Source organism: Vicia villosa, unplaced genomic scaffold, assembly GCF_029867415.1.
Source record: "Vicia villosa cultivar HV-30 ecotype Madison, WI unplaced genomic scaffold, Vvil1.0 ctg.000015F_1_1_4_unsc, whole genome shotgun sequence".
Taxonomy (NCBI): Eukaryota; Viridiplantae; Streptophyta; class Magnoliopsida; order Fabales; family Fabaceae; genus Vicia; species Vicia villosa.
Genome location: NW_026704947.1, coordinates 51,828 through 123,916, shown reverse-complemented (window position 1 = coordinate 123,916; position 72,089 = coordinate 51,828). Strand labels below are relative to the sequence as shown.

At 31.8% G+C, this 72,089-nt stretch overlaps 4 protein-coding genes across 4 annotated transcripts; 2 read left to right on the top strand and 2 right to left on the bottom strand.

The window, feature by feature from the left end:
• The first annotated feature begins 15,707 nt into the window (after window positions 1–15,707).
• LOC131621939 (WPP domain-associated protein-like) lies at window positions 15,708–19,504 on the top strand. Its single transcript, XM_058893009.1, has 5 exons — window positions 15,708–16,421; window positions 16,895–18,450; window positions 18,781–18,907; window positions 19,215–19,316; window positions 19,430–19,504. Exons 1-5 carry the CDS (start codon window positions 15,708–15,710, stop codon window positions 19,502–19,504), a joined length of 2,574 nt encoding a protein of 857 aa, XP_058748992.1.
• A 258-nt stretch (window positions 19,505–19,762) lies between these two features.
• On the bottom strand, window positions 19,763–22,641 carry LOC131621940 (chlorophyll a-b binding protein CP26, chloroplastic-like). Its single transcript, XM_058893010.1, has 6 exons — window positions 22,347–22,641; window positions 21,567–21,651; window positions 21,404–21,454; window positions 20,809–20,929; window positions 20,510–20,644; window positions 19,763–20,134 (listed from the first exon to the last, which is right to left on the bottom strand). The coding sequence occupies exons 1-6, from the start codon at window positions 22,558–22,560 to the stop codon at window positions 19,874–19,876; spliced, it is 867 nt and encodes a 288-aa protein (XP_058748993.1). The 5' UTR covers window positions 22,561–22,641; the 3' UTR covers window positions 19,763–19,873.
• Window positions 22,642–23,491: 850 nt separating this feature from the next.
• Window positions 23,492–26,004, bottom strand: LOC131621942 (uncharacterized). Its single transcript, XM_058893011.1, has 3 exons — window positions 25,727–26,004; window positions 24,017–24,212; window positions 23,492–23,794 (listed from the first exon to the last, which is right to left on the bottom strand). Exons 1-3 carry the CDS (start codon window positions 25,854–25,856, stop codon window positions 23,698–23,700), a joined length of 423 nt encoding a protein of 140 aa, XP_058748994.1. The 5' UTR covers window positions 25,857–26,004; the 3' UTR covers window positions 23,492–23,697.
• A 957-nt stretch (window positions 26,005–26,961) lies between these two features.
• LOC131621938 (uncharacterized) lies at window positions 26,962–29,820 on the top strand. Its single transcript, XM_058893008.1, has 2 exons — window positions 26,962–27,146; window positions 29,393–29,820. The coding sequence occupies exons 1-2, from the start codon at window positions 27,055–27,057 to the stop codon at window positions 29,595–29,597; spliced, it is 297 nt and encodes a 98-aa protein (XP_058748991.1). The 5' UTR covers window positions 26,962–27,054; the 3' UTR covers window positions 29,598–29,820.
• Window positions 29,821–72,089: the final 42,269 nt, after the last annotated feature.

The window sequence follows — 72,089 nt, the reverse complement described above, 5'->3', positions numbered from 1 at the left end:
TAAATTCACGGTACATATATCTGAAAAGGATAAATTTAGAAGTGTATGGTTTTTAAGAATTAGAATTTAAAAAGAAATAACCTCCATAATCTTCGTTGGACCAAACTTGGAGGCCAAATAATGAATGATTAAGATTAATCATATAAACACATTAATTTGATTTTGAGGTAGTACATGTGGCTAAAAATATTCCCCACCATTCTCTCATTTCTGTTGGGTAATAAAGGTGCAACAACCAACAAACAAGGGAGGAAACAAACATATAAATTTAAAATAATGGTACCACCAATACTATTATTGCCCCATGGATCTGACATATCGATTTCATTTTTGTCAATCCATGTGAAATACTAAAAACAAAAATTTATTTTAATGTTTCAATGTGAAATAAAAGAGATTTTTTCTTTACCCACCTCTCTATGGGGGTCACCCCCAGCGAAAACCCCATTTTACTCTGCTTCGGAAATGCATTTTCGAATTTTTTTTTTCTAAATTTTTCCAGACTTCGAAAATGCATTTCAGAAAAAATCCCAAAAATTGGGATTTTGACTAATTCGGAGATGCATCTCCGAAACAACAAAAAAATTCTAAAAAAATCCCAAAAATTAATTTTTAAGATATTAATTAATTCACATATCATAAATTTGATATAATTTATGAGTAATGAATAATAATAATTATATATTTTAATATAATTTATGAGTTATGAATAATAGCTATTATATATTTCTATCATGATTCATATTTTAAAATTTAAAATAATTTTAATTAAAAAAATTAAAATAATTTCACTTACAAAATAGGTTATAATTTTTTATTTATATATTTATAATAATTGTTATATATTTATAAAAAAATGAGTGTTTTAATTTATATATTTAATTATAATAATTATTATATATTTATAAAATTATTATATATTTATATATTTATATAATAATTATTATATATAAATATATAAATATATTTATATATTTATATAATAATTATAAAAATTAAAAAAATGAGTGTTTTAATTTATAATAATTATTATATATTTATATATTTATATATTAATTATTATATATTTATATGTTTATATATTAATTATTATATATTTATATATTATATATTTATATAAGTTAAAAATTATTTTTAACTTTAAAATTGTTTAGGAAATTTTGATTCACCTTGATTTTATTGATTAACCTTCATTTTATTGATTCACCTTGATTTTATACCTATTAATTGTATTGATTCACCTTGATTTTAATTTTTTAATAATTATTGAATTCTTTCGGAAGTGTATATCCGAAACATTCCAAGACCAATTTGGTCTTGCAATATTTCGGATATGCATCTCCGAAGACACCCTCCTCCAAAAAAAAAGGTGTTTTCGGAAATGCATCTCCGAAAACCCATAAAAGGGGTGTTTTCGGAAATGCATCTCCGAAAACACATTTTTTTCGTGTTTTCGGAAGTGCATTTCTGAAATAAGACAAATTTTGAAAAGAAAAAAAATGTTTCGGAAATGCATTTCCGAAGTGAGGGTATTTTGAGTTTTTCACCGGAGGTGGTCTAGAAAAGAGGGAGGTAGGGAAAGAAATTTCCATAAAAGATCATGTATTTAATATATTTTAAAATGTATAAAAATTGGAGATGATTAACATTAAAAGAAATAAGATTAACACATATAATTTTCAAATTTTGATATTTTTCTTAATAAGAAGTTATTATTAACAATGATAATATTAATGTTCATTTTATAATTAGCTGAGTTGAAATTTAAATTTTATTTATTAAAGCCTATAATATTAAAAAAAAAATGGTTGGAGAAAATACAATATAACCTTATTTTATTGGCTGTCACTTGTTTAAAAAGGACATTTAATGTCAACTTTTCTTATTTTTCTTTCATTTTGTTCTAAGTTTGCCTCTACTAACTGGAATATTATGTTTTTCTCCAAAAAGTTATTGTCCTTAACTACATATTTGAAACACAACGAGAATACAATAGATATGGTTATCAATTATTTTCATTTGCAACTAAAAAATAAAAAAGTAATATGACAATTAGGGGTATGAATATATGCTGGGCCTACATACTTAAGTGTGATTTTGATTTGTAGCTTGTCATAAGAAATTTAAATAAACTAATGAACTAAAAAACCAATGAAGAGTTTGAGAGAATTTTAAAAAAATATTTCTGATATTGTTCATAAGATGTTTTTAACTTATTTTTATAATAAATTTTTAAGACAATTAAACATTATTTATTTTATTTAACTTTACATTTTTATAAAATTAGATTATATAAAATAAAATATCTCAATTTTAATTTATAATAATATATTTAAATATACAAAAAATGAATGTAGGTCAACAAATTTAATTACTATAAGGTTAGCAAATATATGTTTTCATTTAAAATTAAAATACAATTTAATAGTAATAATAATAATAATAATAATTACTATAACATTATTAATATTTATTTAAATAAGACGATTTGATAAATTTAAAAGATTTTTTTATAACTAAACAGACTAATAAAAAATTTAAATTTTTTCTATCTAAAAATTCTGACCGGCCTAAATTTATGTAAACTAAATCGTATTTTATTTTTAACTTTTGTTACATTGTGTACTTAGTATTTCTTGCATGTCATATCAATAAGTATATTAGAGCTGTTAAAACTGTCTATCCGACCCTAAACGAGCCTATCTTTATAAAACTCAGGTTTTTTAGGGTCAGATCATAAAAAAAACTCTATTGTAATTGTTGAAGCGGTAAAGCGGGAAACAACAAAAGTTTTGGAAGTATTTATCCGGGAAATTATCGTGTCCACAGAGATTAGTGCTACTGAATTGTCGTTCGACAGATTCTTAGTTCTTGAGTTTGAATTAAATGGGTTGAAAGTAAAAACTGAAAAGTAACTATAAACATAAAATGAATTCATTCTTCAAATAGAAGAAACTATCAAGTATTGCATATAATCTACTCTTCACAAACTTAAACTTATCGACCAGTTACACTCAACCTACAGTACTCGTCAATGTCATCCGGCATCGCTCACACCCTAAGTCATTTCTAACCCAAAATAGAGAGAACTACTATATCAATCGTATCGACGATGTCTCAACCGACACAACCAACACAGTAGAAATCCATATCAATCGTATCGATGATGTCTCAACCGACACAACCAACACAGAAGCATTAAGCTTCGACACCCATAAAGATTGTTAGCTCTAAATCCATGTATGAAATCCAGAAACTAGCAGATAATCATCCTAGATAAGATTCCACGTTGTCCATGTCTGAAACAACACAAACCCGAAGCACAGAGCAAAAATCTACGACAATAATCAACAGAGATTTGTAAAGTAAGCTTTATATAACGCCATGGGCGACAAATATACATGAGATCAAAGTATATACATAACAAAACTCACAAAAGAAACTACAAAAAGAAGAAATGGAGAAAAACCCAAAAATCTCCCGGTTTGTCGGCTTCGATTGATGAAGGATTCAACCCCGGATCATCCATTTGACAGCTCCAATGTGTTTTCTAGCATCATTCCACTCAAAAAATGCTATTGGATGGATTGGAGCTCTAAAATATCCAACCATCCCTCAAAAATGTGAATTTTCCTCTTTTATGACTTTCTAAATCGCCATACAGCGCGCGTCGCGCGCATCGCGCCTAACCTGCTGTCTTGAAAAAACAGCTTTTAGTAAAAATGACGTAACTTGAGAACCGTAACTGCGATTTGTGCCCGGTTCGAAGCGTTGGAAAGCTTATTCAATTTCCTATCTAACAATGAATAAATGGCAGTCAAATTGATGATTTTTATCATCCTCATTTTGAGCCTTAACCACCTAATGAATTGATTCCGTCGCTCAAAATCGTGCGTTTGAAGCCGTGCCTTCGACACTTTATTGCTCATGCTCCAAATATGCAAGAATACCTACAAAAAGAGTAGAAAACTATCAAAAAGTATAAAAGTGTATGAAAATATATCTATTCACAAAGTATACGTATTTATGCACAAAACGGGGTATTATTCAAACGGTATTAACAAAAAGTATCGTTAAGTGCAACAAAACATATATACAAAATAAGTACATTTTTGCACTTATTAGTAATATCTTCAATATCTCTGGTTTTAAATAACATTTGGTGAAATTATGCTACTAGCAATGGTAAGAAGAATTTTAGGGTGCCAATATTCTTGAGATAGCCTGAATAGCCTAATCCAAATTAACCTGAGAGGGGTAGATAACTTCTGCAAATTAGGATTTAGGTTCTTCGTCCATGGAAAGAGTTTGAGAGAACCAATATTGAGATTCAACGGAGCAGAAGCCCTAACTAGCCTGGCATATTTAAGCCATGAGAATGAAAACTCATAAAAAGCTTTCCCTAGCGATGTGATCCCCCAACGTTCGAGATTCTTCCTTAAAGGAGATAGCTTGTTCTTTGAGGCAACAACAGTCAACGACGTTGATCCTTTTGGCCAAATGACTCGGCCATGTAAGTTATGTTTACACGCTTTGATACTGGCCAAATATTCATCTTCAGGGATTGAGATGGCCACTTGATCACCCTTTACGCAAGGTTGACGGAGCTAAGAAACAATGATTTGAAAGAAATTGTTGTTCACTTTGAGAGCAAGTGCAAATGTTTTTTTTTGAGGTTTTGATTGATTAGGGCATTGTTCTTTTGAGGAATAGTCCAAACAAGACCAAGAAATATATAAATTTGACATTGAAAGGGAGGAAGAGAAGGGCTACCACTTGCAGCAGCGACAAGTTGACACATGACGGTGGATGGAAAATCAATGTGCATAGTGCACGTGGAGCCAAAACATGTTTGTTGTAGCCAAGTATTCGTCTAAAAGGTAATGTCGTCTTCATAATTGAATTCAATTTTGGTTTCCTGAGTCATTTTGAGTTTTTTCTAATTAATATATTTGTAACAATACTTTTAACCTTCTTCAATATGATTAAGGAGAAAACTTAGATATAATTCTTTAGGTGTGGTTTTAACTATTTTTAAATGAAAATATTACAAATGTACTTAAATATTGTTTATGGAGTGAAAATAGAAAAATATTGTATATGTGTAAAAGAAAATTATACGTTTGCCATATTTTTATTGAAAAATAGTAAAAACAACACCTAAGAAATTGTACCTAAATTTTCTCATATGATAGATTCTACATTAACGTATGAAAACATTTATATTTTGTTCATTTACCGTTCTTTCTTAATTGATATTCTTTTTACATTCCACAACATTATTATTTTAGGGTTTAGGGCTCAAATGACACCAAACTGACTTCATTCATTTTATTTTTAATTTTTAATATTTTTCTTTTTTATTTAACTAAAAATTTGAGATTGTCTATTCAATGAATTGCCTTCATTAAAAAATCAAAATTGCAGAAAAACTAAAAGATGAAAAAAAATAAAGATTCAAAATAAACACATAATTTTATTTATCTATTTTTTAATAAAAAACCTTAGGAGTTTTATTTTATAAAAGTAAAATTTGAAATTAGATGTAAAAAAATAAATAATTGTATTTTTTATCATTATATAAAATATTATTATTTTTTGTGTAGCAATATAGAATAATATAAAATATTGCTCTTCAATCTAAAATGTATTTTTTATCATGCTTTATTCTATCGTTTTTCACATTTCTAAAATGTTTTTTTCTCTCTAAATTAAAAGTGTTTCTAGATCAATTTAAAAATTTGTTTAATTTTCTTAAAATTAGTTTTAGATAGTGAAAGATAATGCGATTTTAATAGTTTCTATTGTTCTATGTTGTTGATTGGAATATCATTTTTATGTAATGGATGCTAGCACAAAAATAAAATAATTCACCAGAAAAAGTATGCTACTTTATCCAAATACCAAAAAAATTGTACCACTAATTTAGATATGAGAAAAATGTGTTATTTATAAACTGACTAACAATGTTTTTACAATAGTTTTGCGATTCATTTTTAGTGTAAATATGATTGAAGTTGTTTAGTTATCCAATAATGTGTAAATCTATTTTTTTGATTAATTTTTTGAGTTTTATAGAATTATAATACGACAGTGTGCTCATCTAAATATGAAAAAAAATTTGTACTACTGATTTAAATACGTACGAGAAAATGTGTTATTTATAATCTGATTAAAAAAAAATTTATAATAGTTTTATAATTTACTTTTCGTGTAAATTTGGTTTTGATTTTTTTTTAGTTATCCAACAATGTGTAAATCTGGTTTGATTCTTTTTAGTTAGTTTTAGTAAACGAAATTTAATAAAATTGTAATAATTTTTGTTGTTGTCCTTTACTACTGAAATTAAATTTTGATTTATTTAAAGAATTTATGAAACATATATATTTGATAAATATTTTATCATAGATACGAATTGCACTAGTATACCAGTGCATCGCACGAATATTTTACTAATTATATAGGCTTAAATGCATCTTTGATCATTGTAATTTAACGAGTTTTTAATTTTCATTCCTATAAAATTTTTTTTGATCTGAATCCCTATATTTCACTTTCGCGTTCATATTAGTTCCTAAAATCAAAATCCAGAGGAAAATTGACAGGAAACCTGCAGATTTTCTTGCGGATTTTGGCTCTAGAGACTAAACCGCAAGCAAAAAGTAAGATATATTGACTCAGACAAAAAAAAACTTACAGGGACGAAAATAAAAAAACTCGCTAACTTACAGGGACGAAAAATAAAAAACTCGCTAATTTACAGGGACTAAAAGTACATTTAAGCCTTATAATATCACATTTTTACTATTACAGTGACTTCTCATAAACAATGTTTTGATATTCAAATTATTGAAATTGTATTAAAGTCTACATTATTCAAATTTTTGAGTTGTTGAATATATAAATTGTTCAAAAGATCACATTAAAAATCAAGATTAGACAAAAATATCATGCAAATGGGCAGTAAACTGCGCTACTACTCCTTTTTAGATGGCAAAATTAATCTTAAAATCTATATTTATTGTCATAGATGACACAATATTGTTATGCATGAACCTTTGCACTCTCGGTAAAAGATCCACCGTTTTTTGTGCTAACCAAAATGGTCAAAGACAAATGATATAAAAGCATGCTGATTGCCAGAACATATTTTATCATGTTTGACCACTTTGCATGAAACAGTTTTGAGAGTTGTTTGTCCCATAATAAAACCTCCAGTCTTCAGTCCCACCAGCAGGAAAATCTCTGTCAAATCTACACATGCATGTTTCCCTCCTACCCATCCATACACCAGAACATCTGCTAGCCCAAGAGTCGATCTCCCTTCCTGTGGATCAGTCAAGAAACTCACAAATGTCTTTTTCTTCAGAGATAGTCATGCATGCTTAAATATATCAAACAAGACATCCTTAGCAAAGTCATGTAGGTATTTGAATTTTGAAAACTCTTTGCAATAAATAACATGTTCCCCAAATGTATCCAAGCACACCTTGGGACAAATATGACAAATATCTTCAACGAAAAATAAAGGAATTATAAATCGGTATTTAAGAATGGTATAATATTTTACTGAGACATATGTTGATTTAGACCGTCAATAAGAATAACAAGGAGAAAATCTTAAGCGTGAGAATGTAACCTAGAGCCACTCATAAACGGAAGAGTGAGTATTGGAGTTCCATAACAAGTAACACAAATGGTAAAAAAAAAAGCTATGACCACCTCTGATTCAATCCTCACATGCTGCTGTTTTTATTTGAAGCAATACAAAATGCAAGATGACTAGTTGTCTTACTTTGAGAAAGTTTATTTGGAAGTTTTCATTTGTCTATGTAGGGGACATTGCATTGCATGTGTGTGAGTTGGTGCATAAGCTAACCATTAAACAAAGTGAATCTTTTAGAGTGCTATTGGTTAGGTCAACATCAACTTGAAAGAGCATCTCTTTTTGATAGAGAATATGTAGAAAGCTTGGATTTACATTCACATATTGCTCCATAATAAAAAGTGGGAAAAAGAAAGGATAAAAAACATAAAGGCAAAACAACCTAGATTCCAAGCATAAAGCTGTGAATGATGGTGATGGCCCATTCATCCGATTTAAGTAAGAAATAGTAGTTGGAACTTTATTACATTCCATCTATCCTTAAATAAAATTTCCAGGTATCCAATATTAAATTTTCTTAAGAGATTGTTTTTACAATTTATTATAGCTCCTTATAATTCGAAGAATTAATCTCCATAATTACGCATAGAAAAAAATTGATTTATAAAAAAGTAAATAAAATAAATATTGTGATAAAAAAAGAATTTTGATATAATGTTTATGTTTTTCTAATCTCCAAAATAGAATAAATATAAATATATATTTAAAAAACAATTTTTAAAATTTAAATGTTTGATTCTCACATTATTTTTGAATAAATGAAAATTGACAATTGTTATGGAAAAATTAATTTAGTAAACTAATTCAACAAGAATAAATTCTGTAAGAATAACCTCAACATTAACCAAATTGTACTTTAATTAAAAAGTTCATTATTTCATATTTCAAACCAACTATTTTTAATTCATTATGTAGTAGTCTAAATTATTAACAAACTAATTTTTCTCTTCATATTTTATTTGTGTATTATTTTTATTCATAAATTTCATATTTATACAAGCATTTTTCGGTAACTCAAATAACACAAATTTGACATATCCCCCACTCTAACAAACTAACAACTATGATGACCATCCTAAGGAAATCTATTTAGATCTTGCAGAAATATGTGTGGCTCATTATCATAAAGCTCAATTGGGTCTAAACTTGTTCTCTAGTTTAATTTAGAAATTTTATCTTGATACTTTTTCTCGGGTTACTTTATCTACTCCATAGAGTGAAAGGACATACTGAAAATTCGATTTTTCCCTTTTTATATTTTAGATATGGATCTCCTGACACACCTATAGTACACACAATTTCCATGACATTTTATCAAGGCAAACTTTTTAATTTGTCACTATAACTTTGGGAAACAAATTTTCGGATGTGAACAACTCATTCAGTTTCTCCAGCGCCTATGTGAAGTTTTTCTCCCTTTAATGTTACAAATTGACAAATTCAACCAAAAACGTCAATTTCGTTGAAGTAAGACCAACAATATCAAGTAGTGGGACCAGTACCTGTTTGTTTTGTACATACATTCAACAATCAACACAATATGAAATATGTTCACCAACTTCACAAAATCAGGTTATGTCACAACATATATAAACAATAACATTAGTCAAGATGAAGGAAAAGTTACATATTTGTGGAAGTCGGTACCTGTTTGTTTTGTATATACAGTAAAAAACCAGCACCAAATGAAACATGTTCAACAACCTCAATGAATCAAAATGTGTCCAAAACATATATGCAATAACATATGATTTCTCCATGTTTCTAGTCTAGTACATGTATTTCTTATCATGAATTAATTTTAGCAGATTTTACATTCCCGTTAATGGACATATCTTAATTGTCTGGTATGTAAGTCCTGCTTTATAGATTTGCATAACGCTAACCAGGTTATCAGGATCACTATCTTTCATAGCAGCCACTATGTGTCTCAGTGCATGTAGTATTTTGTCATATCATTGACAAACAATCTTTCTTCGAGTTTTAAACAACCTAATATATCATGACCCACTAAATCCTTCGCTAGTTCATGATTGTGAACACCATATCTAACTGTTACCTTTCAACCACTACTGCTTCACACATATCTCAACATAAATGGACATTTATGTTTTATACTAAAACTGGCTTAAGACAATTTCTAGTTCTTGTAGTTTCCTCCCCTCTCGCAATCCATAATCAATTTGTCTTTCCTCCTTCTTTGCCCATTTGTTGTATCATAATGAATGTTAAAAACAATAATACCCTGATGTTTCCCAATAAATTATGCCCATGATAACAACGTCGGTCTGGGAGAAAAATATCTTTCTATTAAAACATAAAATGAAGGAATACTTTATGCTAGAGATACCAAATGTCATTTAAAATTTTCACAATATATACCCAAAGAAAAGAAAGAAAGAAAGAAATAAAGAATCATTTAAGCCATAGATAACAAAAAAACATGCAAGTAAAACATACAACATAAGTGGTGAATAACTGAGTAAAATCTTTAGAAGATTCATCCATCTCAGGCCCACATATGGATAGCATTCTTAATTAAACTATTGGATTTTTTGAGGGGGCTAAAAAATACGGTTTACCAATTTTTTAAAATATTCGATAAGTTGTTAACAATTTACAAACGTCCGGGCAATATGTGCTTTACATGATTTTTCAAAAATTTTGGTAAAAAATTATACTAAATTTTTAAAAATTTGATAAAAACTCATATCAATTTTTCAGTAATCCGATAAAAATGCAAAGATTTTGGCAAAATCGATAAAAACATTATCAATTTTTTAAAATAAACTACCAGATTTTTTGTGTTTTATTGCTTCTTAGAGATAATGATTTTTTTAGCTAAATATCAAAATGAGAGAGGGTAAATAATAAGAAGGAAATTTAGATCAACATAAAAAATTGGAAGGGGTGAAGGGTGTTGACAGGTTTAGTTGGAATGGTGTCAAGACAAAAACTCAATAATTTATCACACATCATATTACTTGGGTTCCAATCATATAAAGAATTTATCCTGCTACCTCCAAAATCTGACCTGGCACCTCCATATTTTTCCATAATACCTATATTACCCTTGTTAAAATTTTGTCAAAAAGTTCGGATGAAAAATCTGATAGTGCAAGTGAAATGTTCAGTAAAATAAAATATCCAGTAGTGTATTCAAAAAATCTAGTATACTGGTTTTTTTTTTTTAAAATCCGGTGTTTGGAAAAACTTGTCGGATTTTAAAAAACACATTAGTTTACCGATTTTTTTTTTTTGCAGAAAATTGAAAAATCCAGTAGTTTAAAAGTACCTGTTTTTTAAAATGCTCCTACACATACCATATTTTTTGTGGAGCTGGAATTTTTTTGGAAGTGTTCATTCAAGGGTGGAGATTTGTAGACAATTACGACTGTGATTGCTCGGATCATTTTGTATGGTAATGAATGAAGTCAAACTTGTATAAGTAATGACCTTGTGTTGTTGAGAAAAACATATTACAATGCCTCATTATTTGTTCAAGGCAGAAGTATACTTCAATGGGATGAAACTTTCTGTTGAGTTTGGGCTCCCAGAGGACACCAAATGTCTCACTCTTTGAGTTTTTGCATCATGGATTGATACTGATGAAAGGGTGAAATACAATCATACTCAGTTCAAGAGTGATGAAGATTTGAAGGTTATGTGAAAAACATATCATCATAGGCTAGCTATGGGACCAATTGTGTTTGATGCGATAATATTTAGATCTGTTAACGACATAATCAAGATGTTGAAACATCCAGCATCATCAAGTAGTGTCTAGGTTTTGTTATTTGTCATTGTTTTGTTAAGTTTTGTATTCGCCTGTGTTAATTTATGTTAATCGTCGTGTGTTAAGTTATGTTATTTGTCAAATGTTTAGTTATGTTCATCCTGCAATAATGAAAGTGACAAAGGGTTATCTAATAAAACGTGTGGTGCAAATGTTTGAGTAATAATACACATAATATACAAATAATATAAGAAATAGTAATAACTTCTAAATAGGCCCCCCACGGGTTAAGTGTGCTGCTCGCGATGCCAAAGTATAAATTTCACCATCTAAGTTTACCAAAACCATGAGGTTATCCATAATGACTACTATCATTTGCATACGTTAAGCGTCATCCGCACCATGTGGAGGCGGCAAAGACAATGACATGTCATCAAAAGGTTCCCCCATCAAAAGAAGGTCCAATATCATCTGCATACTGCAAAAGTGGGATGAGTGAGGGTGTGATACAGTAAATTACCACTCCAAGTACCCATCCACACACTACAAAAAGAACTGAACCTGCACTGTGTGATCTCTAAAAGCACGGGAAGAAACGATAACGTGAGTAACAAACCATCTATCAATGCCCTTAGTGGAAATAATAGGGAATGGCCGTGGGATGTCATGGACATATCCAAACTGTCGCATACACCTCTCAGGTAACAATCTAGCCATTAAGGTCTCCCATCGCAAATAGCTAGAAAAAAGTGAAGTGTCATCGAACTTCTTATGCACTCTATGGTTTTTGAAGGGTGTCCATATGACATTGTCTACAATCAGCAGATTAATCCTTCTCTTGTAATCCACAACGCCTCCCGGGAGTGCATGTCTAGACTTCTATTTCTTGGCCAGTGTGGAGCCATAGATGATAAGAAGAACCCGCCGCTCACAAATGGAGGGGAAATGCTCGTATAACCAACAGTGTACAAGAACATAGGAAAATTTTGAAATTTCATAAAGAAGAACCAAATTTATAAGTAACAAAAAATTCATACTTGAAATAGACTCAAATAACTAGCAAGTGGTCTAGTCTCAAAGATAAACACCTCTCCAAGTGCAGCATACAACATAGTTAGTGTAACACACTCTCATGCCCAACTAACACGGGGAAGACTATTAAACAGCTACATATACCTCGCATAAATATATACATGAGACTTATCCGCTAAGATAGTGCATCCTACAAAATGTAGCATGTATACCCTAACGTCTGCCTCATACATAGACTGATGCACTAGCTCAACATACTTATCTCGGAACCAAGATAGCTGAAAGTGAGCTCCCCTGTTGAACCTAAACCCCTTTATCACTTGCTCCTCAGTAACTCCTAAGTCGTGCACAACAGTAATACAAGCTAATTGTTTGTTCGTAAGAGGAACAATGAAGAAACTACCAACTAGGGGAATATGGAACAGAGCAGAGACATCATTCAAGGTAAACGTCATCTCACCAAATGAAAGATGGAAGAAATATGTCTCCTTATGCCATTGCTCCACAAATGTTGTATGTAGCTGGCCGTCGAGCAGCGTTAGCAAACGGTCCACCCGTGAAATGAGGTTGCACTCTTTGACAATCACCACGACCTCCTGTGGTAAGGCATCCAAGAACTTCTTCAGCTTTACACTGTGGGTGGGCACCTTGAGCAGAATTTTGCACCATCTTGAAGGATGTGGAACCTTTGTCTCTGCCACCATCTGCATGTCATCCTTAACTACTGCCTGGACATCCTCTACAAAAGGCTCATCATCAGGATCTCTAGTCCATCCAACAATAGGTCTAGATCTTCTACACTGGGTACTGCGGGGTACGAAATTGCTCTTCTGCTATCCGCCTTTTGTGAGAACCGGTTGGGACTACTCTCCCGCCCAAATATGTGATTCCTCGATGTCATCTCTATTTGTGGAGCCCTCGTTGCAGCAGCTTCAGCTCGGTCACGCTGCCTATAAGAAATCCTGGCATATGATCCTCTGGTCCTCGCTTTAAAACATAGAAATGATAAAATTTAAGCTACCGGATTTTATATAAAACTTCATGCTTTTTCCGAATTTTTTGAAACTACCAATACAAATTCTTCACTATCTGTTTTTTCAAATGCATGCATTTTTACCATTTTTTAAAAATATTTGATTGAAACCATGCATTTTTATCATATTTTTAAAAATATCCAGTATAAAGTATGCATTTTTAGCATTTAATTTTTTAAAAGATCCGGTAAGAATGCATGAAAAAATAAGTTTTTATCGCATATTTTTAAAAATGCGATAAAAATATATGAATTTATTTACTAAAAATCCGATATGAAATTAAAAATTCAGTAAAAATTAATACTTACTGCACATAAATTCGATAGTTTATCTGAAAAATCCGATAATGACGAGAGCTTTTCAATATACTCGAAATCTTACAATAAAATTGTAAGATAAATTTTAATATTTTATAAGATTAATATGATAAATGCATAAGAGATGTGGGAAGTCAAGATTAAAACTTCAGATATTTAGGGTGTGTTTGGTTCGAGGTAAATGGAGGGGAGGGGAGGGGAGGGGAGGGAATGTTTATAATAAAATGTGTTTGGTTCAATTTTTAGGAGGGGAGAGGAGGGGAGGGGAGGGGAGCAAAATCCCTCCAAATCACACTTTTTGCGTCCCCCCGAATCGGGGGGATTCGGAGGGGAGGGGAGGGAATGTGACTGTTGATAACTAATAAATTAATATATTTACTAAAATACCCTCAATTTTATTTTATTATTTCAAAATTATTATTTTCTTTCGTGTGCTTCTTCTTCTTTCTTTTTTTCTCTATTGCCTATATCAATTTATTATAATTATTTTTATTTAATAAAAATTATAATCACTACAATTTTTAATTTTTATGTTTATTTATATTAATTTTTTCTAATTTTGTTATATATTTTTTTATATATATGTATATTATATAAAATTTTAAACCATTCATTTATTTTTTTATTATATATATATATATATATATATATATATATATATATATATATATATATATATATATATATATATATATATATATATATATATATATATATATATATATATATATATATATATATATATATATATATATATATATATATATATATATATATAACGATAAATTATTTTATGTATTCAAAAGTTGTTATCAACATATAGATAATTTTGTGCCGAAAGTTATAATACGTATCAAGTGTATTCAATTTCTTTAACGTTATGTTGTAAGTTATAAATTTTTAATCACTCAATATTAAAAATATTATTTCCGAAAAATTATTTATGAAATTTTCAACTTTGAATATCATATGAGTTATATAAAATCATAAGGATAAAAACGTAAACTATTAATAAAACTCCTCCCCTCCCCTCGTGAACCAAACATATTTTTAAGCAAAATCCCTCCCCTCCCCTCCCCTCCCCTTGTTTGAACCAAACATATATATAATTAATAAAAATCTCTCCCATTCCCTCCCCTCCCCTTCCCTCCATTAAAATCCCTCCCCTCCCCTCCCCCTCATTTGAACCAAACAGACAGAGAATTTTATTTGGCACCTCATGAGGTGCACCACACACCCCTACACCTGCATTGAAATGACCATATTGTATACGATATTTAATAAAATTAATATTAAAAGTTTATATTTATTCATTTTTTTAAAAAATTAAATCCGGTGTATAATAGGGGTGACACTAAATGATTAGAAAAAACTCAATATGGGGTGGGATTGACACCAAATTTTCTCAAAATAGAAGTGGAGTGCAGGTGCAACCAAATTTATAGAAAAATCCAGTTGACTAAATTTTTTAAAATTTATTAGGACAGAAAAAACTACATCGTCCAAGCATAAACTTAACATTAACAAAATGCATATATTGAACAATAATTAAAAATATTACTTTTCACACCCTCCCCGCAGTTAGCTCTCAAAACAACAGAGGCTGGGTTTCATGCCTATTGATTATTAAACAATAGTTTAAAATATTACTTTTCACACCTCTTCCCGTACTTAGCCTCCACAACTACAAGTATTTCAAATGTCACATACAATTTTCCTTAAAGAATGCCTTAAGAAGTGCTTACCCAAGAAAGCTATTGAAAAGATCAATTCAAATATCCAATTTTAGTGAAAATTTCAAATCTAATTAATCAACTCACATTCTACATAACTTACAAATTTTCCTAGCATTTACAATTATTATTATTTGTGTTCATAATAAAGTTACAACTAATTCTCTCTTGTGAATTTTCGGTGAAGAAATGGATGAAATTTTCGATTACATGGATGGAAATTTTGATGTATCATTAACAGATTCAACAATGATGTCGATAGTTCATCGCGCCATGAACAAAGCCCAAGAGAAAATGAAAACAAAAACCGGAGTACTCGAAAGATTGAATGAGATATCAAAATTTTATGAATTGGCAGTGATGCAACTTGAAGGCTGTCTAACCATTGTCCTCGCGGAGACCGATAGTAGTTGTCTCGAAAGCAATCACGAAAAACTACTCGACGACTTGAAAGAAATAAAGGATCGTCTTCAAGGACGTCTAGATGAATCCGAATTGATTATTTCGGAGAAGGATAGAGAGTTGTCACAAAGGTTGAAGAAAAATCAAACAACTAGTGAGAACAAAGTTAAGAATGATGGTGATTTAGGTGAGTTGAGGAGTAGTATGGATCAACAAATGTTGAAATTTAAACAAAGGCTTGAACCACAACTTGACATGGTTGAAAATGTGGTAACACAAACACATAATGTTGTTGTGAATGACACAAAAAAGATTGAAGAGATGGGTTCGGATATTGATGTATTGAAGCAAACTATGGATCTTGCTTTTTATAAGATGCAAAGTGCTCTTTTTTCATGTGAGATGAGGCCAAAAGAAATGCAATGGAAGTTGAAAATTGAAAAAGATATGATTTCTATATTGATTAATAGTTTCTTGAAGGAGTTCCAAGAGAATATTGAGGTATGTAGGAATTTTATAAAATATTTTATGATTAGATTTTAGCTTAACAACGTAGTGGTCAGTCGGTTGATGAAAGTTTGAGACCTGAGAATTTGTTCGTGGAATGGATCCTTCATATTAATTTGCCCCAAGGTTAGATACCGAGTTTTTTAAAAAAGATTTTAGGTTATGATTTTTGATTTATAAAATATCCGTTTTTTAGTTTAGGTTCTATAAAAACTTTATCAATTTTTTTGGCATGCCTTTTACAAAAATAGTGTAATTAGTCCTACCTTTTATGAAAGTGGCTTGAAAGATTAAAAGTTTTTGTTTTTATCAAGATTATAATTTGTTATTAATATAGAATTGAGACTGTAAATCTCTATAAATAGAGATTGGTATTGAATCATTTGTATCAAGTTATTATCAATAATTTTTGATGTTGTTATTATTTTCTTACTTCCTTTTATATAAAATCTCACAACTTCAACAAGGTAGAAGCTAGAAGGAATGAGAATCATGTTCACAAATATTGGCAAGAGCATTGGTCACAAATGATGAATGAGGTTACAAGTTTAAAGAATGAACTTGTTGCTATGCATGACTCATTTCCCGATGAATATGATTCTTCGGCCCTTTCTTCCCCGACAAAGTCTTCGTCGGAAGAAGGAACTCATGAGACATTCCATAAATTTCCGCCAAAGGCGGAAGAAAGAGATCATAAGGAGGGAGAGTTACAAGAAGAGGAAGAGAATGAAAAGAAAAGTTTGGTCGCTAAGATCATCAAGAATCACGAATTTATTATTCGACAAAAGAACGAAGAACTAATTCGGATAAAGCATCAGAAAAAAGCGTCGTCGTCAAGGAAAAGAAAGGAGTTAAGCATTATGAAAGAACAAATCCATATTATAAGTGAAAGATTTGATAATCTTATAAAAAGGAATGAGAAACAAGGTGAATCTCTTTTCAACCAAAAAGCTATTCATCACAAGGAAACACTTCCAAGGAAAAAGTTGTCATCACAAGATGAGATTGAATTTGAGAAGCTAATACAAGAGAATGTACATAAATGCTACTTAAAAGAAATGATGAATGAGAAACAAGGTGAATCTCTTTTCAACAAAAAAGCTATTCATCACAAAGAATCACTCCGAAGGAAAAAGCTATTATCACAAAAAGATGAGATTGAGTTTGAGAAGCTAATACAAGAGAATGTACATAAATGCTACTTAAAAGAAATGATGAATGAGTTGAATGAAAAATTTGAGACAAACAAAATCAAAAGGAGAATTAGAGAAGACACAAATTTTCTTGTCTTTTTTGAGGCAATTAAGGATGTCAAATCCAATCATGAATTTGTCTTAGCTAAGGAAAATTTGGAAGAAGAAATAGAAGGAACCATAAAGGAAGATATATGCATGCTTGTGGTTAAGAAAGCTATTGAAGAACTCAACAACATGGTGACAAATTGCAAAGTTGAAAATATAATAAGAGAACAAATAGATCAAATTGTGTTTGAAGAAACATTGGAAGTTTTTGTCAATATTTCAAATTCTCATCATAGAAAAAACATCAAGATACAAGAGAATTTCTCTGCTATGGTATTAAATCAAGTGCAAAAATTCCAAGGACACGAGAATTTGACAATTATATTGTTAGAGTCTCTACTAGGTTGTTTTGAAGCCGAGGAGAATCTAATGTTAAGTGCACATTCTGAGATCAAAGAACATAGCAAACAACTCGACTTAGGTTCAGAACGCGGTGACCTACACGAGTATGAACTATTTGAAGATTTGATAACTGGGGAAGAACAAACCTTTTCCTCACTAACAAGTAAGGTGGAAAATGTTTTGCAACAATTAGGTATAGGTAAAGCACTTCTAAAGGAGTTAGGGACAAGTTTAGGACATCGTCTTCGTGACTCGAAAAGTTTTCATCGTCAAATATTTGATAATGAACAAGAACAATTAAAGGTTTCTTCTTTTGAATCTACAACATTTGTAGAATTTGAGGCAACAGTATACCAGAAATTGGAGATGTTAACTATGAGGTATGTGTCGGATTTGGATTGTTTGCTCTTGCAATCTCATACATTCACGCAACCAGTATATTAGAGGCCTTTGAATCTAGATTGGCGGTGTAGAAAACGAACAAATATTATTTTTTTATTTAAAAAATAATCTAAAAACTTGAGTTTTAAATATGGCCAATCCAATCTCGATTCAATTGTCACCGATATGCTGACTACGTGAATGTGTGAAATTTTGATGTCAGACAATCCAAATCTACATATGTCATCTTTTATTGACTGATATTTGTAGAATGCATACTATTTAATGCATGATTCTTATATTATTTTTTTGGAAAAATATGCATATAGGTTGGAAAAGATGAAATGTTGTGTGGATTCAGTTATTAAGATGGTTGCTTGTTTGAGAAGAAATGAGATACTTTATCAAAAAGCCTTCATTAGTAGATGTCAGAATCTCCAAAATGCTGAAGCTGAGGTTTGTAGCATAATCATACACAATATATATAGTTAGTACTAACCTAATCATATGATTTTGTGTCTTTAGTTAGTAAATTTTATCTCATTAAGATGATAATCAAGTTTTTAATCGGTAAGGCCTATCGAAAAAAGTTTGTAGTATATAAAAGAGTAGTGCTATCTGAACATTGCAAATCCAACACTATACGATATCCAACATTTTGTCAGCCGAGGTGACTTGAAAAGAGAAAAAACGTAAAACCATATGTTTATGTCGTGTCTCCGACAATAATATATGTGTTAAAATATCAAATTTTTTTCTATAGGTTGATCTTCTTGGAGATCAAGTGGAAGCACTTGTGACATTACTTGAGAAGATATATGCAACTCTTCATCAACATGCACCAGCCTTGAAGCAGCACTTTGAGGTATTCTTCATCCCTCATATATCATTTTTATTGAACATGTTAAGTTTATTAATTTCTCACACCAAAATTTTTAGTTTTTTCCCTTTTGATTTAACTGTTCTAACCTTCAGCAGGTTTTCAACATATTGGAGTTGATAAAAACATCGCTGACTAATGGAGCTTTTCAAGTTGCAAGTGTGGCGACTTAAACAAATTCACGTTGTTGTACATAATTTCTAGTTAGTATGACTGTCTTTGAGGACACGCTATCGCTCACGGTGTAAAATAGAACCTCTATTTATTTAGTCACAGTTAAACTACGGCTAGCCAACACAGGGATGATAAAAACATGAGACGGCTCTGCCAGTTAGATTTTGAGGTAAAAATTTATTTAATCGGATGAAGAAAATCAGAGAAATTTCAGGAATGTAAAGTCTAAATTATGAACCGAACTAATCATCAAGCAGTAAAATGAAGAGTGAGTTTGCTTCGATTAAATAAAGCAAAATGCCTTCAGTGAGATGTATTGTACACATTCAAGATTCGATTAAAAAAAAGCATGAAAATGATTTGATTCATCATAGAGTTGGAGCTCTCTCAACATTTCCAGCAATGACAGTGAGCAAATTGTTGCCAAAAGGGTCACTGAGATGTTTCGCAAAATTCTCAACAGGTCCTTCTCCTGTGACATAAGCTTGAATGAAGAAACCAAGCATGGCAAACATAGCAAGTCTACCATTCTTAATTTCCTTCACTTTTAGGATTGCAGCTTGGTCGGGATCATTTGCTAGACCTAAAGGATCGAATGGACCACCTGGATGAAGCTTGTCTTCCAAATCCTGTCAAAAATAGGTAATGATTTGTAAATCAATTGCTCAAAATTTTAGTTACAAATTTATTGGGTGATGCATTAGTAGATAGCTTGGGTGTGGAATGTGTTTTTTGTTAGTTCATCTCGATACATCAAAGATTATAGCGACAACAGCTCAAACATTTAAGAACTAAAATGACCATTTGTTTTGTCAGTCAGCCTAGTGGCGAGAATTTCACAAATTAAGCGTGCAGATGTGGGGAAATCGCAGGTTCGAACCCACTTGCCAATGCGTTGAATGTGTCAAATAGTACTAACATTTATTTGGTAATAAAAGTTTAATTATCATACACTATATTAACAATGGTTGCAAAGAAATATTGAAATTGAGAAATTTACATACCAGTCCATTGGTGATTCTGTAGTACTCAGCACCTCCCAAGAGAACAACCTCAGCAACAACAGCGAGAATAAGGTTGATGGGGATTGGTTTTCCGAAGTAGTTCAACGTGCCTCCATCGAGAAGAAGTGCTCCTGTCTACATTCATTTTGATATGAAAAATAAAGTTAATTGGCTTATAATGTTAGGTTCGTGTCTAGAATGGATACGCATTAGAGATTCATATCGTGTAGATTCAACTTTATATTGAATTGAGACACAAATCACACGTGAAGTAAAATATTTATTTAGAGTTTGCATACCTTGAACCAAACAGCCTCGGGACCACAGTTGGCTCCATATTTGTTGAATGCCTCGGGAATGATGAATCCGGCAGCACCGAGCATTGCCCATCTTGCATGAATCAACTCGTATCCCTGATATCTGCATTAATCCATCCATCTTAACGTTACAGCACAATAAATGTAACATAACTATGAAACACAAGCATGCACATATACATGCATATATGTTTGTATCTAGGAGGACAGTTCATTGTTCGGTTCGGGTAAAAAGAAAAATCGAGCTGAACCGTTACCATATTAAAGAAAAAACTGAATTGAATGCTAATCGTTCATCCCAAATCGAACTTGTATAGAAGTTAGGTGCACTACTTATGTTGTTCAGAATCAGAAATACCTTTATAAAAAATCAAAAAAGTACCATTCCTAATAACCGAGGTATTTTTTGTGAACTAAATCATACCAAATTTCTAATATTAACAAAAACTGATATAATAAAAAAAAAGAATCTTAGTACTACTTAAGAAAATAAGAAACAAAACCGAATTATGACAGATAGTTCGCAACTGAACTGAATCGTTGCGAACGGTTAAATCATTGTAAGATTTAGACATACTTGGCAAAGTCCTCTGGCTTCTTGCTTAGACCGAAAGGATCATAACCATAACTGCATAGATACAAATAAAAATATATTGAGCAAAATAGAAACCAAAATTTCAATATAAAAGTTAAGTTTGATTGTGAATGAGTTTAAAGGGTTTCAAAGAGAAGTCACATACTCTCCAGGGACTTCTCCGGTCAAGTACTCGGGAATCTCGGACCTGTCCAAGAGACCGTCGGGCAAGAAGATCCTTCTGTCGGGACCTGCCACAAAATTATACCAAGAACCAAAAGTTTTAGCAACTAGTTTTCAAATTTCAATCACTCAGTTCAAGTTTGGATTCAGTTTTAAGAGAGTCAAACGTGATTCTGAAGAAAGAAAATAGATTCCAGTATGTTTTGTTGCATTTCTCGATTAAAATTGATTTAACCTCTAGAATTGATTTTAACTTGAATTTAGAAATTATAGCTTTTGCCTTAAACGACATAAATTTATTGTTTAATTCACTTTTATGTCTATGTATTCAATCAGATATCATTTTACCTTAATTTTACTTTTAACTAAAATCAATTTTCCTAACCGCAAAACCAGACACTCTTTCTACTTGCATGGTTGAATTAACTCAGAATTCAACAAAAACAACGGCACACACGGTAATTCCACCAAAATAAGTGTTAATCCAAACATGCACGTTTAAACTCAAAAACTATCCATCTTAACTTCAAGTAAAATCAATTCTGAAAAGTATAATCAATTCTACACAAGAGCCACCAAAGATGTCAAAGTCAATTCTACTCATCCATAACAATCCTGAGTGCTCCAAACATGAAACCAAACATACACTAATTATATCTCTTTACTATATGAAACCTTACATCTTAGAGAACCTTGAACTACATTATGCTTCAAACACAACAATTGAACAAACATAACAAAACATTGCTTGTTGGATACTTACCATACCACTTGGCGAGTTCCTCGTTGGCCGGCGCAACCACCTTCTGCTTCACCGGAGCCGCCTTCTTCTTCGAGAAAAGAGCAACAACCTTAAAACTAGAAGCAGATGAAGAAGTTGAAGCAGACCTTGTTGCACCACTGAATTTAATCTGAGTTCCAAGCATTTCCGACATTCCAAGTGAAGCAGCTGCAGTTGAAGCAGCAATGGAAGCCATGATGATTATGGAATCTTCAACTCAAGGAAAAACAAGTTTGATGAATTAATGTGTTGCTGAATTCACAATGTGAAGATAAAGAGGTGGTTTGTATATATGATGTTTGGTTATGTGGATGTAGACATGACACGTGGGATTCATGATCATGGTTTTTGATTGGTTTGGATTGTGGATGTGTAATCCTATGTATGGATTTGATTGGTTGGTATGTGATACATGTAAGATGATGCTGCTGATGTGTGAGGATTCTGTGTTTGGAGAGTGCTTGTGTTTGGATAACATGGTTTATCTTATTCTTGGATTTGTTTCTGCCATTCATTTGTGGCTCTTGTTTTTTTTTTAAATTTTTGTAGAGTTGTAGAAATAATGGATACCACATAATTGTAGTAGCATTTCATCATTTATTCACACTTTGGTAAAAAAACAAGACTTTTAAATTTACAGTTTTAAATTTATTGAATAATGATGTATAAGAGAAACAAGATTTTTTCCGTAGTCGAGGTGATTATGATTGTTCGATCTCAATTCAAAATAATGAGATATATCAAAATCACCATATCTAAATCGAACAGCTTATAATCCTTAACAAATGTTGATTTTAAACCGCAATCAATCACGATCTTATATAAATTGGATACATTAATTATTAATTATTTACTTGTAACTTTAATAAAAAATGGAACAAATCACAATCCTAGAAAACTCGCATTCCAATGGATCATAGTTGTTTGTGGTCATAAAAATCTTATATTGTTAGAATGAAATCAAACTGGTAATATACCAACTTCACAAAATCATATTCAGACCAACCGATTTTGATCCAATGACCAAGATGTTTTGCATATAAGAATATTTAATATATTTTAAGATCTCTGATCTCAACAAATATGTTTTTGGACATATCAAAGTTTGATTAAAAAATATTCAAAAGTATATATAAATATACTATCTCACCATGTAGTGCTACTCCAATTCTTTGACATGTTTTTTTATCAACACAAATGCAGAGTGCAAAAGCGTTGCAAAACGATAGAGGAATCCCAACTATGTTGACACGCCAAAAATTTATCGTAATTTAGTCTAAATTACCGGTAAAGATATAAGTTAAATACAATTTACATTAAAAAATGGATTATTTCATGATCTTCTCCACTTGTCAATTTCTCTTGATGTTGCCTTGATAAGCTTTTTGGTGTTTATGACAATGTCATCCACAAGTGCAGTAATATCATCTCTGAAAATAACACAAAAATGTTAAAATTATGTTAAAAATAAAAATGAGACGTAAACGTGATTGCTTTCAATTTATTTATTTCATCAAACTATTACCGGTGTCAACATTAAAGAGTGTCTTGTCTGGAATTAGTGTTTATAGTACACAAACACGCGATTAGCTAAATTGGTTATCCAAAGTCCAAACAGGGAAAGTATAAGGAAAATTATGCGATTTACTTACTCAGAAATAACGCTTCTAGCACCATGAAAAGGATTTCCGGAACTACGAAAAGGATTTCCAACATTAGAGTACCTTCTATACTCATCTTGTGCAATTCCCTTCCCAATGCCATAACCAAATCCTAAACCAACACCACATCCAGCTCCAAATCCAAAACCAACTTGCATGCCAGGAATTCCAGGACCAAAACCAACTCCTGAAGTATGAAAAGCACATTGCATGAGATTTATGAATCATAAAACAATACCGATTTTTCGTAGCGATAAAGAATTGTTTAAAACAACTGTAATACTAGAAAATATGGAAAATTAAATGGCGGATTTTTGGCCTTCGGTCATCAATAATACTGATCTAAACACAACTTAATAATATGTGTATAGTCAGTGTTCAACATTCTAACATAGAAACAAAGCTGATAAATGTAGTCAAGCACGGGATTTTAAGTAAGATCGATCGGCTTGTGAAAGATCATAAAACTCGGATCGTTAGCACGGCATGTAAGATCCTACGGAAGAGAAAAATGATAACTTCATATATATTTAAACAGAAAAACATGAAAATTAGAATACAGGCACCAAAAAAAACCCTAGAAGGTTTTTTTTACGAGCTTGCTACAAAAAGCTCGATCTTGACCATGCCGTCAACGAAAATGATATTCCTTTGATCGTAGCAATCTCAGAAATCCTTAGCACGTAAGATCTTATGATCTAACACTCGATCTTGATTACACTTGACAACAAAAGAAACCAATAAAAAAGATCCATACAAGCCCCGACAGCCCAAACCAAACCGAACAAAAATAGCATCACAAATCAACATTGAAGGACATAATACAAATCACGAGAATAGATATGTTCACAACTTCGCAGAAACAAAAGCACGTAATACGTTGAAAATATATGAACAAATTGGCAAAATCACAAGGCATTCCTCTTGTTGGAGCTGGATTAGGTTTCAGTTCATCTGATCTGCACCATGACACACCAAGTACAGAATACTGTATGAAAGAAGCCAATCTACCTCCCCCATTTACAGTCTCACACATCTATTTCCAACTTTTCTCAAAGCCCATCAAAAACACAAAGGCAAAACATGAACCACCAAATCAAAATTGAACTGTCCAAACCCACACGAACATGAGTACATCCCTTGCCCCAATCTAAATCATTGCTATCGATTGCGGATAACAAACCATGACAGAAAGCAAAAATCCACCTTAAAAATGACGGCATCGCAATTCCTTCACAAATTGGCCATGATAACCGTAAATAAATCCACTACTAAATCCACCATGACCAATATTTGACAACACTGAACTACCTAAATAGAACTATCAAACAACTAAGCTATAGCCATTCCATATTCAAGCAAATGAAGATTAGGGTAAAACATTCAACAAACATTAAAATTCAACAATACCACCCCATAATCAACAATTAAACTACATATCTATTACTATACACAACCTGTTTCTTTCAGTATTGTCATAGCTAATTCACCTAACTTTTCTACTCAACCATCAAAACAAATCCAACAAACATAACTACAATCAAACAAGAAACCATTTCTAACAAAAGGGTCATTCAAAAATTGAAACTTTCGTTGATTACTAGAAAGAACTATGATCAATAATCAAACAAGAAAACTTTTCTAACAAAACTATCATTGATAAAATTGAAACTTTCGGTTATTACAAGAACTGAACTTTACCTCCAAGAAGACCAGCGCCGAATCCGACGCCACAGCCTGCACCAACGCCGAATCCGGGGCCCATTTTGCCGAAACTGCTGGACCTCACCACCGGAAGCTTCCACAGCAAACCCTTGTCATCGTCGTTCATTTTTTTCTTCAATTTTTCTCTTTGTATTTTGTGATATTTACGCAAACGAAATTCTAGAAGATTGGATTGCTCTGATTCTAACACTGTCACTGTGCTCACCAAACACTGAGTCGTAGTTGAGTTTCAAATTAATTTTACATGTTTTCTATATGTCCTTTTGCATTTGTGTTTTCGCTTTTATTTTTTCAAAATCAAAATTGTTTTTATTTTTATAAATAAGATATTGTTTAATTGAATATTACTTTATCTAGGGAAGGTAAGGGTGATTCTGTAGTTGCATTTTTGGAATAATCTATGAAAGTATTTGAGATAACTTTATTCTTACAAAATCGGTTGGTAAGGTGAAGAATGTCTTTTAATATATACTATTTCATTGCTCTATTTTTAATTAATGTGGGACTTTAGGATATTCCTAATAGTCTTGTCAATAAGTGTTCCAAATTGATATTTTTTATCCAATAATAATTATATTAAGGATATATTAACACCATGTTAATTATGTTAATATATTTCCAAGATGTCCGATATAAATTTAAACAATAATACAAACTCCAATGTTACCACGATACAATTTTTATTAAAATACAAATGAAAACAAATTATTGAGTACTTTTAACGCCCGATGTTTCTCCTATGTCGCCGTCTATACTCAAAGACATTTCGTGACTCGAGTAAGATGGTCTGTAAGGTAGTCATACCTGCCTTCTAAAATGTCTCCTCTCTCAGTGGCATCTCTTGCAACTTACATAATACGCTGACAGACCGAGAACATGTTCGTTTTATGGTCATTCATAGCTCGCTCATCTTCCAATATATCTTGATGAGTAGGTCCAAGTGGTGCTCCCATAGTATTTGGTGTTATTTTCTTTTTCGTCTGATAATAATATTTGGTGTTCTTTTCCTTTTCTTCTGATAATAATATTTGGTGTTATTTTCCTTTTCTTCCAATAATAATATTTTGAGACATATTATTATTTCAAGTTTCAAATGGATCGGTTAATGTGGTGGGAAGAAGTAATTGTTAAATAACATTAATGTAAATTTCTGTGACAATAATTAAAAAGACAATTTCATCCTTATAAATTATTCTGAAAAGACAATTGTGTTTTTCATTTTCTTAACAACAAACCAAACCCTGCCTCTCATCTCATTCTTTCGCTTGTGAAAGATACCTTTTCTCTTGGTTTTGCATTGAAGGATGAGTAACGTCACTGAGAAATTGGGGATCAAGATTGAAACAAATCCTTCTGAAGAAAAACTCACTCAACTTGGTGTTAGGCAATGGTCCAAGTAAACTCTCTATTCTTTTTCTATTCCAACATTTATTACCCTCTATTTTCTACCATTTTTGCATCAATTTTCTATTTGTTTTTAAATATTTTTATTATTATTATTATGTTTTAATAAAAGAATGAACTTTACTATGCTATGCTGTGTGAGTTTTTGGTTAATCCTGTGAAATGTGATTGTCAAAACCTAGCAAGATACTACCTTTATGAATGGACTGTTTAGTATTTATTTTTCAGTTTTGTGATTTTGAATTCATTCTGTTTTGTTGCTAAACTTGTTGGAATGATGTTTGAGAATGGTATCTGTTATTGTAATTAAGCACATGTTTGGCTATGTAGAGATGAAAATTGGGTTTGAATTATTTGATTTTAGTTTAATTTAAGTTTGAATTTAAAGTGATTCTAGCATAATTGAGTTTGGTAGAATTGCATATATCAGAATTGAGTTTAGCATAATTGATCATCTAGAATCAATTCTAGAGGCAGAAGCTACAAATTTTAGCTTCAAGTAGAATCAATTCTGGAGACAGAATCAATTTTACTTTTGCCTAACCAAACATCTTAAAATTATCCAGAATTAATTCTACACCTCTAGAATTGCTTTTGGCCTTTCCAAAAGACAAACTTTTTACATTTTTTGGACAAATCTCAAATACATTTTAAAAGCGTTATAGATGTGTCGAAGCAATCTTGATCAATGAAAAGTTAAAGACATTAAATTCGATTAAAACTTTTATAACTTTTTCAATAGTAGATAATGAAAGTTAAATACTATCATATATGTCACAATGTTAGTGTCCTATATCTTTTACATTAAAAGTGTCAACATGTTCATGTCGGAGTTAGTGCTTCATAGGAATCTATTATTAGACAGAAGCCAAACATAACTAGTGTGTGGTCAAACCATGCTCCAAATGTGATTCTGCAGCGTTTGGCTTCATAAGCTTTACATGTTTGGATACAAAACAAGGATCGTCAAACTTGAGTTTTGTCATGATCAATGTGATTTTAGTAAACATTTAGATGTTTGGTTATTCTGAATCAGCATTGTGTAAGGTTGAAAAGTTTCTGCAAGTTTTATATCAAACATGCTTTTAGTATACCGACATCTAAATATAAGTTACTTTACAAAACACAACTCAATCTCTTCCTAATTATTTTCTCAATTTTATGAGTTAAGATTCAAAACTTTTGAACTTTCTCTATTTTCTTGTGTCCCTGTTGAATTATTATTGAAATTAAGTTTGGAATTTTTCATCTCGATTTACACATTCGGTTCTTTTTATTCTTTGGTTTTTGTTCGGGGTTGTGTGATTTTGTTAATGTAAGTTTTTGATTCACCAAAGTTTTTGAATCACACTGTTCACCGTTGTTGATTTCATCTCAACTTTGATTTAATTCACTTTCTTTGCTTTATAATTGATGCAGTTGTGAATTGTGATCTTATATATGTCATGTACATATAAATTTTAATGTTATTGAATATAAAGCAAATTGATACGAGTTAAAGAGTCCAATTCACGAGTTGATTTCACCTAGACAAAACAAGTTTGATCAAACTCTCAATTTTGACAACCTTGATTATTAGTTGATGAAAATATGAAACTTTTGAAGTGTATTTTTATTTGCAAACATCAAGACATATTTACAAACGACTATATGCATTCATAAAAAGAAATTTGTAAGGTTTCATATAGTCCTGGCTGAACAATTTAGAGTTTGTGATTGTGTTTGAATAGTCTAATTAAGCACACCCTATAATATCTTTTGGTTGATAAATATGCGAAAATGCCTACCCAAAAGGTATTGATCATTGAATGCCACTCATCGAATAATCGGATTGATCAACACATTTGGCCTAAATTATGGTAAAGATGATAATGATATATGTCAGCAAGTTCTGATTAAAACAAGAACCAAACATTTTGTTTTAATTCTCTTCTCAAAATGTTCTCCTGGATGTTAAATTAAATCAAGAACTATTATATGATAAACAAGTACCATGATTAGCTACGCGTTAGATGTCTTTATTGAAGGCATATCTTTGTCGCATAGGTGTTAACGTGACATCGATGTATGTGTTTACACTCAGTCACTTTCATTTTTTCATATTACTACTATTATTACTGGTGTTTGCGTGTTAGTAGTGTTTGTGCTTTATAGATGTTTAGAGGTATAATACATAGGTTAGTCACTTGCTTTGCATTCATGGTTTAATAGTTCAAAAACCCTATTTTGATGTTCCAGGTGGGGCTGTCCTCCAAGCAAATTCCCATGGACTTATGATTCGAAAGAGACATGCTATCTCCTAGAAGGAAAAGTTAAGGTAACACCAAGTGGAGCAAATGAGTCAGTTGAATTTGGTGCTGGTGATTTGGTTGTGTTTCCTAAAGGCATGACTTGTACTTGGGATGTTTCTGTTGCTGTCAACAAGCACTATATCTTTGAATAACTCCTAAATGTGGTTGGTACCTTTCATGTACGAAATAGAAGGACTTTGATTAACTTAATTGGCTGTAAGATTTCTAGTGAATTAAGAACTTTGAAGTGGTTAGCTTTTGTTGTTAAAAGTGTCTATCTTGCTCTCTTTTTTTCTTCTCAAATTGTGCTATCCAATTTAGACATCACATGTATCACAAATTAATAGTGAAGTTAATGTGTCAATTTCTTTACAAGATTATCATTTTGCTATTAACACACATAATTGTGAGAGTTAGAGTTCAAATCTTGGTATTAACGTCCAACTTAACAATATCAGTTTTTGACAGTTGAGTTAGAATTTGCGGACTAGTACAAGTTAACACGAATATTCATTTATCAACTAAATTAATATGTCATGGAGATTAGCATGTATAGTCAAGACTCAAGTGTGTCACAAATTTCATCATTTTGATGATAGGTGAATCATGAAAATAGTTTTGTTACCTTCTTCTAGCAGTTGAGTAGAGATCATGGGTAGAACGTTATCCATTTAGGTCCATTAGTTATTAGTTATTTATATTTGTTATATTTTCTAATATACACTACTATCCAGTAGTATTTATATCTCATAGACAATGAATATAAACTATTAGTATAAGGTTCAAATGTTGATAGTACCATTTATTTATATTTATGTTTGGGTTAATGAATTTTTTGGTCCCTCTAAATATTGTAGATTTTTTTTTTTTAGTCCCTCCAAAAATTTTGTTTAAGAAATCGTCCCTTCAAATTTTTTTGTCTAAACTATTGGTCCCTAGCGTCAAATTTGCTATAGATTAGCTACGACTTTAGCCACCGATTAGCTACGAAATTTGACGTTAGAGACCAATATTTCAGAAGAAAGATTTTGAAGGGACAATTTCTTGAAGGAAAATTTTGGAGGGACTAAAAAAGAAATTTGAAATATTTAAAGGGACGAAAAAGTTATTAATATTTATAACTTTAACAATTTAAAAAAAAAATGAATTTAAAAAAAAAATATTTTCATCTTTGTAATTTTAAAAAAAAAAAGATATGAATTATACACTTCAATGAAAGAGTTATGATACATACATTTTAATATCATACATTATTCATCTTAAAAACACTTTTAACACTGTTATCTATTACTTTTATCTTAAAATTGTAGAAATTGCTTGTCTTCTCCCTTAATTTTAGTTCTTTATCAAATTGCATGTTATCGAATATATACTCTTAATCAAAATTTCCTTCTATTATTTCTTTTGTTTTGTTGTAAAGCCTTCACTTATAATAATAATAATAATAATAATAATAATAATAATAATAATAATAAAATCTTAACTAACCGTCTACCCGTGCGATGCACGGTAAATGTTATTTGATTATTATTAATATTTTTTTAAGAAATAATTTATGTACTTCATATTCATTGTTTTTCCTTAAAAAGATATCAATGATTTAATAGATTGTATTTCATTGGAAAAAAATATATGTTTTTAAAAAATTACAAACTATAAAAATATAAATAAATTCTTATATAAATCTATTTTTTACAAATAAAGTTATAGTATATATGTAAATAAAGAATTTAAAATTAAAGGTAAATATGATAAACAAAAACAGGGAAAATAATAAATAAATGAAAAAATATATATATAACTAATAAATACAAATAAATTATAGAAGGATAAAAAATTGAATAATGTAATAAATTAATGAAAATTGAAATTTTGAATTATATAATTAAGGAATAGTTAAACTCCATAACAAATAATTATATTTTGTTTAAAATTTAATAATATTATTAGTGGCAAAAATATTTTCAAGAGTTAAATAAATTTTATTCTAGGGATTAAAAATATTTTCTTTCACATAAGTATATATATATTTTTTTTTTATAAAGGTCAGGTGGATAAAATCCACCACAAAATATATTAAAGAAAAAAGAGGCTACAGAGAAGAACAAAAAAAGAGGGGGACAAAACCGAAACCCTTAGCGAATGATTCTATAACAAGGAAGCCCAATCGAGTTCCTAGCAAATTAGAATTTCTCTATGAACTACATCCCACCAAATAAAGTCTTGAATATGTAAGCCTAAGTTAGCTAGCTTATCCGCACAATTGATTTTCTTTCCGATAGATGTGAGAGACCAGGAAGTTAATGGATCTGGAAAAATGCAGAGTATTCTCCCATCTGTTGCGAATTTCCTAAGAAACAATGTGGGGTTTGGTGAAGGCAATCTTTCACATAAGTATATAAGTGATGGTGGAGTAGTAGAGATAAGAGAAAAATACAGTAGAATGAAATTGTGATGGTGATAATGTGAATATGTATAAAATAATTATTAATTCTATGATAATATAATAGTAATAATAAATAATAACAATAATAATAATAATAAATAAAATCATTTTTTTAATAGCAATGGTTTTTCAAACTATACAGGGAGTGGAGAGCAGATTGCAAACGGAGAAAGTGATTCGGTGACGGCTTATTTTTTTTTAATGACTAATAAAATTGAAATTTTATTTGAATAAGTTATTAATATCATTAGAAGAATTAAGTCTCTAGCATTTAAATATTGTTTAATAAATAAGCTTTATTATTATTGTAACCGCTTAATACATATTTCAACCTTATCTATTTGATTAGAAAGAGATAGAGCATATCATTGAATCTATGTGTTTTAAAATTATGAAGTTAACTTGATCCATCTTGCAACTATGTGTGGTGTAGTTAGAGCTATCAAAACGGGTTATCCGGTCTATTTAGGGCTGACCCTAATGGGTCTGGGCTTTTTATGTCTGAGCCACAAAAGCGTTATTGTAATATGGATCTCAAAATTACTATCCGAGTCCGGCTCTAGATGAGATTCGGGCTATCCGGTACTGAAAGAATTTTTTTTAATAAAAAAAATTAAAATAAAAAATCCATTATGTTTATTATAAATTAAATAAAAAATTATATTATTTTAAACATAATACATTTTTAAGTATTATATTATCTTTCATAAATATCATAAATCTTTCATAAATATTATAATTGTAGAAAATAATACTCAAATATTTAATATAAGAGAAACTATTAGAATACGAGGAAATAATGTTGATTATATTAATGTATAATATTTAAAAGAGAAAGATTAATATAATAAAAACAAAATTTAGTGAAGTGAGAAAAATCAATGTTTTATTTTGGAGTAACACAATATAAAAACTAATATAAAATTTTGAAATTTATATTTGTGCGGGCCTGGGCTATCCATGACCCATATGGGATAGCTCTAATGGGCTGCGGGATTTTTAGGGCTGGGCTAAAAAAGCCCTTAAAAATATGGACTCTCATTTTAAGGCCCAAACTCTATAATTTTTCGGGCCGAACGAGCCGGCCTATATAGACTAGCCTATTTTGACAGCTTCAGGCGTAGCCTTCCCCCAACTTGGTACATCCTTCTATCATGTGTGATATAGCCTTCCAAATTAAAATATAAGTTGAACCATAGAAATACTTTGATGCAACAACATTAAAAATAATAGTCCTCCAAATTAAAGATATAAAAAGCTGAACTATAGAAACAATTTTTATCCAAGACTACAAATAAATTAAATTGGTGATAATTATCACGTGAAAAGTACTCTCATTACCGGAATAATGGTTAATTCTCTAGCATAACAAAGGCAATAGTTTCATTAGTAAGAAAAATAGAAAATTACATATTTGAATTAGAGAGATTAGATAGAAAATTACCTAGCCCAATGGAAAAGTTGGAGATCAATTAGAAAGACTAAAGAAGAGTTTTAAATAAAATCTTTAGAGTTGAGAAGTTATAATAATATATAAAACTTGCCATTTAGGAGAACGTGGGGTTAAATGGCTTCATGGAGTTGTGGGGGTAAATTAAATGACTTCGTCGATTATTTTTTTCTTTGGATAAGTTGGAGCTTAAATGGTCGTTTTTTTTAATAGAAAGTTATTAGTTTGTTATTTATATAGTATGATATAATTTAGTATGATTAATAAGGGTTGAAACATAAGGGTTTATTTTATTTAATATATTTAATAATTAATCTACTTAATATAAATATAAAGAAGTCGTGATGGCAACCCTAGCCACATGTCATCTTTACACTAATCTAAACCACATGTCATCATAAGAATAAAACCTCAATTATACAATTCTAATAATAATAATAATAATAATAATAATAATAATAATAATAATAATAATAAAATAATAACAATAATAATATATAAAATTAATGAAATCAATTAAAACACCGTTTATATTAATACATGAAATCAATTAAAAAATATGACTACAATATTATGATAAAATATGAGAACATCTACTTAATATAAATATAAGGTTGTCATGATGGCAACTCTAGACAAAACCTTAGTCTGAGGCTTATGTGACAATCTCACAAAGCTTCTCAAACTAAACCAAATTTCCAAATTTTTTATATTTTATAAAATTTTATATTTATTCTAAATATAAATCTCTAATAAATTTTACATTAAAAATTGTCAAATAAATATGTTATTAATTTTTTAGAATTAATATCCCAATTAAGAATAAAGTATTTTACAACTTTAATAACTCTTATTACCATTATATATTATTAATTCTTACATTATTTTTTCTATTTTATAAATTAGTAGTCACTTTGATTGATTTAAATTAAATATTTAACTAAATAATTTTAATTATACATTAAAATAAATATTTTCTCATAAAGTTTTTCTTATATTTTCTTACAATTGTTTTTTAAATTATATTTAATTGATTACATTATATCTTATATTTTTTAAAAGAAAATATTTAATTGATTACAACTTAAAATATTTAAAATAATAATTTTTAATTGAAAATAATTAAAAAATAGACTCTAAAAATTTTATTTACAATGTTAAAAATACACAATTTTTGTAACTTTTAAAAATACACAACTTTTACTTATTTTAATGTTACAAATACTACATATATAACTTAAAATATTATAAATAATATAAAACACCCCTACAATGTTAAAAAATAATTTTTTTATTATCTTATGTTTATTTGACGCAAATAATATATAGGAATACCAAAGAACCAAAATATTGAAAAAAAATTATATTTGATTACATTGAAACAAATAATTAATTTAGATTAAATATATTTTTACCACTCATTTAGTTACAATCAATCTATTAAAGTTGAATAATTCTTCACACAATAGAGTAATAATCAAACTCTTTAATTCCTTTTACGTTATTTCTCAAATTAGTCGTAGTAATAATAATAATAATAATAATAATAATAATAATAATAATAATAATAATAATAATAATAATAATAATAATAATATTTTTAAAATTTAAAATATAATTTAAATGTTAAAGTTAATATAATTCAAGTACTTATATTTTTATACTCATAAAACTATATGTTAAAGCGATTTATATAAAATTTATTCTATTTATATAAATAACATAATAATATACTGAATAAATATTTGAACTAGGTTTTTTTCTATTTTGTAATTTCTATTATATAATAATAATGAATACAATTAATATTGAATATATTTTTGTAACTTCTATAATATAGTAATGATGGATATAATTAATATTGAACTTATTTTGTAACTTCTATTATATAGTAATGATGAATAGAATTAATATGCAATAATATATAAATAATATATTTTTAAATTTTTTAAATTTAAATATTAAAGTTAATATAATCCAAGTAGTCATATTTTTATACTCATAAACTTATATGGTAAAACCATTTATATAAATTTAATATTTTTATATAAATAATATAATAATGTACCAAATAAATATTTGAACTCCTGTTATATAGTAATGATGAATAGAATTAATATTGAAGCAAATTTTGTAACTCCTATCATATAGTAATGATGAATAGAATTAATATTGAACTTATTTTGTAACTCCTATTATATAGTAATGATCGATAGAATTACTATTCAACTTATTTTGTAACTCCATGATTGATTATAATTTTAATTATTTATTATTGTTTTATTTTATATTCACATGTATATATATATATATATATATATATATATATATATATATATATATATATATATATATATATATATATATATATATATATATATATATATATATATATATATATATATATGTCATATTGAGTTAACATTGTTTTATGCAAACAAATCATTGGAGGTATTTGGCAGTGTTTATTGCATTTTTTTATAACTGTTTTTGTTTCACTTTACATATGTCTTACCATTTGTTTTGTGTCATAATATAAACTCGAGTTATTTTATTTCAAATAGTTAAATTTTTGTTTATATTGATATAACTTTTGTTAGTGTCATGTTATAATTATTTTTATAATTTTTTATTGGTTGATGTGAATACGACTTCTTTTTTTCATGTGAATCAGAAAAAGAAGAAGATGGTGATAAAACTGTATTACGTTACTACTGTTTAGAAAATCTAATATTCATTTAGGTAAGTACATGTCTATAGTCCTATTATTTGCATGATTTAAAACTCTCATTTTTAATGATATAACTTTTTTCCAGTGTGTAATTCCACATTTCTTTCTAACTTTTGTATTGGTTAACATAAATATAACTATTTTTCATGTGAATCACGATCACAAGATATATGAGACATTATTTTTTTTTAATTGTTGCATCATTGCTACTCTGCGAGTATAAGATTGTTCTAGACATAAATACATCTATTTTCAGTCCTAATATTTTTTCATTTTTACGACATTACCATTATATTCATTTGTACTGAAGTTATTTAAATATTTATAGTTTCACTCTGAATATGATATTCAATAAAAATGTATTTTTATATACTCTTATTACATTGATATTAAAAAATCATTTTGATAATCTCTTATTTTTTTATAGAACAAGCTATTAAACAAAAAAGATTTTACATACATATTAATGCTATTTGTATACATATTTAAAATAAATATTTTATATTCTTACTTTTTAGATTCCTAAATTCTCTTCGGACATAATTAATAATAATTAAATTTTTCTTATATTTTAATTATTTTCTTCCAAAATAAAAAATTACTATTGAGTAAAGTGTGATTAATTTTAATGGCTTTTATAGATTATTTAATTAGTAATATAACAATATTTAATTATTTAATTTAATTTAATTTAACACTTATAAAATTTTTCAAATAATAAATACGATCTTTATAATAAAAATAAATAAAATAATGGTATAAAATCTTATTTAAAAAAGTGTCTCTATAAAAAAACATCTACATTTAAAAATATCTATTTTCAATGACTTTTATAACTTTTAATACTCACTTTTTTTTGATGAAATCTTTAATTCTCACCTTAATAACTCTTATTTTAATATAAAAAAAATTTAGTGCCTCCATTTTTTAATTTATTTTAAAATTTAATCTTATCCTTTAAATTCTCACATTTATAATCTCAATTTTCTCAAATTTCCACTTTTAGTTTTTATTTAAATAAATCATTATTTTAATGTCTTTAAGCATAAAAACATTCTATTAATTTTTTTTGTGGTCCTCAAGAAAAAGAAAGAAAAAGTTGATATTATAAAAAAAATTAAATAAAATACTCTTATAAATTTATAAATGTTTATAGTTAAATTTTAAGATTATAATATAAAATCTATATCTCTATATATCCCATCAAAAAATATTTCTCAGGTAAGAACTAAGATAAAATATATCTTCTATTTTCTAAGTGACAATCACTTTTTAATTTGCTTTCTTAACTATCCATTGAATTGCCCATTTCATAAAACTCATCATTTTTGAAGTTTTAATTCTCACAATTTTTAATTTTATTTTCTTTCATTTTCATTTAAATAGTGATTGAAATTATAAATAATACATACTATAATAATGATGACAATACATGACAATTAAAAACAAAAAGTAAACAAAATTATAAATACTATATAACAAAAATGAAAACAAAAGGAATAAAGTAAAAATGAAAGTAATTGATATTTTATATAATTTTTTATTTTAGAAATATTATATTTAATTATGTTACGTTTTAAATACCTTAATGACTTTTATGTATTTTTTATTAGTAATATAATACATTTAATTAGATTCATTAATTTGACCTTTGCAAATTTTCTCAAATAATTAATTTATTCTAGAATATTTAAGTTTTTGGTATTTACTTTAAATGAGAAAATAATCCACAATTTTGTTTGTAGATTCAAAATTAATTTACAATAAATATGGTGTTTACGGATAAAAATGTATTTTAAAATATTTTTATTCTATTGGTATTCATTTAAAGAATTACCTTTGATAAAAAAATACTTTTAAATTAAATTATTAATTAAAGTTTAACATTAGATAATTCAAAAATAAATAAAATAGTAATGCTAAAATTGTTGTGATAAAAATTATAAATTTAAGTTATTTTCTTTATTTTTTTAAAATTATAGTACAAACAATATATAAATAGTTGAAGTGCATATCTATGCTTATTAGTATTATACACCAAAAACTACAAGTTTTAATAAATAATCAATTAAATAATTAAAATTTTACACAATAAGTAAAATGTATTTAAGTTTTTAATATGTGCAAAATTTTATTCAATTATAATATATCATAAATTAATTAATTGATTATTTATGATGAAGTGGTGAGTGGGTGAGTGGTTTATGTTTTATTTAAGTTATTTATTTATTAAATAGTATAATCTATTTTTTATTAAATTAATGGGGAGTTTATAATTGAATAGGATAACTTTCCATTGAATAAATTATATTTCTTAATTTATTAAATAGTATTATTTATGATTTGTTATTTATTTATTAAATAGTATTATATTTATTAAATAGTATGATTTATTTATTAAATTAATTTATGATAGATTTGGGCGGGAAAATTTTGGAGGGAAGAAGTTGTAGGATTATAATTTAGTATGATGATGATTATAATTTAGTATGATGATATACATTTTATAATTTTTATGAATTTACTTAATATATTTAATTTAATTTGCATTGACTAATTTTTTTATGTAATTTATTTTTTTGATACAAACGAGTTGAAATAATACAAGTAGATTCTCAATTACAATTATTTATGCAACCAAGTTTTACTACAATAATATATCAAAGAAATTCAATTTTACAAAGGATTTATATTAAAAAAAGTAAAATCAAATTATTACATAAGAATTGATAGTGTTTAAGGGGATTCAAATCTAAAATATCGAGAGCAACAAGGTATATTAAGCCTTCACCAATAATTTACACCATTGTTATTTTGACTAATAATTAACTTTAATATTTTTTTTATCTTTCATAATATTTTTGAGGAATTCATAATAATAATAATAATAATAATAATAATAATAATAATAATAATAATAATAATAATAATAATAATAATAATAATAATAATAATAATAATAATAATAATAATTAGGCAAAATATTCTTTTCGGTCCCGTATATTAACCTCGGGGTTCATTTTGGTCCCTTAATTTCAAAAAGTTTCATATTGGTCTTTTAACTCTTCAAATGTGTTATTTTAGTTCTTTTTGAAATATTAGCGATAGGGGTGATCGTTTGGTTTGGATGATTTTTGGGCCAAACCGCACGGTTCGGTTTGCGGTTTTCATTTCACAAAACCGAACCAAACCGGACCGAACCAAACCGCATATTTAACTAAACTTTTGAATTTCTATAATTAATTTATTATATTTTCAATCCAATTGCAATATTGTACACTCACGTCACGTGACTCACTATTCCTTCATTCTTCCTTCCTATTCAACATTTCAACTTCATTCTCTGATTTTTCTCTCCCTCATTCTAGAGAAGCATTTGGTGGATATGTAGTACTGATAATATTTAGTCCTGAAGTTGTAATGTTGTATTAATATTTAGAACTGAAGTTATCTGATACTTGTATATGTAGTATGTAGTTTATTAGTATGAAAAACTGTATAAAGTATGTAGTATGAATAACTGAAGTTATATTAGTAATTTAGTATGTAGTATATGTAAAATACATAGTATGGTACTGTAAAATACATGATACACTTATATGGTAGTAATTTTGGTGTAAAATACTTATATGGAAGAAAGAATTATTTTGGTGTAATTAGTATGAAAACTTATTTTTAATGGTATTGTAATATATGTAATATATGTATGGAAGAATGAATTATTTTCCTTTTTTTATTTTAGTATATTTTTATTTTATGGTGTAAACCGCAACCCACCCTCATTTTTGTGTGTTCTTCATCTACTGATGAATTTTTGCTAAGTGTGATTCTTGATTGAGCTTGTTTTGTTTTATTTTAGAATATTTTGCATGATTTTTGTACTTGGGATTCATTTCGTTTTTATGCGTCGTTATAGTATAGTTGTAATACGGTGAACTGACTTTTTATTTGAAATGTGCGGATAGCAAGAGTCGCCACCGACTTTTATTTTATCCAATTTTAGGAAAGGCTAAAAGAACAGGAAAATACCTTTTAAAAAGATTTTGAGTTCGGGGGGTAAGTTATACAAAGGGAAGGTGTAAGGCACCCTTTGCATCCATGGTTATCCATGGGCTCTTAATTGCTTAGCTCACTTTGTTTGTTTGAAAAGTTTGAAGTGTCGTGTGTGAATAGTAAAAAGATTTCGTTAAGGACTTTAGCTTGTAAATAAGCGTAGCCTTGTTTTGAAATTGTTTTGAAATAGGAGGTGTGAAAAGTATTTTGAATTTGTTTGAAGTGAGCAAGCAATTAATAGCAACTACCCTAAGTTTGAAAAGTTGTTCTTTTAGTCTTTCGAGTGAAAGGGTCTATCCATACCATAAAGGGTAGGAAGTCTTTCAACTGGATGTTGAAGGGCCATCGAGTTATCGTTCGCCATAAGACTGTCCCATGCCATAAAGAGGGCAGGTAGTCTAAGGGAAGGATATAATAGTCATTAATCTTTTTAGGCATCATGCGAGGATACCTTAGCAATAGGACAATCATCTTTATTTTTCCGAGGCAACATCGAGGGACTAGATGATTTTTATTCTTTAAGGCAACCTTGCTTTAGGTATCCTCGGAATCGAGGGACTTTGACTATTTAGCATAATTAGAGGCAACAGGTTTATAAGGCAACAAGCAACAAAGGCAACAAGAGAGGTTACCCTAAAGGTGAGTGTGTGCACCAATCGCGTGATTCAATTCGAATATTTAATCTTGTATGGTTAGTGATCTAACGTTTGATTGATAATCTTGCACTCCCTAATTTACTAACCACGCATTTAAAATCATACGGAAGTTAAAGGCAGAATGATAAATGTCCTACGCTATTACAATAAACACCTGCGGGGATGGGGGAAATTAACGCACAAAAAAAATAAGAAGGATCAATAATAAGTTTTAAACATTGAATGCCCCTCGAACCTTCAATCGACCCTGAAAATTAAAATGAAAATAATAGGGGTGAGTGTAGGCATGATTCATTGATTACTCGAGGCAAATCCTATTTTAAAATAAAAGTAAAATGACATTAAAATAAATAAAGAAATAAATAAAAAACTTAGCTTTCTGATCTGGCGTGGCGCGTAGTCGAAGGATTTCTGATTAACCCTAAAAAGAATGGACAAAGAAGAAAAACTTTAGTGTATGAATGATCTATAAACCCTAAAAGCTTTACAAACCCTGAACCTAAAAAAGTTTATTTAAGAAAACTTATTGTGACCCAAAAGGTTTATAAGGTTTAAAAATGCGTCAGTGGATAACACCTACCAACAAACCTAAGAACAAACCTAGGGCTATCAGGATGGATAAATGTCTTGAGGTTAACAAATATTTAAAATTATTTGATTAAAAGTATATATAAGAATAATAATTTTTCTTGAAAAATAATAATAAAAATAATTATTTTTAATGTTTATGGGAAAAAATTGAGTGCCGATTAAATTAATAGTTATGTGAAATTATTATAATAATAAAAACATTTAAATTAAATAAAACAAAAGGAAATAAATAAAGGTTTAAAGACAAAAATAAAATAAAATAATAAAAAAAAAAATAGTTTAGAAATCTTAGCTCAGATTGGGTGTGGACATGGCCTGAAGGTGCATGGTATATCTCCCTTTCCGTATGCATTGGATTCAGGCTTGAAGAGATCTGACGGTTGGTGTTTGCATGTGCATGATGATCACGTCTGACTGCACTGCGCATGATCTGTTATCAACTATTGATAAAAAAGATTATGGTGCTGGGGAGTATCGAACCCAGGTTCCTAAAGATACAGCGTTCCTTCTCTTGCCAAGTGAACCACGTTTCAATTCAATAATAATATTGATTAGTAAAAGATAAATATAATAAAAGTAACTAAATGGAATTTTTCAAACCAGTCAAACTGTGGGCCCCATATACTAACGCAGCGGCCAATCTGAAGTAGAGAGAGAGAGAGGTGATTCGTTGACTCGCCAGTGAGGAATAAACACGCGTGCCGTCCGCCAATCAACGCCATGTCATCATCTTCAACCTTCGCACATGCGGATTTTTCTGCGAAAACTACTACGAATTTACCTGCGGATTTTTCCACAGGTTCTTCTTCTTCCATGGTTGCACCTTGAAACCTGCAAAATACGTTAGAAAGACACAAACTAATGCCATAGATCACCTAATTATGCCCTTCTGAATCCAATGGACATGGTCTCGTGACCTGCAACTGCACATAGAAGAAAAACCGAAGCTATACAAATTTAAGCCCTAACGATGGTGTCTAGCTTTCCATACGTCAAAGCTCCATGCAAAGGGTCCAGAACTTCATCAAATGCTCCAAAGAACTCGAATATACCGTTAGATGCAACAAAGCAATGCCAAAATATTAAAAACGAAAAAACGAAATTCATTGAATATGAAGAACAAAGAACCTGCGTTTAGGGATGCTTCGATCCCGTCCCATGATCCATTCTTGTTCTTTGGCACCTTAGAAGGAGAGTGGAACGGGTTACAGACCTTGATATTGCTTGGTTGCTGCACATAAAAAATCTCACTTTTTGAATATGGTGAACTTGAAACCCTAGTGCTTTGGTTCTGATTTTTTCGTCCCTTGGCTTGTGACTTTGTTCAGAATATATAAGGGATGGAATTAGGGTTAGAATCTTGAGAAAGAATCAAGTCATTGGTTTTTAGAAAAAATATAATTTTGATTCAAGAATTAAATCTTTCTATTTTGAGCTCTATGCTATTTCATGCTCTTTTCCATTCATTCTTTGCCATTAGATTGGATTTGGAGTTATGAAATTGATGGTGGGGATTGCCTTTCCAATATATCTTATTTTCATAATTTTATTCACATTATTTGATTTTTAAATAAATAAAAAATCAAATAAATAGGATATTATCATAAAAATAGATCTTAGTTAGCTCTTGGGCCTCCAATAAACTTAGGAAAACGTGAGAAATATGATTTGGCAAGCCCATTACTTAAAAACACTCATTTTGGCCAATTAAAGTTTTGTGCATTTTCACCAATTTTTGCCAACTTGCGCAAGCCATAACTCTTTCAAAAATTATCACATGGAGATGTTCTAGGACTTTTTAGAAAGCTTAAAGAGTCCTCTAAAAGCTCCTTTTGGTTTCATCTCAATTGAGTCTACCATGTTCAAGTTATGAGCTTTGAGAAAAAACGACTTTTTTGCGACCTTTTAGAAGGACCGGTAATGTTTTGGCTCATATCTCTCAAACGAAGCATTTTTGGCCTTGGCATGTGAGAGACAAAATTGTAGAGAACTCATTTTCCTTCAAATTGAGCTTTGGATGGGAAATTTCTGATGTTCCATGTGGGAGTTATGGCTGGTCAAAGTTAAGTTGACTTTTTCCTTAGAAACCCTAATTTAGAAACTCAGGTTCTTGATGATTCTGGAGCTTTTCTTGATGAATCATGATCAATCCTTGATCAAATGATGAATTATACTCCATAATGAGGATGTTGACCAAAAATCAGAAGTTTTGACTGTAGTTTGTCCATAGTTTGACTTTTAGGTCAACCAGTCGATTATCGATCTTTTGGGCCATTGACTAAGCAATCCTTTGAATCAGGGCGTGAAACTTGGCATAGAGGTTCTTTAAATCACATGAGAGACCATGGAGTCCACTTGAAGTATCAGAAGTTGATTTCTCTTTGAGAAGATCAAAACCCTAGTTCACTGGCATTCGTTTAGGAGTGATGTCTTTGAGCCCTGTGTCTTGATTTGAATTTGAATGAGAGAAATAGTATGGGAAAATTTTGGGGTATGACAATAGTGGTAAGCATTTTTTTGCATTCACATTTTTGAATTTTGAACCATACAATTGTTTCATTTTCCAAACCTTGTTGATACATGATTCTTTGGTTGATTACTTTTGCTTTTATAAGTTTGTTTGGACTTGATTGAGGACAAACAAGTTCAAGTTGGGGAGAGTTTGATAAGTGCCAAAATGTCGTTATTTTGTATATGTAATTTGTGGCACTTATCAATACTTTTTGTTTATAACGTGTGAATAACCTTTACTTTTTGTGTAAATATGTATACCTTGTGCATTATTAAGTTTGCGTGTATTTGTGTACCGTTTGATAGTTTTCTATTCATTTTGTTGGCATTGATGCATATTTGGAGCATTGCGTAATAAAGGCCAAAGGCTAAGCTTCAAGAATATAAATTTTACCAATTCACCTAAGAATAAGGCTCAAAATAAGGATGATAAAAATCATAAAATTTGTTTCAATTTATTCATTTTTAGATAGAGCATTGAATAAGCTTTCCAACACTTCAAACCGGGCCCAATTCAAAATTACAATTCTCAAGTTATGGTGAAAACAAAATTTGATTTTTTCTACTGCCACTTAGCGAGATTACGCTCGCTAAGCGAAATCGCCTGGGACAACAGCTCGTTAAAAGGGGCAAAAAAATACATTTTTAGGTTATGGTTTTGGTGTATTTATTCTCAACTCCATCAACCTTCATTTTTTTGGTAGAGAGTGGCTTAGAAACATCAAATGGGGTTGCATCTTAATGATTGGAGGTCGAATTTCTCATCGATTAGGATTGACAAACCAAGAAATGTTTGGTTCCTCTTCTTCTCTTCTCTTTATATACTTTATTTTGTTGGGTATGTGTTTCTATTTAGTTTGAACATATGCATATATATTGATCATGGTGTTGTATAATATATTTTCTTTACATATCATTATTGATGTCTTCCTTAAACTTTTTGCATTTATGTTTGGATTTGTGTTGTTATAGACATATACCTCACAAATCTTAATTAGGTATGAATATCTATTAGTTTCTAGATTCTAGAGATATATTTAGAGCTAATAATCTTTATGGGTGTCGAAGCTTAATGCTTCGGTGTTAGTTGTGTCAGTTGACAGATCGTCGGTACAAATGATATAGATGTTTGTTGTGTTGTTGAGGTTGACTGAGAGATCGTCGCCGAGATGATATAATAGTTCTCTCTATTTTGGGTTAGAAATGACTTAAGGTGTGAGCGATGCTTGATGATTTTGACAAGTATTGTAGGTTGAGTTCAACTGGTCGATATGCTTAAGTTTGTGATAAGTAGATTATATGCATGCTTGATAAATTTCTTCTCTCTAAATAATGGATTCTTTTTATGTTTATATGTTATATTTCCAGTTTTTACTTAAAGACCCATTTAACCCAAGCTCAAAAATTAAGAATCTGTCGAACGACAATTCAGTAGCACTAATCTCTGTGGACACTTCAAGCACTCCATGAGTGATTGACTACCTGTGGTGGTTGAAGTCTTTCCGCAAGAAATTTTATCACCTAACATTTTTATGGACGACAATTACAATGTTGTTACCGTATAGGAAATGTCATCCTTTGTGACTCTCTTAAGAAGGATTATCAAAGACCTGGATTGTGTAATAGTACAAGACCGTATGTAAATGACTTAGGAAATAATGTTATAGGAGCGGTTGTTCTCAAAAGTTGACCTTTTATCAGTGAACTAAATAAAAAGCAATGACATTGACTAACATCGACAATGTATGGTGCACAAACTTATGAAATATTATATACATAAACAACCAAAAATCAGGAATATAATTAACAGTGGTAAACTACAACCAAAGAATAACAAACTATTTCATTAGTTATTATTCATGTATTTTTTTTTGTTAATAAGCAATAAGTTTCATTAATATGAGAAGAAACAAAGCACAAGCACAAGGTGTGGAGAAGGAAAAAAATGCAGACCTAGATCCAAAACATATATGTGCAGGAAATCATAACAAACTATTTCCAAATCACAAAACATTTTGATCCTCATGATTCACTTGAATGTCGCTTATCCACAGTGCCAAATTCAAAGAGATGACTCGATCTTCAAGAGTATCCTCAAAAGGATAGCTTGATAATATAAAACATCTTGAGCATCTTCAAACGGACAACACTAGATATTCTCAGATATCCGATGTTGTCATCATCAAAACTAAACTAATAAGTTGAATGCATCTTGGCTACCAACAAACTTTACCACCTTGGATCAGCTTGAGTGTACCTGCAAGCACATAGATCCATAACTTCTTCTCTTCAGAATTCAGACGACAAACAATGGGGTAACCAGCTAGTTGTAACATAAGTCATGATTATGTATACCATAAATCACATTAAAAGTCCAAGTTTTATCCGCCATCAGATAACCGTCGAACTTAAAATGACACTCGCATTTCCTCGTTCCGGTGACACCATATTTCAACTTCCAAATGGGTGCCTTTATATATGTCACTTATTTCACATCTCATTGTCAAAAATGTCGGTTTTATATAAGAACCAAAATCCAACCTTCCAATTACAATGCAGAACCCTAGCTAATTTTGCAGCCTTCCTGTGAATCCATTGTATTGAAGAGTAATTCAATATTCAGAAGATGAGCATCAGAAGTTCTGATGTGGGCTGATCTTCTGATGGTTATTCAGAAGATGATGTCATCTTCTGATGGTTACTCAGAAGATGTTGTTGACCAGAAGATGTAATCTTCTGGGTCCCATTAGCTTAGTTGTTTATTAGTAAGGGTACTTTAGTATTTTGTAGTATAATATTGTTTGTATCCTAAACTTGTTCACTAAGTTTAGTCTGTTAGGGCTTAGGTGGCAATTTTATTTTGTATAAATAGCCTTGTAATAGCTATCATTTATTACATTCAACGCAAGTAGAATATACAACTTTATTCTCTCTCATTAATCTTTGCGTCGTTATTCTCTTTGTCATCATCTTTATTCTTTGTGCACCAACAATTGGTATCTAGAGCTCCGGTTCCAAACACATGGAAACACGAGTGAACGTGATTTTATGTGACTGTGTGATTGATTTTGTTTCTGGGAAACAAAGTTGTGTTGAATCACATTTTCTCTTGGCTGTTTGTGGGTTGGGAAACATTGTGTGAGTGTGAGTGAAATCTGTTTTTGTCTGCACAAGTTTAAAGATGAGTGGAAGCAACTTGAATACCAAACTTCCAATTCTTGATGGTAAAAACTGGAATAGATGGATGATTCAAATGCGTGTATTATTTTGTGCTCAAGATGTTCTAGATCTTGCCATTAAAGGATATGTTCCGGTTGCAGCAGATGCAATGGAAGAACAAAAGGATGCGCAAAGAGAGACGAAGAAGAGAGATCAAAAGGCGTTGTTCTTCATCCATCAGTGTGTGGATGTGAATGTGTTTGAGAAGATTGCTGATTCTATGACGTCAAAGGAGACGTGGGATATACTGGTCAGGTGTTACGGTGGTGACGTATCAGCGAAGAAGGTGAAGCTTCAATCCCTGAGAAAGCAATATGAGAATCTCAACATGAAGAATAATGAGAAAGTCTATGAGTATATCTCTAGAGTGATTGTGATCACTAATGAGATGAAGGCTTGTGGAGAAACTCTTTCTGAACAAGTAATCATAGAGAAGATATTGAGGTCACTTACTCCTCAATTTGATTATATTGTTGTATCTATTGAACATTCTAAATATCTGGAAACCATGAGAATAGAAGGGTTGCAAAGCAGTTTAGAAGCACAAGAGTTGCGTCTGACTGAGAGAACTTCTGAGAGAGAAGTTGAGCAAGCTTTGAAGGCTTCTTTTGTCAAGAAGGACCAGAAGCATAGACATGGTGATAGATTCCAGAAGGAAGCCTCAACTTCTAATGAAAAGAGATATCAGAAGGGAAAGGATAAGAAGAAAGTTCAATGCTACTGTTGCAAACAGTTTGGCCATTTTGCTAGAGACTGTTTGGCAAACAAAGGAAAGAGATCAGAAGAAGCGAATATAGCCATAGGATGTTCAAATGATGAACTTGTGCGATTGATGGCTTCAGAATCTGACGAAAGATGTTCGTCAGAGTGGTGGTATATGGACACTTGGTGTTCAAATCACTTGACTGGAAACAAATAATGGCTGATAGATTTTGACTCTGAAAGGAAGACAAAAATCAGACGTGCTGATGATAAGTATCTTTATGCAGAAGGTATGGGAAATATCAAAGTCAAGGTGAAGAATAGGAAGAATGTTCTGATTAAAGAAGTTTGGTATGTTCCTGGAATTAGAAGCAATTTGATGAGTGTGGGTCAGCTCATTGAGAAAGGTTTCTCAGTTGTTATGAAGAACAACCTCTTGAAGTTGTATGATTCCAATCAGAAGTTGATTATGCAATCTGAAAAGGGAAGCAACAGAACATTCAAGGTGAATGTAGAAACAGTTGAAACAGAATGTCTGAGTGCTGAAGGCTCAGAAGGTGATAGTAAGTTGTAGCACAAGAGGTTGGGACATCTGAACTATAGAAGTCTGGGACATCTAAGTTCTAAGAAGCTTGTACATGGCATTCCAAAGATTGTGAAGCCTGAGAAGTCATGTGAGGTATGCATGAAAGGCAAGCAACCCAGATTGCCATTTTTATCAGAAGTTGCTCCAAGAGCAAAGCATGCTCTGGGAGTAGTGCACTCTGATGTGTGTGGACCATTTCCAGAACCTTCACTTGGAGTAAATAGGTATTTTTTGGATGAGTTCACAAGAATGACGTAGGTAACACTTATCAAGTTTAAGACTGAGGTGTTCACAAAATTCCAGAAGTTCAAGGTGAAGGATGAGAAGCAGAATGGTCAGAAGATAAAGATTCTCAGAACGGATGGTGGAGGTGAGTATAACTCTACAGAATTCCAGAAGTTCTGGGATGATAATGGAATTGAGCATGAGGTTACTGCTCCTTATACTCCTCAACACAATGGTCTTACTGAACGTAGAAACCGTACTTTGCTTGATATGACGAGAAGTATGCTAAAAGAGAATAAGCTTCCTCATAATCTATGGGGAGAAGCTGTTGCTACTGCAGCATATGGGCTCAACAGGTGTCCAATGAAGAAACTGAAGGAAATTGTTCCTTTAGAGAAGTGGACTAATGAGAAGCAAAGTGTTAGTCATCTGAAGGTTTTTGGATTTGTGTATTACAAACACGTTCCAGAAGCTAGAAGGAAGAAGTTGGATGATAGAAGCAAAGTGATGTTATTGGTGGGGTACCACAGTACAGGTGCATACAAGCTTTATTTTCCAGAGACTAACAAAGTTGAAGTTAGCAGAGACATCATTGTGAAAGAATCAAAAGTTTATGATTGGAGAAAGTCTAAACCAACTTTTGATGTAGAGATAACCTTTGAAGAAGAGTTAGAGTTAGAAGATGAAGAATCTTCTGAAGATGAGTTAGAAGATGAAGAATCTTTTGAAGATGAGTCAGATGGTGAATCTGATTCTGATCCAGATTCTGATGATGATCCAGAGTCTAGTGGTAATCATGATTCTGGAAGGGGAAACTCTGAAGACATAGAGTCTGGAGGACAAGCTTCTAGAGATGATCATGGAGGTGGTAACTCTGGAGTAGCTGACTCTGAAGTAACTCAGCGACCACAAAGAGTCAGAATTATACCAAGAAGGTTTGCAGATTTTGACATGTTGCAAGACACAGAAGTTTACTCAGAAGGATATGTCATTCAGTGTACCATGTTAGTAGATTCTGAACCACTGGGTGTAGAAGAAACGCTCAAGAAGAAAGTCTGGTTGAATTCCATGAAAAAGAACTTGAGGCTATAGAAAGAAACAAAACTTGGAAGCTGACAGAACTTCCAAAGAAGAAGAAATCCATCAGCGTCAAATGGGTTTTCAAGGTAAAACTGAAACCAGATGGATCAGTTGGTAAACACAAAGCGAGGCTAGTGGCTAGAGGTTTTCTTCATAAACCTGGACTAGATTACTTTGAGGTGTTTGCTCCTGTAGCTAGACATGAAACAATCAGACCGGTGATTGCGTTAGCTGCAAACAGAGGTTGGTCCTTGATGCATCTGGATGTAAAGTCTGTATTTCTTAACGGTCCATTAAAAGAGGAGGTATATGTGTCACAACCCCCTGGCTTTGTGAAAAAGAATCAGGAAGGGATGGTGTACAAATTACACAAAGCTCTGTATGGATTGAAGCAAGCACCCAGAGCTTGGAATTTGAAGATTGATTCATTTTTCAAGAAGCAAGGGTTTCAGAAGTGTGATATGGAATATGGAGTTTATGTGCAACATTCTGGAAGCAATATGATTTTGTTGTGTCTTTATTTTGATGATATATTGCTTACATGGAGTTGTCCAGAAGATCTGATGAAGTTCAAGAAGGTGCTGATGAATGAGTTTGAGATTACAGACCTTGGGAAAATGACATATTTTCTAGGGATGGAGATTTTGTACTCAGAAGATGGTATCATTCTGCATCATCTGACGTATGAGTTAGAACTTCTAAAGAAATTCAAGCTGGAGAATTGCAAAGCTGTTGTTACACCGTCAGAAATGAATCAGAATTTGGACTCTAATTCTGAAGGTGAAGATGTTGATGCTACGATCTTCAAACAGTTGGTGGGTTCTCAGAGGTATTTGTGTAATACCAGGCCTGATATATGCTATTCAGTTGGATTGGTTATTAGGTTCATCATTAAACCTAAGTGGTCTCATTACCAAGCTGTTGTCAGAATCTTGAGGTATGTCAAGGGAACTCTGAAGTTTGGCATATTGTTTCCTTCTGGAGGAAAGGAAGAATCACAGTTATTGATTTATTCTAATTCTGATTGGTGTGGAGACAAAGTTGATAGAAGGAGTACTTTTGGATATTTGTTTATGTTTCTGGGAGGTCCTATTTCTTTGAGTTCCAAGAAGCAACTTGTTATTGCTCTATCAACCTTTGAAGCTGAGTACATCGTAGGCGCTGCAGCTGTGTGTCAAGTTATGTGGCTTCTGAACTTATTAGAAGATCTGAAGATTAAAGTGAAGAAGCCTCTGAAGCTGATGATTGATAATAAGTCTGCAATCAATCTTGCCAAGAATCCGGTGTTACACGGAAGAAGCAAGCATATTGAGACTAAGTATCATTTCTTGAGAAGCCAAGTCCAGAATGGAACATTAAAAGTTGTGCACTGCAGCACCCAGAAGCAGATGGCAGATGTTCTGACGAGGGCGATCAAGACGGATCAATTTCTGCTCTTGAGGGATGGAATTGATGTTGTCAGCTTTGATTGAAGAATATGAATTAAGGGATGGTATTGAAAAGTAATTCAATATTCAGAAGATGAGCATCAGAAGTTATGATGTGGGTTGATCTTATGATGGTTATTCAGAAGATGTTGTGATCTTCTGATGGTTACTCAGAAGATGTTGTAGACCAGAAGATGTTATCTTCTGGGTCCCATTAGCTTAGTTGTTTAGTAGTAAGGGTACTTTAGTATTTTGTAGTATAGTATTGTTTGTATCCTAAACTTGTTCACTAAGTTTAGTCTGTTAGGGCTTAGGTGGCAATTTTCTTTTGTATAAATAGCCTTGTAATAGCTATCATTTATTACATTCAACGCAAGTAGAATATACAACTTTATTCTTTCTCATTAATCTTTGCACCGTTATTCTCTTTATCATCATCTTTATTCTTTGTGCACCAACACATTGAAGCATATGTTCATGTATAGCAAACTTTTGTTTATTAGTAAATTTTTTCCCAACATATACATGGACATCACACAGTTAAACATCCATAGTTAAAATAGTGTCAGGGACAACATCGGGGACCAACATCAAGGTGCATCATAAGTACGAATAGAACATAAGCAACCTCAAATTCCATAACAAAACAGACCGATTTTACTTTTCAAAAATAATATAAACATAATCGAGATTGTGAAATCCATACACAATTTTCATTTATCATCTCACAAGACCAAATGATCTAAAGCAAGGAGCAACAAAATATATGTACATTAACTGAAAATCTAGTGTTTTTGCTCCCTTTAATGCCAAAATAAAGAAAATCTCGAGTGACAATAGATGATATTTTTGTAGAGTTTTTGAAAAAAAAAAAGTGTTATAGCATAGAGATAGTATACATGCAAGATGACAATCAAATTCTTTTTCTCAAATGAAATTTTGGAGATTGGAATCTGAATTACATCTTGAGAACAAATTCTGATTTTTTGACAAAAATAAGTTGCTTCAATCATGAGACAACTTTGTTGTATAATGGAGAGCATCGAAATTTTAAAATCTAGAATATATGAAGGACAATTTGGGGTTTCACCTGATCATTACATTGAATGTAATGTATAACACCCTTAATTAGTTTAAAATACTATAAATGAAAAAATTGAAAACAATAAGAAACATCAATTGCAAAAACATTTTACTATAACCAAGCACTTGGACTCCAGTAGTAAAAGAGCTCATGCAAAAGACGTTCATACCTTAGTTCACGAACTCTAGATTAACAGGACATCTTTCTCCTAGAACTATAAAGCATAAAAAAACATTTTATGTGGATTTTTTTGTGTTTCCATTTAATGACACATATTTTTACTATCACTATTTTATTTGTATAAATTTCACTTAATTTCAGTTAAAAAAATATATTAGTTTATTGAACATAGTTGATTTTTTTTACAATTAACTAATGAACAATATCATTTCAATTCAATAGATGTGTCTCTAAATTGAGAAATTACTTATTCATCTAAAATAAAGTTATAATCAAATATACTAATATTTTAAAGTTGTTTATTAATAAGTATTAACAATTTATGTATATTCAAATTTATTTTTCTTTAAAAAAGTTGTTATTTTATAAATTTTAAATTTAATTTTTTTAAATAACATAGTATATTTAAGAGCTTATTTACCACATAACAATTTATATGGTTTGGAGTTGTAAAGCGAACATTTAGAGGTGGTCGTATATCAAAAAAATTACTCAATCCAATTATAACTTTTATGAGTTTAACAATAATCCATTATTTTACTTGAACTAAGTTTCAATCGGTGTGTAATTTTCTTCTTTTGAGCTTATATGCCTTTATAATCTTGTTTCTAGATCCGTTGTAATATTCAATTCATCTTGCTTTCTGTCATACCCCAAATTTTGCCCATCTCATTTATCCATTCAAACTCATGTCAAAATACAATGCTCAATGACATACCCTCCTAAAACAATGGCTCAAGGAATTAGAGTTTTTGATTTCTCTGAAGAAAACCAATGAATCAAAGACTCCAATGCATTTCATATGACTTCTTATGTTTCAAACTATCTCTATGACAAAATTCAAACTTCAAATCACAAGATTGCTCAGTCAAAAGCTCAGAAAGTCAACAGTCGACTAGTTTGACCTTAAAGTCAACTGTGGTCAAAGCCCAATCAAAATTTCTGATTTTTGGTCAACATCCTTATTTTTAAGTATCATTCATCATTGGATCAAGGATTGATCATGATTCATCAAGGAAAGTTCAAAATCATCAAAAGCTAAAGTTTCTAAATTAGGGTTCTCGACCTAAAAGTCAACTTAACTTTGACCAGCCATAACTCCCACATGGAACATCAAAAATTTCCCATACAAAGCTCATTTTGAAGTAAATTTAATTCTCTACAACTTTGTCTCTCACATGCCAAGGCCAAAAATGAATCATTTGAGAGATATGAGCCAAAACATTACAAGTCCTTCTAGAAGCTCGCAAAAAGCTGTTTTTTGTCAGGAGCTATATCATTAAGATGAAATCTCCAAATGGGAAAAGTGTTCCAATGTGGCTTGTAGAGGACATCTTGGGCTTTCCAAAAAGTCTTAGATCATCTCCGTATGATAAAAATTGAAAGAGTTATGATTGATAGAAGTTGGATAAAAATCAAGAAAAGTGGGAAACCCTAAGTGATGGAATTCACACTTTTGAGTGACGGGCCTATAAATTTGAGCTATACACGAAATACTAAGCCCAAAGGGATTCCAATGATCAAATATTAATATTTTTTATGATATTATTTTATTTATATTTGATTTTAATCATTTAATTTCAAATAAAATCGAATAAATTATCAAATAATAATATGATTAATAAATGAAATTTGTTTCCCTTGATTAAATCTCATCTAATGGCTAGGATTAAATGGAAAATATACAATAAATAGAATTGGTGCAAAATATATAAAGATTTGGAGAAATTTTCATTCAAATATTCTTATATTTCCAAGTCACCAATTTGATGATTTCTTTCCTTATTTTCCAACCCTAATCTCACCCTCTATATAATCATAAACATCACTCAGTATGAGGGACAAAAAAAAGAGGAGGAATCAAGAGCACAAGGGTTCCAAACTTTCAGACTCTCAAGAAGTTATGGCGTTCAAGGATTTTCTCCATAGCCACTCCCATTAAGTTCCAGCCATTGAATCACCTTCCTAAAGATCTCAGGAGGCCATCCCAATAGTTACTCAAGCCAATCACGCACCAGAGGTCATTCATATAGTTTCATCAGTTTGTTAATCTTCTTGAAACTCAAACTCGAGATTCATGCGCTATTAATTGATTTTATATACATATACTATCTCATGATGATGTTTGGAATGATTTTGAATGGTTGTCTGTAAGCATGAACGTCGAAACATGGAGATGCCATTACTAGGGCATCAAAGTTGCAAGCTTCGAATCCATAGCTCAAGGCCGTATTTGTTCAAAATAACATCACCATCGAACTCAGGGGGGTTGGTTTAGGTAATCTGGGCAGCCATGGTTTTTGTTCGACCTTGATTTTGCAGGTTTCATAAAAAGAAAGACACCTGTAGAAAAATCCGCAGGTAAGTTCGCAACCACGTTTGCAAGAAATTCCGCAAGTATGGGGAAGAAGACGATGAACAGTAGCAGTTATCCGTGGCCCTTGCATGCGTGGCATCATTTTATAATTTCATTCGCCAGTCAACCTGCGGTGCTCTCTCTCCTGCACGTGTGAGCATGCTATTGGCAGGTTAAAGTCTTATGTACCCTCTCCGTACGCGTGGCACAGACAGACTGGGCAGTCAACAGTTGATGTTCCCTTTCTCCATCTTCATTGTCTATGCGTGGCAGCTCAGGGCCCACGTTTGTCTGCGTTTGAATTTTAATAATTTAAATGTGTTTTACTATTTTAATATTTTATTTCGCTTTGTTTACAGCAATGATATCCAGCACGATTGGCAAGGAATGGGGACTGGTTACCTTTAGGGGGGGATCAATCCAGCCTCCCTCAGTTTTATTTGATTTATCCATTTTCTTGTATCCACACAGCGCCATCACGCAGGTCCATGGTACACTCTCCACGTTGGCCATTAGATCTGCGCTGAAATTCAATCTAAGGGGCCATGGACGCATGCCCATCATGGACTATCTGAGGCCAAGCACACAAAATCCAACACCCCAGGTTTCAGCTTTGTTGTTTTATTTATTTTTTTAATTAACTAATAATTAGACTTTTAACAATTAGAATTAGGATTAGTTAATTATATACTTAAGATAATTTAATTAGTATAATTAGATTCAATCTTGTTTTAAATTAATTTTTTTATGTTAATTTATATTTAATTAATTTAGTTAATTAGGATTTAGTTTTAGGTTAATTAATTAGTAAACTAATTTTTATTTTAAATAATTAAAATTAGGTTTTAATATTTAGTTTATAACATTTAACCTTGATTTTTATTTTTAGGCTTGTTAAAATTAACTGTAATCATAATTTTAGGTTTTCCCTTAACCTATAAGGTTTAAGATTTATCACCATGAACACCACAAATTGTTTTGAACATTAAATTTCTTCATTACCGCGAACTTCTTTTCTCATCCCATGCTCTATGATTGTCGAATGCCTTCTTTAAATACTTTGCCTTCTTATTTTTTTATTTTTGTCTAATATTTATTTACCTTCCGCCTTGCCTTGCGGGCATATTCTATTAACTATGGTTAACTTTGCCCCATTTGGGTTTGCCTTATACTATTTGCCTTGCCCGTTTAATTCTTGCAATATCATTATATTCCTTTTGCAGGTGTTTATTGTATTAATTTAGATTTAATCTTTCCGCCTTTAATTTTCCGCCTACATGTGTTTATTGTAATAGCATAGGACATTAATTTCTGCCTTTAATTTTGCATTTTTATATTGCGTGGTTAGTAATGTTAGGGAGTGCAAGCCTTGAAAATAAATTAGATCACTAATTATAAGATAAAATTATCTGAATATTAACCACATGATTGTATACCCACACACCTTTAGGGTAATCCCTCTGGTTGCCTTGTTGCCTTATCTTGTTGTCTTGTTGCCTCTAAGTATACTAAATAGTCAAGTCCCTCAATTCCGAGGATACCTAAAGCAATGTTGCATGTCGCCTTCAAAGTTATTGAAACTCCCTCGAGTTTGCCTTATAAAGAATAATTGTCCCAATTGCTAAGGTATCCTCGCATGATGCCTAAAAAGATAAAATGACTATTATATCCTTCCCTTAGACTACCTGCCCTCTTTATGGCAAGGGACAATCTTGTGGCGAACGATAAACCTCGATGACCCTTAACATCCAATTGAAAGACTTCCTGCCCTCTCATGGTATGGATAGATCCTTTCGCCCGAAAATCTAAAAGAACGATTTTTCAAACTTAGGGTAGTTGCTACTAATTGCTTGCTCTAAAAATCAAATTAGTTTTCACACCTATCTTTTCAAATACTTTCAAAACAAGGCTACACTTATTTACAAGCTAAAGTCCTTAAACGAAGTTTTTCTATTCACACACGACACTTCAAACTTTTCAAACAATTCAAACATTTTGAAAACAAAAGTGAGTCAAGCAATTAAGAGCCCATGGATAACCATGGATACAAAGGGTGCTTTACACCTTCCCTTTGTATAACTTACCCCCCAAACTCAAAATCTTTCAAAAGGTCTTTCCTGTTCTTTTAGCCTTTCCAATTTGATAAAATAAAAGTCGGTGGCGACTCTTGCTTACCGCGATATTCCGATAAAGTCAGTTCACCATATTACAGAACTGGCGACTCTGTTGGGGATAATTTTCTTATAAAAGAGGGGTTACCTTAAAAGTTTAGGAACACTTTAAATGTTTTCTATTGTTTTCTTTGTTTGTTTTATTTTTCAGGTGCGCTATGGGAATTAATTGAAGGACGAATCCTATTCCCAGATTCAAGAACACTTAAGATTAGGAATGGCATAGTCAAGGTGACCTCTTTCACATATGTGGGAGATGAGTCAATATGAAGTTCACGCTTGAGTTAGGACTCTATAGCTATATGCACACCTTTCTCAAATGAGGGAGGTCTATGTATGTAACTTTGGGTGCACCGGAGCTCAAGGACCTTTAGTTACCCTTTAACCCATCTTGGCCTTTAGGAACGTAGTGGGGGGACTACTCTTGACAAATGTTGAGAACTAGTCGCTATCCGATTCTACAATTTAGATAGGTTCTCTCTCAAAGTATCATTGCATGGTGCAAATGCATCATGTCCGAGGGTGCTTTAGAAGGGCTGACAATTCTGAATAACTGGTAGAACCCGTTGCTAATATCATCCTTATCCTTAGAAGTACCTTTGGGGAATGGTAGTTACCTAGTCAAACTCCATGCAAGCCTTTGAACCTAAGGACACCTGTGTGACTTGCTTGTGTGTTATCTAACCCTTTTATTTCCTTGCAGGTTTTGCTTGTAGGACTTATTTTCCCTACTATCTTACGCTTTTCCTGATGCATTGTATTCGCATAACATCATGACATCATAACATATCATGTTAACTAACCCTTTCAAGGATCCTAGAATTTAGGGCGCACAATTTCAGGTGCCCTTATCAAGGACTAAATTCCTATCAAGGGACAAGAGGATTTATTTTCCTCTAGCCATTCGTCTTCCAATTCAAAGACACAGTACCTATCAAGGAGCAAGAGAATTTATTTTCCTCTAGCCATATGCTTTCAAATTCAAAAGTACAAGTATCCCGAATTAGAGGCTATGACCCACTGGATATGGTGAGCTTGATTCTCAAAGAAAGACATTCAAAGACAAAAGTCGGAATTCTTCAGACAAAGACGCGACCAAACCATTTTCTAATGTTGCTAACTAAATTCCTAAAGATCCTTGAAAAGATTGCATTTGCATTCATAACATCACATAAAACTAACTTTTCCTTTCAGGTTAACCAACTGGTCAGACAAATACCACCAGCAAATCAATCCTAATCAGTTGAACATTCTGGAAGCTTGACCCTCAGACTTCTGAAACATTCCAATCAGATATACATTCCGGAAGCTCGAACCCCGGACATTCTGAAAGTTCCAATCATATGAACATTCTGGAAGCTTGGCCCCCAGACTTCTAAAACATTCCAATCAGATATACATTCTAGAAGCTCGAACCCTGGACATTCTGAAACATTCTTATCAGATACACATTCCGGAAGCTCGAACCCCGGATACTCTGAATCTCTACACCAGTTCCACAACAAGGACGCAAGTCAGATGCACCTAAGCGTCAGTTCACAAAGATTAATATGCCACTGGCTCAAGAATTATAATACTTGCTTAAGTCAGAGTTGATTACTTTAAAGGATCACCCTAAGAATCCTAGTACTTCCGCTCGCGGCTATAATCCCAATGCGAGATGTGCATACCACTCCAGTAGCCCTGGTCACGATACAAATAGTTGCTGGACACTGAGGAACAAGATTCAAGACATGATCGATGTTGGTGAAATTGAATTCAACCATCCCAAAACTCATGTAGTGATCACTGCTCCCATGCCTAATCATGACAAATCTGATTAATGTCTAGAAGGATGAACTTTTTAATCATTAGACTTATTTTCATGCGCAATTTTTATTCTGTTTGTTTTAACATTTGACTTATGATAGACATTATCTGTTTTAATAATCATCATCAGTGCATTGCATATGTTTGTCTTGAATAAATTATTTCGCTATCACTCATTTAAATTGCATCTTTACTTTGCATATGTTTTGTGATACTCGGCTCCTGCTAAAGTTGTAAGCCTTTTGAGGGAGGATGACTAAAACTATACCGCAACCTCATACAGTATGCTTTTGAACGAACTATGTTGACGATGTACATGCATTGTTTTGATTCCTAAACAATGGAGATATAAGGATGTTAATCCCTCGTCAACCCCTTTTGAGCCTAAGAAGTAGAAGTTTTCTTTCATGTGAAAATTGAAACCTTTAATCATAACCTGGGGCAGGGTAGTTACTTAGTTAACTCAGTCATGTCAATACGCTTTTACACAAATAATGATGGTTTCCCGTAATCATTAAGTCAGGCAGTCAACATCTATCAAAAGAAAAAAGCTATTAAGTCAAAACATATGAAGGAGACTTATACAAAATTGAAACATCCCGCTGACTGTAATCTCAAAATAAACAGTTCAGGCAAAAGTTAGGGATAACAAAGTCAAAAAGGAGGTTGCTAAAAATCCTCGACAAAAGAAAACATTTCAAAAGAAGTCACTACAAACCCTCGACAAAAAGAAAGTATGACTGACTGTCCAAATAAACTTTGGGTGCTTCAACCACCATCAAATATCAATGTTAATACTTCAAGATTTGCTAGAGCTGAAACGCAAAGTTAACTGAGCATAGGATCGAAGAACATCACGAAGATTGGGATGGGTATAAATAAATTTTTGAGCCATTATCCTTTGTTTCTTAAACCGTGAACCAAGCCACGTTACAACCCTTGAAAGTCCTAACTGAAGCATGGTTAGTCAAAAGCATATTGTCATAAAAAAGGTATCCTGACTCCTTAAGGTTTACCAAAAATACTAAGTTGATATCTTGTTTTTACAAAAAAATCACGTTTTATAGACATCACGCTTTTACATCTCCTGTTTTAATGTGGCTTTCAAAAAACTCAAGACATACGTATGCATTGCATCTCATGAATACATTATTAAACATATTCTGCTACATAATTTCAAATGTTAGCAACAAGAAGAACCTGCACAGGGTACAACTAATGACTAACAGTTATCTCGACAGGCAAGATCACTCCATAAGCAATGTCTCCTACGTATACAAGGGACACGGCGTGTTTTGTCCAATCAATCTGGGGCCGCCAGGTCAAGATTCCAAGAATCTCTCAAATGCTGAATAATCAAAGGCATACATCCCAAGTGCGTTTCAAACTATTTCCAATCAACCTGGGGCAGTGAGGTCAAGATTCCAAGAATCTCTCAAATGCCAAACAGTCAAAGGCATACATCCCAAGTGGGTTTCAAACTATTTCCCGATCAATCTGGGGCAATCAAGTCGATATTCCGAGAAATCTCTCAAGGATGCCAAAAACAATCAGGGGCATGCATCCAAATAGATCTGAAGCTATTTCCCAATCAACATGAGGCATTATCCTGGGCCTATGATTACTAGGGGTATGACGCCCATAGTGCACATCTCATAAAGTCCTCGCAAGGCGAATCTTTCTAAAGTCCCTACTAGCAGGGGCAAATCTATGCAAGTACAGTTTGACATCTTGATCAATACTCAGTGGTATGTCCTAATCAATATAAATCCAGGAACGATAGTTACTATAATACTGGGGGCATCGTTCAAGACATCCATGCCTTTCTACAAATCTGGTTTCATAGGATCATATCCCCACAGAGTAATCATTAAGAAGATATCTTCAAATGTCCTTGTCCCAACAAAAACTTAGTTCCTCAACTAAGTTTACATATTTGACACTGTTGGTTCTCCGATACATTTCTCTTCTCCAAACAGGGTTGCTCATCTCTCTTATCCCCAGTTAGAGTACAGTAAGATCAATCATTCAAATCACTTTCATCCCCAAGCAGAAATCATAAATCCCCAGCTGGGCATCTTCAAGACAAGATCAAACAACAAAATCACAAGGACATAGAGATTTATTTTCTCAATCAAGACAACATAAATCATATTCACATATCATATGTCACATACATATCCATACATTTGCATATGGTGTCTCATGGTAAACTCATGCATAACATACAAAGTTTCTCATTTATTTTGAGGGACTCATTACATAATACATGCATCACGATATTGCATAAAAATTGCTATACCTATTACAGAATACAGGTAGATACAAATGAACAAAACCTCCAACTTTCCAAGATCTAATTCAGCTACTACGAACGGTACTGACTCGATTAACGCTCAGAGATCTAATTCAGGTACTACGAACGGTACAGACACAATCAACTATTAAGGATCTAATTCCATCATCACGAACTGTGTGGACACGATCAACCTTCCGAAGTCTAATTCAGTTACTACGAACGGTGCTGACACGACAAAAGATCTAATTCTATCATCACGAACGGTGTAGACACGATCATATCTTTGATCTAATTTAGTTACCACGAACGGTACTGACACGATCAACATTCAAAGATCTAATTCCATCATCACGAACGATGTGGACACGATCAATTATCTCCTAAAGTCCAATTCAGTTACTACGAATGGCGTTGACACGACAAAAGATCTAATTCTATCATTACGAACGGTGTGGACACGATCATCTTTCCAAGATCTAATTCAGTTTCTACGAACGGTATAGACACGATCAACCTTTAAGGGTCTAATTCTATCATCACGAACGGTGTAAACACGATCGTCTTTCCAAGATCTAATTCAATTACTACGAACGGTGTTGACACGATCAACATTCAAAGGTCTAATTATATCATCACGAAACTTGTAGACACGATCATCCTTCAAAGATCTAATTCAGTTACTATGAACAGTGCTGATACGATCAATATTCCAAGATTTAATTCTATTTACCACGAACGGTGTAGACACGATCGTCTTTCCAAGATCTAATTCAGTTACTACGAACGGTGCTGACACGAGCAATCTCCAACAAATACTCTTCAATACAGAGAATCCAGTCTAACCTACGACTCATCCTAGGATACAACTTGACGTACGGTGTATTTTAACAACTATCAACACAGAGGACCCAGTCTAACGCACGACCCATCCTTCAGCCTAACGCACGGCTTTCCAGACATCTACCAATGCAAATTGGATTCAGTCTAGCGCACGACTCATCCTTCAGCCTAACACACGGCCTTCTAGACATCTATGGATGCAATTGGACTCATTCTAACGCACGGCTCATCCTTCAGCCTAACGCACGACCTTCCATACATCTACGGATGTAATTGGATTCAGTCCAACGCACGTCTCATCCTTCACCTTAACGCACGGTCTTCCAGACATCTACGGATGCAAATTGGATTCAGTCTAGCGCACGACTCATCTTTCAGCCTAACGCACGACCTTCCAGACATCTATGGATGCAATTGGACTCAGTCTAACGCACGGCTCATCCTTCAGCCTAACGCACGGCCTTCCAAACATCTACGGATGCAAATTGGATTCAGTCTAACGCACGACTCATCCTTCAGCCTAACGCACGGCCTTCTAGACATCTACGGATGCAAATTGGATTCAGTCTAACGCACGAATCATCCTTCAGCCTAACGCACGGCTTTCCAGACATCTACCGAGGCAAACTGGATCCGGTCTAATGCACGACCCATCCTTCAGTCTAACGTACGACTCATCCTAAGATACGGTCTAACGTATGACGTATTCTAACTCTCAAGTATATCAAGCTGGATGGCATCTTTAAGCCCATATCTATCAAGTCTCTCAACATCCGGATGGCATCTCTAAGCCCATCTCCGACAATACTCTGCTTGGATGGCATCTATAAGCCCATCTTCGAAAAGTCCCTGCATCATCAACGGCAAATTTCTAGGTATTCTAGTATTCAATCCTCTTCTACCTTCAGATTCCGACAGGCACACAGACCAATCTACATCTTCAGGTTTAAGAAGATTTAACAGGGGCAGCTGTCATACCCCAAAATTTGCCCATCTCATTTATCCATTCAAACTCATGTCAAAGTACAATGCTCAATGACATACCCTCCTAAAACAATGGCTCAAGGAATTTAGGTTTTTGATTTCTCTGAAGAAAACCAATGAATCAAAGGCTCCAATGCATTTCATATGACTTCTTATGTTTCAAACTATCTCTATGACAAAATTCAAACTTCAAATCACAAGATTGCTCAGTCAAAAGCTCAGATAGTCAACAGTCGACTAGTTTGACCTTAAAGTCAACTATGGTCAAAGCACGGTCAAAATTCCTGATTTTTGGTCAACATCCTTATTTTTAAGTATCATTCATCATTGGATCTAGGATTGATCATGATTCATCAAGGAAAGTTCAAAATCATCAAAAGATAAAGTTTCTAAATTAGGGTTCTCGACCTAAAAGTCAACTTAACTTTGACCAGCCATAGCTCCCACATGGAATATCAAAAATTTCCCATCCAAATCTCATTTTGAAGGAAATTGAATTCTCTACAACTTTGTCTCTCACATGCCAAGGCCAAAAATGAATCATTTGAGAGATATGAGCCAAATCATTACAGGTCCTTCTAGAAGCTCGCAAAAAGCTGTTTTTTGTCAGGAGCTATATCATCAAGATAAAATCTCCAAATTGGAAAAGTGTTCCATTGTAGCTTATAGAGGACATCTTGGGTTTTCCAAAAAGTCCTAGATCATCTCCGTGTGATAAAAATTGAAAGAGTTATGATTGATAGAAGTTGGATAAAAATCAAGAAAAGTGGGAAACCCTAAGTGATGGAATTCACACTTTTGAGTGACGGGCCTATAAATTTGAGCTATACACGAAATATTAATCCAAAGGGAGTCCAATGATCAAATATTATTATTTTTATGATTTTATTTTATTTATATTTGATTTTAATCATTTAATTTCAAATAAAATCGAATAAATCATCAAATAATAATATGATTAATCAATCAAATTTGTTTCCCTTGATTAAATCTCATCTAATGGCTAGTATTAAATGGAAAATATACAATAAATAGAATTGGTGCAAATATAGAAAGATTTGGAGAAATTTTCATTCAACTATTCTTATATTTCCAAGTCACCAATTTGATGATTTCTTTCCTTATTTTTCAACCCTAATCTCACCCTCTATATAATCATAAACATCATTCAGTATGAGGGACAAAAAAAGGAGGAGGAAGCAAGAGCACAAGGGTTCCAAACTTTCAGACTCTCAATAAGTTAGGGCGTTCAAGGATTTTCTCCATAGCCTCTCCCATTCAGTTTCGGCCACTGAATCACCTTCCTAAAGATCTCAGGAGGCCATCCCAATCGTTACTCAAGCCAATCACGCACCAGAGGTCATTCATATAGTTTCATCGATTTGTTAATCTTCTTAAAACTCAAACTCGAGACTCATGCGCTATTAATTGATTTTATATACATATACTATCTCATGATGATGTTTGGAATGATTTTGAATAGTTGTTTGTAAGCATGAACGTCGAAACATGGAGATGCCATTACTAGGGAATCAAAGTTGCAAAGCTTCGAACCCATAGCTCAAGGTCGTATTTGTCCAAAATAACATCACGATCGAACTCAGGAGGGTTGGTTTAGGTAATATGGGCAGCCATGGTTTTTGTTCGACATTGATTTTGCAGGTTTCATAAAAAGAAAGATAATTGCGGAAAAATCCGCAGGTAAGCTCGCAACCATGTTCGCAAGAAATTCCGCAAGTATGGAGAAGAAGACGATGAACAGTAGCGGTTATCCCTGGCCCTTGCATGCGTGGAATCGTTTTATAATTTCATTCGTCAGTCAACCTGCGGTGCTCTCTCTCCTGCACGTGTGAGCATGCTATTGGAAGGTCAAAGTCTTTTGTACCCTCTCCGTACGCGTGGCACAGACAGACTGGGCATTCAACAGTTGATGTTCCCTCTCTCCATCTTCACAGGCTATGCGTGGCAGCTCAGGGCCCACGTTTGACTGCGTTTGAATTTTAATAATTTAAATGCGTTTTACTATTTTAATACTTTGTTTCGCTTTGTTTACAGCAATGATATCCAGCACGATTGGCAAGGAATGGGGACTGGTTACCTTTAGGGGGAGGGCCTCAGTTTTATTTGCTTTATCAATTCTTTTGGTTCCACACAGCGCCATCACGCAGGTCCACGGTACACTCTCCATGCTGGCCATTAGATCTGCGCTGGAATTCAATCTAAGGGGCCAGGGACGCCTGCCCATCATGGACTATCTGAGGCCAAGCACACAAAATCCAACACCCCAGGTTTCAGCTTTGTTGTTTTATTTATTTTTTTAATTAACTAATAATTATACTTTTAACAATTAGAATTAGGATTAGTTAATTATATACTTAAGATGATTTAATTAGTATAATTAGATTCAATCTTGTTTTAAATTAATTTTTTTTTATGTTAATTTATATTTAATTAATATAGTTAATTAAGATTTAGTTTTAGGTTAATTAATTAGTAAACTAATTTTTATTTTAAATAATTAAAATTAGGTTTTAATTTTTAGTTTATAACATTTAACCTTGATTTTTATTTTTAGGCTTGTTAAAATTAACTGTAATCATAATTTTAGGTTTTCCCTTAACCTGTAAGATTTAAGATTTATCACCATGAACACCACAAATTGTTTTGAACATTAAGGACTCGTTTGGTGCGCAGGATAAAAAACAGGATAGGATAATTGTATCATATCCCATCTCAATTCAGTGTTTGCTGACAGAACAGGATAAGATAAGTTAATCCTGAAATTTATCATATCCTAACTCACTAGTTCAAATTATTATCCTAAATATGAGCTGGGTTAGAATCCGCAGGATAGGATAAGAAAATGATCTAGTAATTTACCCTTATAAAATATAATTTAAAATAAAAAATTCAATATCACAAAATATAAATAAAAATTAATTTGATAATAAATTAAAAATATTAATAAATAATTTTAAAAAAATATGTATGAATGTCATAATGATAATTTTTTAACTTATTGAAATATAAAAAATTAGAATTTTTAAAAATAAAATAATTATTAAAATTTTAAATAAATTCTTGCTAGGGTAATTTTGTCATTTACATTATATATATATATATATATATATATAATATTTTAAAATTTATAAATTGGTAAAAAAAATAATCTTTTTCTATAATTAAAAAAAAACTCATTGATACTATTGAGTAAACATTTTCAAATTATATATATATATATATATATATATATATATATATATATATATATATATATATATATATATATATATATATATATATATATATATATATATATATATATATATATATATTAGTATCCTTTGTGAACCAAACACATGATAGGATAAGTCTTATTCTATTTGTATCATATCCTATCCTTATCCTTTTTGATATCCTATCATATCTCTATCATATCCTGCGCACCAAACGAGCCATAAATTTCTTTATTACCGCGAACTTCTTTTCTCATCCCATGCTCTGTGATTGTCGAATGCCTTCTTTAAATACTTTGCCTTCTTATTTTTTATTTTTGCCTAATATTTATTTACCTTCTGCCTTGCCTTGCGGGCATATTCTATTAACTATGGTTAACTTTGCCCCATTTGGGTTTGCCTTATACTATTTGTAATACGGTGAACTGACTTTTTATCGATCGAAATGTCGCGGTTAAGCAAGAGTCGCCACCGACTTTTATTTTATCCAAACTAAATCAGAAAGGCAAAAAGAAACAGAAAAAAAACCTTTTTTAAAGAAATCTAAGTTCGGGGGGTAATTTATGCAAAGGGAAGGTGTAAGGCACCCTTTGCATCCATGGTTTTCCATGGGCTCTTAATTGCTTTGCTTGCTCGTTTTCAGAAAATGTAGATGAAAGAGGAAAAAATGGACTTTAGCTCGTAAATGAGCGTAGCCTGTTTTCGAAGAATTGTGAGAAAGAATATTAAAGATGAGCATTGCAAGGCAATTAGGGGCAATTACCTTAAACTCAGATGATAGGTCTCTTTTTAGCCTTTCAGAATGAAAGGGTCTATCCTTGCCATAAGAGGGCAGGAAGCCTTTCGTTTGGAGGTTGAAGGGTCGTCGAAGCATCCTTTGCCATGAGACTGTCCCATGCCATAGAAGGGCAGGTAGTCTAAGGCAAGAATTAGAATAAGCCATTTTCGTTAGGCAACCAGAAGATACCTCAGCCTTATTCGTGGGCAACTTCCGAGGGTCGAGGTCATGTTAGTGTATCGAAGGCAGCATCATTAGGGACCATGACCTTTAATCGAGGCAACATGGCTGAGGTATCCTCGTATTCGAGGGACATGGCTATTCTGCAAAACAAACACAAAGGCAACAGGCAACAAGGCAACAGAGAGGTTACCCCAAAAGGGTGCGTGTGTGCAACAATCACGTGGTTCAATTCAGTTATTTATCTTATAATTAGTGACTCTAATCCAGTTCAGGGTTATCACTCCCTAAATTACTAACCACGCAGCAATATAAAATAATAACAATAGTAATGGGGAAGGGGAAAATGAAACCAGCGGATCCCTTAATAGGGTTTGACATAAGTAATAATAATAAAAACAGAAGAGATTTTAGGGTTACCAATAACGTAGCTTTGGCATTTGACAAACCCTGAAAGAAAGAAAAATGACAAACAAAAGAGGGTGAGTGCATTATCAGGTTCGAGGGCGAATGAGTTAACCCTAAAAATAAAAAGGATAAAAAAAGAAATTAAAATAAATGAATAGTATGATAATAAGAGGCACTTAGCTTTGTATTTGATCTGATATGGTTAGCGGTTGGAGGTTGCCTCGGAGGTCAACAAACCCTGAAAATTGAAAAGGAAAGAATAAACAGAAGAGAGTGAGTGTATTATTTGTTCAGAGGCAACTAGGGTTAACCCTAAAAATAAACATAACAATACAGAAAAAGGGTAAAAGAAACTTAGCTTCGATTGATGAAGGTTGAGAATTGGAAGTAGATTGAAGCATTGACTCTGACCATCTGATAATTGAATAGAGAAATAAGAGGAAGCAGTGAGTGCAGGGCTAATTCAATGGCAATTAAGTTTAACCCTAATTTGATAAAAAAAAACAAAATAAAATAGAACAGTTATTTAAAATAAATACGAAATAGGACTTAGCTTGTGGCTTGACGTGGCGCGTTATCGGAAGGCATCCGAAAATGAAACCTGAAAAGGATACAGACAAATATTTTTTAGTGTAGGGGAAATTCTCATAAACCCTGATTAGGATACGAATGGAATAAAAACGTAAATAATTTAATTAATTATTGGTCTCGCGACCTAATTAATTAAATCGGTGGAAGAAAATAAAATCAGACGCTAAGGCATTTTTTATGGATTTTTTAGAATAAAAATAAGATATATATGGAATTTTGTTAAAGATATTAAAATATATAATCTAATTAAAATAATTAAGATAAATAAATAAAAATAAATAAATAAAAATAAATATGGTAATTATTATAAATAAAATAATAGAATAAATATAATAAATATAATCAATAAAAATAATATAAAAAGTATTATAAATATAAATATTATTATTATGTAAAAAAAAAAAGAACAGAAGATTTCATTAAAAGAAATTACAAAAGAAATAAATATATATATATATAAATAAAATAAAAATTGAATTTATATAATTAAAAGTAAAACAAAAAAGAGAAAACTTAGCGTAGCAATTTGCTGTGGCGAGATCTTGGGTGCCTATGGTGCTCCTGCGTTCTGATGGCGTTGGATTTGCATTTCAAACGATCGGACGGTCTTGATGTGAAGGCCTATGATGTTCCTTTAGGAACTAGGGATGCAGGATCTGAAACAAAACAAATGTGCAAAAAATATTGCACGACGCTGGGATCGAACCCAGGTCGTCTAGGTTCCAAACAACGTGCCTTGCCATTAGGACACTAAGCTATCACTGTTAACATATCTAACATAAATTAATATATATAAAACAAAACGAAGATTCAAAATTAAAAAAGAAGAAACATCGCGCGCTGTATCTTCTTCTTCTTCTTCGTGGAGTTTAAAGAACATGGGGACTTTCGGCCACGGTTTTTGCGTGTGGCTGTAGACCTTCATCTCCAATACCTGCAGATACTCAGTAATAAATCCAAAACGATGGCCTAAATTAACAATAGTCGAACCCCTGAAATCAACGAAAGCATTAGTCTCGGTCAATTTTGTCTGTAACCATAATTCCCAATTTGAAACTCAGAAACCCTAGCCATGGCACGATCTTCAATCTGTAACTAAATACAAATTAAATGGCACAGAGCGCTTCTACACATGATCACGATCCAGGATATACATTCATATGTTGTTTATGATGATCATATGAGCGTAATCGAATTCGAGAAATTGGGCACAAACCGTGACTTTGCTGGAGATAATTCGGAATGTTCTGGATGTTAGTATCGGTCCAATCCACTTCAGAAGGCGTCGAGAGGGCTTTCACAAACACCAGAATGGCTTAATTGATCGAATTCTTGGTCTGCGAAAATCTTGACTTCCACGGCCTTTTGCGGTTCTGTTAGGGTGCTTTCTGCTGCCAAATCCTTATGAAAACCAAAAAATCCCCCTTAGGATTAGTAATTATTCCTATTTATAAAAATGTAAAATTAGGTCAAAGTATACTGGACCCTAATTAATTAAAAATAATTTAAAAGCCCAAAAAAAGAATTAATTGAGTTCTGTTTTAGGATTATTATTTTTTTTTTAACTAAAAACTAAATTAAGATGTAAAAAGGTGTAGAAAATTAGTTAAAATCAATAAAAACATTTTTTTTTATTTTAAGAAAAGTAATTTAAAATGGAAATTAAGTTAGTAACAAAATAAAAGAAAGAAAATATGTCCATAGAGGGACTCGAACACGGGGCCTCGCGCCATTGTAGCTTTCATGCTCAAGTTCTTACCCACTGTGCCAATTCATTTATTCGAAATAAAATGGCGTTCGTAAATATATGAGGGCAAATTTTGGGGTATGACAGCTGCCCCTGTTCAATTATCTTAAACCTGAAGATGTAGAGTGGTTTGTATGTCGGTCGGTATCTGAAGGTGGAAGATGATTGAACACTAGAATACCAAGAAATTTGCCCTAGCTGAAGTAGGGACTTTTGTCGGAGATGGGCTTGATAGACCTGAGAATTAGAATACGTCGTAGTTAGACCGTATCTGAAGAATATACTTAGGATGAGTCGTACGTTAGACTGAATCCACTGGGAAGTATTTGTTGGAGATTGATCGTGTCAGCACCGTTCGTAGTAACTGAATTAGATCTTGGATTGTTTCTGAATTGTGTCTTGAATGAGTGTCAAAAGATGGGAGTTATAAGAATGTTTCAGAAGTCTGGGAGTCACGCTTCCAGAATGTGCATCTGATTGGAATTTTCAGAATGTCCGGGGTTCGAGCTTCCGGAATGTATATCTGATAAGAATGTTTCAGAAGTCTGGGGGTCACGCTTCCAGAATGTTCATCTGATTGGAATTCTCAGAATGTCCGGGGTTCGAGCTTCCGGAATGTATATCTGATTGGAATGTTTCAGAAGTCTGGGGGTCACGCTTCCAGAATGTTCATCTGATTGGAATTTTCAGAATGTCCGGGGTTCGAGCTTCCGGAATGTATATCTGATTGGAATGTTTCAGAAGTCTGGGGGTCACGTTTCCAGAATGTTCATCTGATTGGAATTCTCAGAATGTCCGGGGTTCGAGCTTCCGGAATGTATATCTGATTGGAATGTTTCAGAAGTCTGGGGGTCACGTTTCCAGAATGTTCATCTGATTGGAATTCTCAGAATGTCCGGGGTTCGAGCTTCCAGAATGTATATCTGATTGGAATGTTTCAGAAGTCTGGGGGTCACGCTTCCAGAATGTTCATCTGATTGGAATTTTCAGAATGTCCGGGGTTCGAGCTTCTGGAATGTATATCTGATTGGAATGTTTCAGAAGTCTGGGGGTCACGTTTCCAGAATGTTCATCTGATTGGAATTTTCAGAATATCCTGGGTTCGAGCTTCCGGAATGTATATCTGATTGGAATGATTTGTTGATGATACTCGTCTGCTTGGGAACTTACCTGAAAGACAAAGTTAGCAGCATGCAATGCCATGATGCATGTATTTATGTGACGAGTCTCTCAAAATAAATGAGAAACTTGTATGTTATGTATGAATTTATTATGAGGTAATGTATGCAATGTATGACTATGTTTATGATATGTGAACATGATTTATGTTATCTTGATTGGGAAAATAAATCTCTATGTCTTTGTGATTTTGATGTCTAATCTTGCTTTGGAGATGCTCAGCTGGGAATTTATAATTTCTGCTTGGGGATGACCAGTAACTTGATGGACCCTGATTGGTGACAAAAGTATTTGGAAGAGAGCAAAGTGTTGGAGAACCAGCAGTGTTGAAGATGTAAACTCTGTTGGGGAGTCATGTCTTTGTCGGGACGAAAGTATTTGAAGATGATTACTCTGTGGGGGTGTGAGAATTGCCCCCAATATTATAGTAACTACCATTCCTGGATGTCAAACTGGATTTGCGCAGGTTTGCCCCAGTTAGTAGGAACTTTGGAAAGATTCGCCTCGCGAGGACTTTATGAGATATGCACTATGGGCGACATGCCCCTAGTAATCATAATCTTAGGACAACGCCCCTGACTATTTTTGCTTTTGAGAGATTCTTGGAATCTTAACTTGATTGCCCCAGATTGATTGGGCAAAACGTACCATGCCCCTTGTGTGTGTAGGAGACATTGCCTTTTTTGGAGTAATCTTTGTTGGTTTGGATAACTTTTAGTCATTAGTTGTACCCTGTGCAAATTCTTTCTGTTGCTAACATTTGAAATTATGTAGCAGAATATGTTTAATAATACATTCATGAGATGCAACGCATACAATGTCTTGAGTTTTGAATAAACATTAAAACAAAGGGGTGTAAAAACGTGATATTTGTAAAAACATGATATTTGTGACGTTTGTAAAAATGAAATATCAACTCGGCATTTGTGGTAACCTTAAGGAGTCAGGATACCTTTTTGGTAACAGTATGCTTTCGAACTAACCATGCTTCAATTAGGACTTTCAAGGGTTGTAACGCGGCTTGGTTCACGGTTTAAGAAACAAAGGATAAAGGCTCAAAGTTTATTTATACCCACCCCTCTTCGTGATGATCTTCAGTCCTAAACTCAGTTTATTCGGCTTATG

Excerpts from the sequence above, each read along its gene's own strand:
- LOC131621940 (XM_058893010.1), bottom strand. The coding sequence starts at position 22,560 with ATGGCTTCCATTGCTGCTTCAACTGCAGCTGCTTCACTTGGAATGTCG. Across the intron at positions 21,455-21,566 it reads ACCGGAGAAGTCCCTGGAGA|TTATGGTTATGATCCTTTCG; the intron begins GTATGTGACTTC and ends GTATCTATGCAG. Across the intron at positions 20,930-21,403 it reads AAGCCAGAGGACTTTGCCAA|ATATCAGGGATACGAGTTGA; the intron begins GTATGTCTAAAT and ends GGATTAATGCAG.
- LOC131621939 (XM_058893009.1), top strand. The coding sequence starts at position 15,708 with ATGGATGAAATTTTCGATTACATGGATGGAAATTTTGATGTATCATTA. Across the intron at positions 18,451-18,780 it reads TTGGAGATGTTAACTATGAG|GTTGGAAAAGATGAAATGTT; the intron begins GTATGTGTCGGA and ends ATATGCATATAG. Across the intron at positions 19,317-19,429 it reads CCTTGAAGCAGCACTTTGAG|GTTTTCAACATATTGGAGTT; the intron begins GTATTCTTCATC and ends AACCTTCAGCAG.
- LOC131621942 (XM_058893011.1), bottom strand. The coding sequence starts at position 25,856 with ATGAACGACGATGACAAGGGTTTGCTGTGGAAGCTTCCGGTGGTGAGG. Across the intron at positions 24,213-25,726 it reads CGGCGCTGGTCTTCTTGGAG|GAGTTGGTTTTGGTCCTGGA; the intron begins GTAAAGTTCAGT and ends TTCATACTTCAG. Across the intron at positions 23,795-24,016 it reads GCTAGAAGCGTTATTTCTGA|AGATGATATTACTGCACTTG; the intron begins GTAAGTAAATCG and ends TGTTATTTTCAG.
- LOC131621938 (XM_058893008.1), top strand. The coding sequence starts at position 27,055 with ATGAGTAACGTCACTGAGAAATTGGGGATCAAGATTGAAACAAATCCT. Across the intron at positions 27,147-29,392 it reads GGTGTTAGGCAATGGTCCAA|GTGGGGCTGTCCTCCAAGCA; the intron begins GTAAACTCTCTA and ends TTGATGTTCCAG.